At 33.1% G+C, this 59,529-nt stretch overlaps 5 protein-coding genes and 1 long non-coding RNA gene across 13 annotated transcripts; 2 read left to right on the top strand and 4 right to left on the bottom strand.

Moving 5' to 3' along the window:
* The first annotated feature begins 2,315 nt into the window (after window positions 1-2,315).
* Window positions 2,316-3,190, top strand: LOC148760458 (uncharacterized). Its single transcript, XR_016028850.1, has 2 exons — window positions 2,316-2,442; window positions 2,652-3,190. It is a non-coding gene; the product is annotated as an uncharacterized LOC148760458 (long non-coding RNA).
* A 1,521-nt stretch (window positions 3,191-4,711) lies between these two features.
* On the bottom strand, window positions 4,712-6,561 carry LOC18587048 (polygalacturonase-like). Its single transcript, XM_088802580.1, has 4 exons — window positions 6,142-6,561; window positions 5,658-5,947; window positions 5,284-5,512; window positions 4,712-4,975 (listed from the first exon to the last, which is right to left on the bottom strand). Exons 1-4 carry the CDS (start codon window positions 6,559-6,561, stop codon window positions 4,757-4,759), a joined length of 1,158 nt encoding a protein of 385 aa, XP_088658706.1. The 3' UTR covers window positions 4,712-4,756.
* A 17,196-nt stretch (window positions 6,562-23,757) lies between these two features.
* Window positions 23,758-25,805, bottom strand: LOC18587047 (polygalacturonase-like). The gene is made up of 4 exons (XM_088810496.1): window positions 25,398-25,805; window positions 24,703-24,990; window positions 24,350-24,579; window positions 23,758-24,021 (listed from the first exon to the last, which is right to left on the bottom strand). Exons 2-4 carry the CDS (start codon window positions 24,740-24,742, stop codon window positions 23,758-23,760), a joined length of 534 nt encoding a protein of 177 aa, XP_088666622.1. The 5' UTR covers window positions 24,743-24,990; window positions 25,398-25,805.
* Window positions 24,810-25,853, bottom strand: LOC148760457 (polygalacturonase-like). Its single transcript, XM_088810495.1, has 2 exons — window positions 25,398-25,853; window positions 24,810-24,881 (listed from the first exon to the last, which is right to left on the bottom strand). Exons 1-2 carry the CDS (start codon window positions 25,851-25,853, stop codon window positions 24,810-24,812), a joined length of 528 nt encoding a protein of 175 aa, XP_088666621.1.
* A 3,790-nt stretch (window positions 25,854-29,643) lies between these two features.
* On the top strand, window positions 29,644-54,765 carry LOC18587046 (uncharacterized). 7 transcript variants are annotated; one of them, XR_016023165.1, is made up of 11 exons: window positions 29,645-30,074; window positions 30,240-30,294; window positions 30,632-30,667; window positions 30,759-30,803; window positions 31,306-31,389; window positions 31,612-31,677; window positions 32,357-32,395; window positions 33,660-33,759; window positions 34,054-34,204; window positions 35,026-35,175; window positions 54,415-54,765. XR_016023165.1 is itself a non-coding variant. In XM_018129438.2 (10 exons), exons 1-10 carry the CDS (start codon window positions 29,869-29,871, stop codon window positions 35,063-35,065), a joined length of 822 nt encoding a protein of 273 aa, XP_017984927.2. In that variant the 5' UTR covers window positions 29,645-29,868; the 3' UTR covers window positions 35,066-35,343. The 7 variants fall into 7 exon arrangements, 1 of the variants encoding a protein (XP_017984927.2); XR_016023164.1 differs by lacking the exon at window positions 54,415-54,765 and adding an exon at window positions 37,221-37,347; XR_016023163.1 differs by lacking the exon at window positions 54,415-54,765 and adding an exon at window positions 35,491-35,624.
* SYP81 (syntaxin of plants 81) lies at window positions 35,614-38,754 on the bottom strand. 2 transcript variants are annotated; one of them, XM_018129437.2, is made up of 7 exons: window positions 38,522-38,754; window positions 38,327-38,410; window positions 38,134-38,238; window positions 37,384-37,524; window positions 36,697-36,939; window positions 36,438-36,569; window positions 35,614-35,907 (listed from the first exon to the last, which is right to left on the bottom strand). In XM_018129437.2, exons 1-7 carry the CDS (start codon window positions 38,597-38,599, stop codon window positions 35,764-35,766), a joined length of 927 nt encoding a protein of 308 aa, XP_017984926.1. In that variant the 5' UTR covers window positions 38,600-38,754; the 3' UTR covers window positions 35,614-35,763. The 2 variants fall into 2 exon arrangements, with proteins under 2 accessions (XP_017984926.1, XP_088658784.1); XM_088802658.1 differs by having other exon boundaries at window positions 38,134-38,234; window positions 38,522-38,550.
* Window positions 54,766-59,529: the final 4,764 nt, after the last annotated feature.

Below are 59,529 nucleotides of genomic sequence, written 5' to 3'. Positions count from 1 at the left end.
TCCACATCCACATCCATCTGAATCATATTATGAAATAAAACATATGTTTAATCCAAGTTATTAATCTTATATGTTTGTTTAAACTAGTATTAATTAAACAATTTGAAAGTACTAATTCATAACATTTGGTGCAAAATTTCCTAGTCAAATTAGGTTACTAAAACAATTTAATAAAGTTCCCTTTTTCAGTAAGTTTTCAAAACAATTTAAGTCAGTTAAATAAGACCTAACTATCATAAAATAAAGGGTAAATTGCTCCTACCTCTTTAACTCTTAATCATAATTCACTTTAAATCTATTATTATTGAAATGGACGCTTCATCCCAAAAGTGTATATATATATATATGTCGGGGATAAAAGAAAAAAAAACAGCTTACACCATTTTAGGCCAAGCTATGCCTAGAAAGTCTGCAAATAAACATGTAAATGTAAACCTAAAGTCTGCAAATAAACATGCAAAATGAAAACACCAAAGAAGAATAGCATAAAATAAAGTGCAACAAGTATCGCCACCAGGCAAAGAAGAAAGATGATTTCTCAACATTGTACCTTGCTAATGAATCAGCAAAAGAGTTACCTTCTTTAAAGATATGGTGGAAAGAGACTATACGGGAGAGATGAAGAAAGTTAATCTCATTGAAAATATGTCATTTTTTCCATGGCCTTAGGTCATTTTTCTCAACCCAAGCAAGTGCAACCTTAGAGTCCAATTCAATAGAAAGTGGAACGCTTGTAAAGGGAGAAGTAGCAAAACCACGCAACGCATAAAGAATGGCCATAATCTGTGAAGAGTTCCATGGCTTTTACCACCAACACATGATGTTAATGGCATCAACACCCTCACAAGCATGAATCCAAAACATTGCATGCATCTTGATAAAGACAAAAATTTCATCCCCGTCCCACACTTTGTTATTAAACACCGTTTCATTTCTCGCTAACTAGAAAGACCAAAGACTAGCTCCACAAACCATCATCCATCGTTTATAGGTAGTACCAAAAAAAGGGCCTACAAACCATGATTGAATACAAAAAGAAATGAAATCTAGTTGACGCCACCTAAAACCCCATCATTTAAGAACAAGACCCCACACATACCAACTTAAGTTTGATGTAAGTAACATATGAGGGCTTGTTTCTTCAACAAGACTAGACCAAAGACATCGAAGTTGCTTAAGGATGAACTGAACACCCCTTAATGGAAGGAAATGTTTCGTGGGAATAGAGTCGTTAATTGTGAGCCAAAGAAAGCATTGCAGCTTTGGTGGAGCAGAAATTTGCCCAATAGAATAAAACCAAACCTTGCAATTGAGCCATGGGATTCCATTTCCCAAGAATATAAGTTATGTTGAAAACTAATGGACTAAGAACCATTATTCCAAGCGTTAAAAACTTTCAATTCCTTCGAATTGGCCAAATAGAAAAGGCGTGGAAATTTTGAGCTAAAAGGAACATCATCAATCCATTTGTCTAGCCAAAAGAATATAGTGGCACCATCACCCACTATCCAACAGCATGCTTTATCTCCCACAAGATTTTGAACTCCTGCATTTGAGGGAGGATTGACAATAGATCTCCAAACAGTAGACATTCTCCTCGTATTTGATATGGAAGGTAACCAATGGGAACAACCATTACCATATTTTTCCAAATTCATCCACCTCCATAGTGCTTTGTCATCATTAGCAGACTGCACCACCATTTGGTAAGAAGGGCCAAATTCTTGTACTTTAGGCTTGAAATCCCTAAACCGTCGAACCTTTTTTGTGTACATATCATGCTCCATTCAGCCTTTGTTATCTTCTTTTTAACAATTGTGCCACCTATAAAAAAATTCTCCTCAATTGCTCAAGTTTACAGATGACCCTATTAGGAGCCTGAAAATCGAAAAATAGAAAGAAGTAGTGAATTGGACATCGAATTAATGAGAGTGATCCTACCCCCAATAGATAAGTTTTTTTTTTTTTTTTTGCTCAGCCAAAAGAGAAAGGATATATTAATGGTAAAAAGTATGTACAAAAATATGAATAATGGTACCGCTCAAAGCAATGAGCAGTGAAACCACTCAAAGTAGCAGCACAACAAAAGGCTGAAACAAAATAGCTGGAAAATGAATAAAAAATATGAAGCAAGGAAGGTTGAGAACATGGAATATAGAGTTAAGCATGATCCCACTGTTAAATATTATATTTTGACATGTGCAGTGGTACATTTGTAAATATTCTAAATGTTTAGGGTTATTATTGTATTTTGATTTTATATGAAGACTTGACTTGACTATAAAAGTCTGTTGTACTGACAATTGTTTTTTACCAAGAAAGAAAACAATCAGAGCTTGATTCATCCCTTAACTCTCTCTAGATTTTTCCAGATTCATCGTCTCTTTATCAACAATCAATAATGCTTCCAGACTTTTCATTTCTCTCTCGATAATCAACATGGTATCAGAGCCAATTAATAATCTGTTGGTGTTTCTCTTATTTTTTGGAGAATCTAATTCTTAGATTCAAAGGAAAGGATATGGAGTTTCTTGATTTTCTTAGATTTGATCTTTCTTGATTATTTTTAGAAGATTTGTTGATTGATCTTTTCTTTTAGCACTTCGATTTTAGATTCTTGAAATCTGATGAGTTCTTCATCTGTCTTAAAGTTTACGTTATGTTCTCCAATGGAAGATCCACAATCGCCATTCTACCTTCATCATTTTGATCACCACGGCTCAGTAGTGATCAATCCAAAGCTCACAGTAAATAATTACACATCCTGAAGCCGTTCTTTTTCTCTTGCACTATCAATACGGAACAAGTTGGGATTTATCGATAGCTCGATCAAGGAACCAAAAGTCTCAGATGATCTTCATATTGCATGGACGAGATGCAACAATTTAATTGTTGCATGGCTTTTAAAGTCAATCTCTCCTCCGATAGTGGTAATAGTTTTCTACATCAATTCAGCAGCTCAGATTTGGGAGTTTATAAAGAAACGGTTTTCTCAGCCGGATGACTCAAGGATTTACAATCTTCATTTCACTCTCTCAAATACCACTCAAGGTACTCGCACAATCGATTCTTATTTTACTGAATTAAATGTAATATGGGAAGAGTTAAGGATGTTCAGGCCATTGCCTCACTGTATTTGTGGAAATTGCAATCAACTTTGTTTTCAATAGTATATAGATCAAGCTGCTAAGGATAATGTGTATGAATTCCTGAATGGTCTGAATGAATCGTATGCAGCCATTAGGTCTCAGATTTTACTCATGAAACCTTTTCCTGGATTAGATGAAGCTTATAATTTGATAATTACGGAAGAGTCACAGGAATATTCATATGCAAACACAGCCACTTTTAGAGAGTTCTGCTATGGCCAGTGTTGGTGGTAATAAGAAGAAAATGAAATCAGATATCATTTGTCACCATTGTGGGAAAATAGGTCATGTTAAGGACAATTGTTACCGTCTGATTAGATTTTCCCCAGACTTCAAGTTTACTAAAGGAAAAGGTGTTTTAAAAAATGTGATTTCTTCCGTGAATAATGTTTCTGCAAGTGGATCATCTGCTGAGCAGGAAGATATTGACAGTGTCATGCCACATATTTCTTTAACCAAGCAACAATTTCAGAAGTTGTTGACACTTATTAATGAGGGTGCTACTGACTTTGGTGATAAACCATCTGCCTCAACTGTTCCAACTGCTATCAAAGGTATAAATGTTCAATCAGTCAAGCCTTCAATTGTGAACTCATCAGTGGCAGGGATTATTACTAGACCCTACTGTTTTAATTCTCTTCATGGCATATATGGTGAATCATCATACACTAACATCTTTAAAATTGATCCTTATTGTTGGATAGTAGATTCAGGAGCTACTGATCATATAGCATGTAGTTTGAACTTGTTCATCACATCAATACCTGTTAAAAATGCCTTTGTTCAAATGCCAAATAATCTTAGAGCAGTAGTTACACATTGGTTCAGTGAAAATATTACCAAATCTTATCCTTCATCATGTTTGGTATGTACCTAGTTTTTGGTTCAATTTAATTTCAGTTAGTAAACTAACTGAATCAAAGGAATTTCATTTGATTTTGAATCAAGCTTGATTCATCCCTTAACTCTCTCTAGATTTTTCCAGATTCATCGTCTCTTTCTCAACAATCAATAATGCTTTCTGGACTCTTCATTTCTCTCTCAATAATCAACACCCACAACATGAGACCACAATAGATAAGTAATTGCATTGCCAAAGGGCCAACCGTTTCTTGAAATTATTAATTAATGAATCCCAAGTATGACACGTTAAGGGTTTGCACCAAAAAAATACCAAGATAGGAAAAAGGAAGAGAGCCCATGTCGCAACATAGAATATCCGAGATATCCTTACCAATGTCTTCAAAAATCCCCATTAGGATAAACATGGGGTTTATGAAAATTGATACGGAGACTTAAAGCCAACTCAAAACAATGTAATAATCTCCAAACATTGAGGGCACCTATATATATATATTAATTTTTACTTTTTAAATTGAGAATAATGGTTCATAAAAGGTGAAAAATAAAAATAAATTAAACATACGAAAAAACATGCATCACATCCACATTGCTTAATTTAGAATTTCTAAATCAATATATAAAATGTATCACATTATCTAAAAGAATAATTTACATCCAATCAAGGGCTGCGAGTTAATCAGCCACATATTCTACATGTACGAAAAAGAGAAGGGCAAATAACTTTTCCCTTGTTCACTCCATGATTACAGGCAACTATTTGGTCGAACTAAATCAAATGCCTTCCCGACCACATTGCTACAGGATGATTGAGCAGCTTTCTCCAAGTATGTTAAATTGACGTTTTGCAAACGTATTCCAGTGCATGGTTGCTTGGCACTACAATCAAATTTTATGGCTATTGGTGTCGATGATGTACCTCGAATATTTTTGTATACGATATCTCTAATTTTTATTCCGGATACCTGTAATAATTGAAGGAAAATAGATAAGGAATTGAAAGAACAGGCAATGATATTTTCTTAGAGTTTTTAAATTGAAATTAACGCGTATCGTCTAAGTAAATAAAATAAAAAACTCTTTTTTTATTCGAGAAAGAGCATGTTTAAATTGAACTCTTTAAGAGTAAAGATATATGCATTTATTATTGAATCAAATACTCAAATATAATATCAATGATATTTTTAAATATGAATGGTCCAACTATTTTAACGTCAACAAAGTCGGAATTAATATAAAAAGTTTGAAACAAGTTATGAGAGGTTGGTTATACCTGACCAGGGCAATTTAGGTTGTGAGGGCAATAATTCTGGTCAATAACAATGGGATTTTGCACATTTCTCATCACAGAGTTTATAAATCGAACCCCTTGAACAAATCCATTACTAGGTCTAGCCCATGACTTGATCCTCAACCCATTTTGGGTGCCAGAGAAAATTGTCTTTCTCACTGTAATATTTTGGACCCCTTCCTCTTTCAAATCCTTGGCCAAGCTTCCAATGCTGCGAAGTGTAAATTAACCAACACTAATCAATATCAATATAAAATCATGGTTTCAAAAATAAGAAGAGTAAGTGAAAAAAAAAAAAGTTTATATGCATTGCTTCATTTTTAGGAAAAGTATAGATGACATTTAATATATCATACCTAATGCCATGGCCAGGGCCACAAGTGACTCGTTCGACCCATAAACTTTTGGTGCCGGGGCCAATTGAGATGCAGTCATCTCCGGTTTTAATGGAGCAGTTTATGATTTCTACATTTGTGGATAATTGGACATGGATACCATCAGTGTTGGGGCTATTACCAGCAGCTATGATCTTAACCCCTTGGATGTGCACATTTTGACAGCCATTGATCACAATGTGAAACATTTGGCTATTGAATGACGTTAATCCATTGATCCTAACGTTGTTGGAGTTGGTAAAACTCAACGTCTGACATTCACACAATAAAAATTTCCATGTCAACTTATAAAACATTTTTAATTATAAGATATCCTAATATTAGTATTAATCTTCTATCCAAATTATAGATTTCAAAATGTAAATTTGATTATAATTGCAGTATCAAGTATGTAACTAAATCTAAAGAAAGGAGTTTAATAAGAAAAATGAATGGAAAAAAGTACCGTGGCTCCGGAAGGACAATTGGTGTGGGAAGTTTTGCAAGCCCAGAGAGCAGGTCCTTTGGCATCAAGTGCACCACCAATGATAGAAACATCGCTGACTCCTTCAAAGCTAAGCCAACTGGCTGATTTTCCAAGTACACTATAATCTCCAGGAGCCACAAGGGTACCGTCAATTCTTATGGTGATTTGAGGGCTTTTGCAGTCACCTTTAAAAGCCATAGAACCAAGCAAATACCGACCTTTTGGTACGTATATCATGGTTGAGTCTGCTGAGCCACAGGCTGCATTCCATGCCTCGAGGAAAGCCTTGGTCGAGTCTGTTTTGCCATTTGGTTTTGCCCCAAAGGCTAACACATTAGACTTTGTCGTCGCCGCAGATGCTGAATTTATGCCTAACATAACAAAGAGAATCAGAATCATTCCTTGAAAAGGACTAGAAAGCTTCATCATGTTCGACATTTTTATTTTCTTGCTCTGCTAAGAAGGTGAGCAAGATGCGATGAGGGAAATTAGAGAAAAATAGAATGAAATTGGAAGCTGAAGTGTTAAGCTGATTGATGAAGGAGAGTGTAAGAGAGATTGGATATTTATACATGTCCAATTTGATGACGAACAGGAATTGTTATTGTTTGGGATAAAGACTTGAAAAGAGTATTATTGTCAACTTGTAGGATTGAAGAAAGCTGCAATGGCTGAAACCAAAGCCTCCCTTTTCTGTGTGTATAGGAAATACAGTGTACACTGCATCACGTTACTTCGCTCCGAATTCATTAAGTACATGCTAACTCATTTGTGTTGAATGCAAGCACATATTTCTGGTGCTTACTTCTACATGAGGCAATTTAGTATATATTTTATTGTAGAGATGCTTCACCCAACTGCAGCAGCCATGGAAATGAATGCATACAAATTAAACAAATTAGTTTTATAAAAATTAAAATCAACTTGGGATAGGATGTCAACATGGATATGTCATTTTTTTTTTTTAGAATTTCTTCCTTAATTTTGAGATCCAAATGTCAAATCCGTATGAATAATAGTTATGTATTTAAGAAGTGTGAAATTCAGATACGTTTGGATAAATTGTCACATAATTTTACTGTAATTTTTTAACCGAATTTTTACGCGAACTCGAAGTACTAAGTATATATATCTCAAATTCTTTTGTAAATCAATACTAACAAATTACTTTTACCACAACATTGAGTAGAAATGTTGCAGTACCCCGAAATCTACATAAACTAGTTTTAAAATTGTAGCAGGATGGTGAAAATCCACAGTATGGAAGTGAAAACTATTAGAAGGTTTTTACAGCACTGTTTCGCAGTGAAACACTCATGATGAATCAATTATTACTGCTATAACAAAAAGGAAAAGCCTAAATTTCAGGCAGTAAATGAAAGTTGTGAAATAACTGTACCCACAAGAATGATGCATTACCCAATAACAAAATGATTGCTTCAAATCTTTCATCATATGAGTGTGTGATAACATAGATATATCAAAAGGGCATAAAGAAAACTACCACCAATAATAACATTCATATTTTTTCTATTTTTTTCTTCACTAACAAATATTATCAAAATCGTCCCCGAGCAGCACCCATCGGTGAATAAATTTTGAGAATCCATTTTAGTTGATTTGAGTATGAATTTTGGGATAAATATAAGTAAAATTTATGAGATGAGAGGAGATTATCTTTTGACGTATAATTCAAAATCTTTATGTATGTAAAAAAAATTATCAAAATTTACGGTAGCAATTCCAGGGTGATCATCAGTTTTAGTTACCGAAAGTTAACTTTTCTACCTTCTTTTCATTCTTTACTTAATTAAAGACTTAATAATTAACCGATTACAAATAAAATGTTGATCATTATAAATCAAAAAAGGTAATTTAATTATTTAATTGGTATCATTCATCCATTATATAAGAAACTATTGGGATTGAGCTAATGAGAATAAAGGCAGGCCGTTAACTTGATGTTGAAACAATGTAATTATGTGTAAAGCCTCTTTTGCATCAATATACATGCTAACTTTTTACTCTAATATACTTTAATGTCGGCAGCTTAGAAATTTGCCTTCATTCTTACGGATTCAATTATTTTACTAGCTCCCCACCATTTTCCTTTATCATTTTCTCTTGGAATAATTTTGCATCCAAGTCTTTATTTTCCGATGAAGTTAATACATAATTAACAAGTGAAAATTAAAAAGAAACTAAGCTTTCGTACATGATATAGGAATGAATCATGTGATGTACATTTCCTCCGAGCCTTGTGAAATCTCAAAATTCTTCCAAAAGTTTAGTGGAAATTTTCTCAAGTGTAATTTCGACAATCCAGTACTAGGAAAGTCAGGTCTCTCGAGTTGTGATGGAGTGTTGAGAAATTTTGAAAGTAATAGTTATAGAGATATTTGGTGAATCATCATGATTTTGGAAAAGTATCGTTAACTATTGAATTAGATACTTTAATTGTTGTCCTTTGAGTCTTAAACCCTTGTAAAGATCTTAGAAACTATGGAAGCCTTTTTAACAAATTGATGTGCTATGGGAGGTCATTGGTTGTGTTTTCTTTTAGAATATTTTTAGAAAAGTTAGGGTATAGTTTTATATTACTTAGGTGCTATGTATGGTTACTTAGCACTATAGCATTGTAGCAATTAAATATTTTAAGAACACTTGTTAACAGCTTAGACAAAATAATAATATAAAGCCACACTTATTAGCATTTTTATCGAAGAAAAGAACAAGCCTAGCTAGACGTGCATTAAAATTATCCATGGCTCCAATTAAGTCCATGACTCCAAAAAGTGCCGTGCGGTGGATTATTGGTCAACAATAGTGCTGGAGTCTTGACTCTAAAGGTGATTGGCTCAATGATTACTCAAATTTCTTCAGGTTTTCCGACTTTTCAAGGTCAACAATTTGTTTAATCATTATTCACAAACAAGTAAAATGCAAATTACTTAAAGTGATCAGTCTCTTCGGTGGATTATTTCTGAGATAACAGTAACGTATTAAGCCCTCTAACCGTACTGCTCCATGTACTTGGTTAATGAACCTGCAAAAATTATGGTAATCTAATCACGTTTTTCTTTAAGAAGATAGCTTGAAGCAAAATTAAGTGATAGTCCATAAACCAACTTCAACATACCCATTTCGACGGCTTGCATGCATTGAGACAATAGAATATGAGAAAAGGTAAGTTCGTTTAGTTTTTTATTTTTGTTTCTTATAATAAGCATGTTACTCTAAGTTAATCCAAAATATTGCACGTAAAAGATCCAAATCCCAAAGATATGACAGGTGGCATTTGCTTGACTGTCAAAATCAATAGACAAGCACGACAGATCCCCAATATAAGATACAAGCAATGGCGCCTGATATGTGACAACCATATTTTCTCTGCTTATCTTTCTCTCATAGTTTGTCTTCCGAAATCATCTGGTGCCCTCACGGTCCTGGTCTTTGCATAGCCCAAAAATTGCTCGACTCAACATATCCATCAGAAGACATCATAGTTATGAAGAGTTTAGAAGAAGCTAGCATCATTTATATATGCTGGACAAAGTTGTAATTACATAAATAAAATGAAGGACAAAAGACTAATTATATATTCAGTAACTATAGTAAAAATAAAATAACTAAGCTAGTTAGTTGAGTAAATAAGATTAAAATAATAATAATATATTCATCACTCTTCCTCAAGATGAGTTATGAATGTTGATAGTACTCATTTTGCGTAAAGGTGAATGGAAAGGTCCTACCTGTAGCGCTTTTGTGAACAAATCAAAATGTTGCAGCTTGGTGGAAAACATAACAAGGATTGATGAGACCATCTAGTACCTTTTCCCTAATAAAATGGTAGTCCATCTCTATATGTTTAGTGCGCTCGTGAAATATGAGATTTTGCAAATGTTTAACATGGATTTATTATCATAAAATAGCTTTACCATATTTGGATGCTCGTCATTAAAATCCTTAAGCAAGTATAAAACCACATTATTTCACAACAAGTTGCTACCATTGATCTATATTTAGCCTCGGTAACTTCTTGCTACAACACTCTATTTCTCTGCCTTCTAGTTGATTAAAGATTTCCTAAGCAGTAAATTATAGCCCGTCACTGATCTTCTAGTATTGGGACAACTAGCCCAATCACTATCATTGTAGGCCTAACATCAGATGAAAATGAAATTCCTTGACCAGGAGCAGCCTTAAGATTCCTCAAAATATGAAATCCATCTTGTAAATGACTATCACTGTGCTTATCCATATATTGAGATAATAAATGCATTGCATAAAAGATACCAAGCCTTGTGAAAATGTGATATAATAATTTCCCAACCAGTTGTCTATCCACCATACTATCTTGTAACTAATCTACCTTTGTTGCCTTGGATACTTTAGGATGATGGTCAATTGGTGTAAAGATGGGTTAGCACCCAAAAAACCATATTCCTACAAAAGATCCAAAATATACTTCTTTTGACAAAGCAAAATCCCTTTACTAGATTTGGCCACCTCTAAACTAAGGAAATATTTAAGTTTCCCTAAGTCCTTAAGTTTAAAAGTCGAACTTAGGTAAACCTCAACCTCATTGCTAAGCTCTAAAGAAGTATTACCAATCACAATATCATCAACACATACTAATAAAGTAATAAATCCCCCATTTGTAGTATTCTTAGTAAATAACAAATAATTAACCTTTAATTGCGTAAAACCATAAGCTAACAAACAATTTGTAAATTTTGAAATTGCCATGAAGCTTGCTTAGGGCCATACAAAGATTTTTGCAAGTTACATGCCATTTTAGCATTGGCAAGACACTCCTCCTTAATAGATAATCCTGTGGCAACTCCACAAAAATAGTTTCATCTAAATCACCATTCAAGAATGCATTGTTACAATCAAATTGGGTGAGAAACCAACCTTTGACTGTTGCTAAAGCCAAGAAAAGTATGACAATGGTGTATCTAGGCACTGGACTAAACATTTCTTAATAATCAAAACTAGCATGTTGATTATAACCTCTAGCCGCCAATCGAGCTTTATAATGTTGAACACTACCATCAGCATAATTGCTTAACTTTGTAGACCCATTTACATCTAAATGCACAACAATTATTGGGTAAAGGCATCAATGTCCAAGTCCCATTTGCTTTCAAAGCATCCAACTCACATGTCATATCCTTTCTCCATGAAGCATGTTTTTATAACTTAATGGTAATATACAAGTTCAGGTATATGAGATAAAGAAGTTGTAAAAACTTTATCATTATGAGAAAGTTGATCACTAGATAGATATTTAGTAATAGGATGTTGAGTAACAAAACTTGTTTGAAAAGGTACGGTATAATGATAAACTTCAAGGTGTTTAGATGGGTGTCTTTATCTAGTACTTTTTTTAGGTTGTAAGGTAGAAGGTTCAGAAATGGAAATGTCATCCTAGATTACTAAGGTCAACATTGTTTGGTTGCTCATTGATGAGACACATGAATTTATGAGTCTGATCTTTAAAAAGACTAAGTTGAGACATTAGATTGTTGATAACTTCTTCACCAACATCATCAAATTGAACTATAGAGACTACATTGTTAGCAGAATGAGAAAATCCTTCCTAGCATTAAACTTGTTCTTAGTAAACTTGTAGTATACTAAAAAGCTAATTAAGCGATAGCACTTCTTTTTCAAGTGCCCTTTTCTTTCAACATTAAACACACACAACATCTACCTTACTTTTAGACTTTCCCTCAATGACAATAAACATGGCAGAGGATTCAGTAAGAGGATGTAAGTTGACATGAAAATTTCTTTGATTTTCCTTCCTAACAACAAGATTATAAATGTCATCCAAAGATGGAAATGGCTTCATCATGATATGTGACCTTAAAACAGAGAAATATCATTTAATCCATTAAGAAACCTAAAAATGTTATCTTTAGCTTTCTAATCAACAAACGTTTCAAAACCACCACAAGTACATTTCAACATAGGTTTAAAATTTTGAAGTTTTTCCCAAACAAAGTTCAACTCAGTAAAATATGGCCTATAGATATGTTACCTTGAGTAATGCCATTGAAAGTGAGTTGGAGTTTACAGATTCGCACATCATCAGGTAATGAAAACCTCTATTTAAAAGTGTCCTAAATCTGAAAACCTTTATTTAAAAGTGTCCTAAATCTAAGTTGCGTTGTCCTTGTAAAGCATAGTAGAAGCAATTGGTGCTGTCAAGGACTCCAAAAGCCATGGCATAATTAGATTATTACATGTCATCCATGGCATGTAAAGCTTGTTGATCACCATTAGTTGTGAAATTGATCCATCGATAAACCCTAGCGTGTTCTGAATGGACAAAGTAAAGGTAAAAGACCTACTTTAAACCAAGTAATTTGTAGAGGTGAAATTTAGTGTAACAAAAACAAAACCATGATAGTCCAAGTGATGAAGGAAAAAAGGGCGATTGTGGATCTTCAACTGACGAGATCACAGACTTAGAAGAAACCAAATCATACATTGAAATAGCCAACAAGTGAAATCTTGAAATGGAATGGGTACAATGGGTATAGTGAGGATGGTGGGTACAATGAGTATATTAGTCAAGCAACTAGATATGGCTATTAAGTGGGATGGAATGGGGGTGAAAGAGTAAACAATAAGGCAATGAGGAATGTAGGGAATGACCAAGGTGGGGTGGTGATGGTGTTCGTGAATAACTTACCACTACAAGTAGGTTGGAGAGAAGTAAAGGCGATGTGTCAACGATATGGGGAGATTGCGGATGTGTTTATCCCTATCAAAAAGAGCATGAAAAGATGAAAGATAGGGTTCGTACATTTCAAAACAATAAAAGTAGCCAACAATGCAATCAGGGAGCTAAATGGTTCATGGTTGTTGGAGGAATAATGTAGTGAAAGAACAAAGAGAGGAAGGGGAAGGAGGAAGAAATGATACTCAGGTGAGAGAGATGGCTATTCAAAGGAAGAAATCATGTACGATGGCAGTAATAGGTGGTCGAAAACAAGAAAAATTGTAGATGAAGAAAGAACAAATAGAAAAGGGGAAAATGTTAAAGTGTGAAGGGTTTGTTGATGAAAAGCAATTACAATGGCTGAGACAAAGTGTAATGGGGACATGTTGAAGTCAATCAGAACTTGAAACAGTAGCTCATCACATGAGAATGGATGGGTTTCGAGCATAGATGTGAGAAGATGGAATGGCAAGTAGTTCATTATATCATTCCATGACATGGGCTTTTTTGAAGCCATGCAAGAGTTAAAATGAATGTAGCTTGGGGAATGGTTTAACGATATTATAGAATGGTCGGAGTAGGTAATGGTGGAAAGTATGAGGATTTAGTTTGCTTGTCATGGAATGTCATTACATGCAAGGAATGTCTTCACATTAAAGAGTCTAGCAAACATAATGAGGGACTTTATGTGTATGGATGGGGAAACATTGAAGTTGCAATCCTTTGGCAAAATAGTGATGCAGATAATAACAATAAAACCTAGTAGATTAAATGAAGTTGTAAGATTAAAGGTGGAAAAGAAAGAGTTTATGGTGAAGATTGTAGAGATAAAGGAAAATAATGTGCATTTTTATCAATGCTGTTACAAATCACCATATCTGAACATAAAAGAATCGAAGAATCATGGAGAAACTCAGATTTTTGGTAGCTCATCATAATACTGAGATAGGATAAAGTGGTCCGGTAAAAGGGCAAAAATTAATGGGACCAAAGGTGATGAGATACATGAAGATCAAAGGAGGAATCATGATAACAGATCTAAAGCTGAGCAAGCACAAAAAAAGGCCAGTATAAAGGAAGAAGGAAAAGTTGCTAGCATAAATGTGGTAAGAGAGATAGAAAGCTTGGAAAAGAGAGCAAACCAAGAGAATGAAAAAAGAAGGATTTTGAGAAAAAGTGATGATTATACAAAAGAGTTAGAAGAGAGTCAAAGGGGAGGCTTTGAAAATAATAATGGGATAGACGGTAGTGTCAAAGAGACAGAATCCATTATGGGAAAGAGTATGAAATAAGGGAAAAGGGTACAAAGGTCAAGATCGTTAGATGTGATGGAAGAGAGGCAACAAGAAAGAGATAAAAATTGCCAAGGAAATGAAATAGAAGATAAGATGTTGAGAATGGATACAAAAAATTTAAAAAATAAAAGATTGAAAACCCAATAAAAAAGGGAGAGATAAAGGAAAATCCAACACAATAGAAAGTTAGGTCATGGCCGGGAAAGGAATTGAATGGCTCAAGAAATGATAGTGTAAGTATTGCGCTGATTGGAGAATTAAAGTCTTATAATGTTGAGTCACAAAAACCTAGTGTAGACCCAAAACAGATTAACAATGGAGTTTTAGGGTTGGAGAATGAGAGAAATTCAAGTGGATCAAGCCTTGCAATAATTAGTAAAGGCAAAAGGAAAGAAGTAAAGCAATAAGCTAAGGGAAATGGCACTAGATTAAGAGAAAAAAGAGAGTTTATTTGGGAAGAGTAGTCTAAGATAGAAAGAAAGAATGAGAAATATGTGAAAGAAAATGGAGAAATTAAAAGTGACAATTTCAGAAAATGGACAACGTATAAAAAGTGAAAAAGAAACTAATGAGAATTAGGGGTATTAAGCTAGATAAATTTAAGAAGTGAGGGAGAAACCTGAAAGGGGATGAAACAATTGTGAATGAATCCTTCACAAATGGGGACTTTGAGAATACGAATGAAGTGATTAGGAATGAGGCAAAAATTACATGAGCAGTGGGCAAAAAACTGGGCTTCACTTGTGAGGGAGATAAGGATGAGCTGCTAATAGATATAGATATGGATATCTTAAAGGAAAAGAAGAAGAAAAAAGAGAGTACTATATTGATGTAAGAAAGAAATAATGAGTTTTATTTTTTGAATTGTTGTTTTTAAGGAGAAAAAGTTTCAAGTTAGGAGCAATAAAAATATCTTTGTTTAAATTGGAAGGGTTTAGGGGCAGGCCGTCTTTTTATTTGTGGCGTTGCTTGAGGGTTTTTTGAATTGTTTTAATGATTTTGGGTTTTTGATGATATGAATGCAATAATTTAGGGATTGAAATTTTGATGGGTAACCTTTTCGGGTTGGTAGGTAAAGGGTGTTAGCTAATGGTATGTTTAGGCTTTGAGATATTTGTCATGCTACCAATATGTTATCATGCAGTGCTAAGCTTTTGTAAGGTTGTAGGCATTTTACCCAAGCCAACTTCTAATGTCAATGAAAGTCTTTTGCCAGACAAGTTGAAGACTTGCTACGACATTTTGGCAGTGGAAGAATAAAGACATGCTTTTAATAAAAAAAATCAAATCTTGAAATGTAAAGTACTTCAAGAAATTAGAAAAAATAGTAAAGACTTCTCCAAAAATCTTAAACACGCAAGCAAAATCAATAAACCTTAAGTCAATTTTTCTTGAGAAAATGAAGAAATCTATGATGAAACAATGGATTAAAGAACAAGGAAAAAAGAGTAATAAACAATCTGATGAAGAAAACTAACACAAAATCACTAGAAACAAGTCCAAAACTCTTGATTGTTGCTTTGATACCATGTGAATAATCGAAAAATTTCAAAGAAAACCAAAATCCATATTAGGGGAAAATATTCTATATTTTCATATGAAGAGTTTAAAATAAGCCAACATCATTTATATATGCTAGACAAAGTTTGTAATTACATGAATAAAATGAAAGATAAAAGAGTAACTATACACTCAGTAACTATGGTAAAAGTAAAGTAACTATGTTAGTTAGTTGAGTAAATAAGATTGAAATAATAATAATAATAATAATATATTCACCAGTAACTTACTTTTGTAGCAATCTAGCACATAATTTAATTACCAATTAATTTCATAAAAAGGATTAAGGAATATGAACCTCAAGAAAAACTTTATTCTTTCCATTCACTACTAGTGTCTTGAATTTTCCAACTTATAATGCAAATTACACCTTCTTGTGAATTTATTATGTACATTGAAATTACTGAACAATTCTCATTCAAAATTATGAAAAAATTAAAATTAATTATATTTAATTGTGCAATCTCAATCATTAATTAAGTGTAGGATCTTTAACATTTTTTGTAAATTTCTTGTGTATCTCACATAATTTACAATTAAAATTGAATAGTTTGAAATTATAAAAAATAGTAGTTGCTATAAATCTTTTGCAACGTATCTTATTTAAGGTAAAAGATTTTAAGCCTTATTCTATATATGTCTATTTTTTGGAGGAAAAAAATTATTTGGAGAGAAAAGCATAGGAACAACGACATCTAGGGATTGGACAAATGAAAGAGGTTGTTACAATATTCATCGACAACTTGTCTTTATAGTGACTCTTCCATGGTTAAGAATAGTTTGCAAGAAGTTTGATGTCATTGTCGACATTTTCATCCAAGGAAGAGTTCAAGGAAGAGGAGGGTGTTTGGATTTGTAGAGTTTTGTTCCATGGGCAATGCTCAAAGGGCAATTCAAAATCTTGATGGTTTTTGGTTCTTCGATTATAAGCTTGGAGCTTATTTATCCAGCACAAACCTAGGGATTCTTTTTAGAGACGAAGAGGCAACATACATCCTACTAAAAGTAGTGGGGTTCCCATGAGAGCTCCACCGTAACATGTTTATAGTAGATGATAATATAGTATTGTTAATGCTAACCCTCACCAGGTGAATACACCATTGGGCAATGTTACTGCTAATCCTCATCCATAGCCTTTACTCACGAAAAACGAGGGTGAAAGACCAAAGTCGTACCTCCAAGCAATTTCAAGGACCATAACCACGCTGAAGGAATCACCCTTACCCCTGTTAAGCCCCAATAGCAGCAAGTTGTGCTTTGGTTTTGTTGATGTGGAAGTCATTCATTGGCTTGAATGTTGCCTTGTAAGTGTTTATAGAAATTACCAAGAGTTAGGGGCTACTATATGCCAAATGGAAAAAGATGAAAAATATTGGGTGAATATATGTATCTCGAGCTTTCTCTACCTCATCTCTTTCTAGAACAAAACTTTATTTAATGAGGGAAAAACAAAAAATTGATCATGTTTAGTAAAATGGTTTGATGGGATTAAAGCTTGATCTCCTAATTTTGGCTTTCACTCAAGACTTTGTTGGATATAATGCTTCGGTATTGCGATCCACTCATATAGTAAGACAACATTTCATAACATCGTCAGGTTAAAGAGGGATTTTATTTGTCTAGGAGATGTCAATGTTGATTGTTACCAATTCATTACAAAAAAATTAATGAGTATATTCAATTTTTTTTGGCTTAGCCAATCATGAGAGATTCATTAACAATCAATGGTAATTACAAAAGTATAGTTCCCTCAAAAGGAGGTCGATGGCTAAAGCGAAAGCTAAGAAAAGACCTGAAGTACATAGATTTGCAAGCAACACTTGTTTACACTAAAAACCCATCCCAATAAAAACATGTATGCAAAATTCTACTATTTCAACCAAATATCAACCAAAGCAGTAGCCTATCAAAAAATAAAATCTAATCCAACAAAGGCACCAGACCACAATAACCAACAAGATGCAAAAACAAAAGTATGAAGACAACAAACATGAAAAACCAATAGTAAAGGCAACAAGTAAATCATAGCTAATAACAAGCAATTATACATGAGCCAAACATTATAAATGATAGGAGAATTGGGCAATGGTTTGAAAGTGTTTCTTTAAGCAATTCTGATTAAGCAACTTTGTTAAAGACTATAATACTGAAAAAATGACTTTGAATAGAGAATAAGTATTTCAAGTCAGCTGCGTTTGATGTTAGAGCCATACCATGTAAATTTCTTTTTTACAAGCAGAAGATCCAAAATTTCACAAAGATCAATGAAGTTGATAGATCCAATATACCTTCTTCTTAGCTATTTTATCCCTATCTTTCTTCAAAAGATTTGAAAGAGTTGAAATCTCTTACATAACACCAATTGGTAGAAAGAACAGACCAGAGGTAGAAGAGGTCCTCCCATAGAACTTGATTGTTAACTGTGTCCCATAAAGAGAAAATATTGAAAATAACACAATTAAAATTTTTAGCCAACTAGGTCCCATGAATAAAAATAAATCTGTCTTTGATAAGGATAGAACTTAAATAAAAGGAAGATTTCTCCCAAATTGTGATAATACCCTCTAATCGCCTATCAGCTAAACTAAAAGCCCTCTCAAGATTAAATCCTTGCCAAATACGCTCAGTTGATTTATTAGAGAGGACAACTAATTTGGTTTCCCAACCAAACTAGCATAAACTAAAAGAAAATATCATAAATCCATAGATAATTGAAGCATCAACAAAATTAGCCATTGCCCAACTGGTAAAAGCAGGAACCGTAAACCAAAGATAATAGGAGAGAGATTGGACTAAGCCTATTTATAGTATCTCAAAAGAGAAAAAGTCTTAAAGACTGAATATAAGTAAAAGCTAGGTACTTTATTTTTGTACAAAAGTCTTCATAATTTTCCTAAGATTGTCCAACACAAGCTGCTTTAAGGATTGAGGTACAAGACTTAACTGTTTCCCCAAATTCCAAGTTTCCTTTACTTCATTGCAAAGGCTTGGATATTTTCTCATGGTATTTTCGTTAGAAAGAGATAAATTAGCTTTTGAATCCGATTGAGATTGAGCTTTATGAGTGAGATTATAGATTCATTTCTTTCGCAGCTTACTAATTTTCTTTGATCTTTTTCTACCATCTTTTGACAAATCTGAAATATCCTCTAAATAGATGTTTCTCTTTGTCGTTAGAGATGACAATATGCCCTGTATCATAGTCCTGATTTGTATCCTAGTCTTCACTAAGAGAGAAATCAACCGATGGTAACTGAGTGTGAAAAGAGGATGAGTTAGGTTAGGGGAATTTTGATGCTGCTCAGAAAAGTGATAAGTTGATTTTGAAGTTAAAGGCATTGGCATATGAATACAAGTTAAAGGACACCGACTACTATCCAGATCCATAATGAGATTAATTTCAACAAGCTCTTTAGGCTTTTGTCATAATTGTGCTTCAATAGGTAAGTTGCTTACCATGGGCTCACAAAATGGAAAGACAAGTTGAGTGTGAACTTCATTGGTGGCCTGAATATGGTTGGATTTAATGAGTCCATTTGAATGGCTTGAGAGTTCCCTTGATTCATGAACAGATGGACTAGCATCAAGATTTGCATTGCCTTTGAACTTAAGTGGAAAAGGTTTTTGTGTCGATTCATGATTTAGAAACTCATTGTCATGCAATGGTTTTGGGTCAATGGAAGGCTCGAAACTATTTTGGCTTTTGCTTAAATCACTAATGGCTCCACAGGAATGTTCATGTCATTACCAGTCAAAGATGTACCTTTATCTTCAGAAGACATAGAAAAGGAGGAAGAACTACAAGAGGAATCATCATCTTGCCATTGTTTTCAACTTAGACAATCCATGACACAATCAGGTGAAAATTCATGAACATAAACAAGGAACAATTGATTACCAATAGCAAGATGGAAATTTTCATCAATCTTTGTCCTTAATTCTGTAGTGATCAACATTCTAACCTCTTCAAAGGACTACATACTCATTGTCTCCTCTCCTAAGCAGATAAAGGTACTTAAAAGGCTACTAATATTATAGAAAATGGCCTTGGTCCAAGCCTGAACAGGAATTCCAGAAATTGCAAGCCAACACCTCCTTTCTCTCATACTAGCATTTGGCGACCACTCCTCTAATTTTTCAAACCACTTTGATAGCCATTCGCATTTGTTAGCCTTTGAATCTTCATAGGGATTTTTATCAGGGAATGACACAAAAAATTAAAGACTAGAAATTCTTTTAACTGAGAAACCCATTTTTCCACTATCCTTGATTTCTTTTGCAATGACATTTGAATCTTTAAATTTCCTACTAATTCCCACAACACAACCTTCCAACCAATGTAGGAGTTCATTTTTCACATGACCCAAATAATGTTTAAATGTATCATTAATAGGTGGAATGGGTGACAATGTAATTTGGGTATTTACCGTTATGCTTGTAAGTGCTTAAAGGTATGAAATGTTGGAGCTCCTCTAATTATTTTCTGGTGGTTGGTTCAAAATTGGAAGGGGGACTTGTGCAAAATACGATGCTCCACTATTGAGGTTTTGAATAGGGGCAGTCATTGCAAAGCTATGGCTAGGGATTTGAGTAGGGACGACTCTTATTATAGGACCATTATTAGGGATTTGATGTGGGTTAGTCCTTATTCTCCTCCAATAGGACATTCTAAAGCTATGCTTGGCAAGGTTGGCTCTTATTCTCTAGTTAAAAAACCAAACCCCATCTAAACCGGAGATAACTCTCTTTACCTCAACCATGGATTTAAAGTAGATGAACCTATATCTAGTTCTCCTATTTGATTGATTGAGTGGGATGAACATGTCAACAAATCGTGCATATCTCCCACATATTTTAGAAAGCCAACTGTGAGTGATTCTTAAGGGAAGATTTCTAACATAAACTAATATAATATCCTACCTCATCTCATGGACAAAGGTCCCAACACTTTCACCCCTTCCTTTCGACATCTCACTTTTCTCTTACTTATTTAACATTTACCTTAATCAATTTAAAATTAGATGGAAATTCTCATTATTATTTTTAGTATGTTTGAAATATTGTTTTAATGCTTACATACTATCTTTCAAACGAGCTATTATTATTTTAAAAGGAAAAAAGAGTAAGTAATTATAAGTTTATTCATTTAGCTCTAGGTAACCAAATCTACCCAATTAATGTGTAGGAATTCTTACTAGATTATGTTGGATTTCCTAGGTTGGTGCAGGTGGCAAGATGATAGTATTAGTCTCACCGCTTATTTAGAGTTATATCCTAATAGAGGAATTGATTTTAGTACTTTATGTTGGTCCTAAATAAATGTGCTAGAGAGGGGTGAATAGCACTTTTTTGCTCTTGGCAAGATGAGGAACTAATTTGAAAAGTAATGAAAATAAAAACAGAGTAAACAATGCACAGGAATTTAAAGTGGTTCAGTCCAAGACCTACATCCACTACCTTGATTATCCAACCAAGGATTTTCCAATCAATCAACTAAGAATGGTGAAATTTACAAGCTTTCACTAAACTTTACAATGGCTTTTACCAAGCTTAGCCAAAACCTTTCACAATAGTTTTTACCGGGATCAACCAAAACCCAAAGTGGTTTTTCAAAGGCTCAACGACAACCTTTCACAATGGTTTTTCACGGGCTCAACCAAAACCCAAAGTGGTTTTTCAAAGGCTCAACGACAACCTTTCACAATGATTTTTCACGGGCTTAACCAAAACCCAAAGTGGTTTTTCAAAGGCTCAACCACAACCTACAACAATGGTTTTTCACGGGATCAACCAAAACCCAACAACTAACTTTTCAAAGCTAAGTTAGAACCTACCATAATAACCAAGCTGACCCAAGCTTAATCAACCCCTTAAAGTGCCTTGCACACTCTAAGTAATCAAGAAATGAAGAAAACGATGAAGTACAATTGATCACCTAGCTGATCTAAAATGTACAAAGCTAAGCTCAAACACTTTTTCAAAAGATGGGAGTGAAATACAAGAGTAAAGAGAAGGGTTTTGGTCTTTTAAGCTCAAAATCACTATGAATGGCTTCTCTCTCTTGTTTTTGACTGTTAGAGAGGCTTTAAATACTTGCAAAATCAATTCTGGCAGTTGGAGATAGAAACTAGCCGTTTTTAGCCGTTATGTTGTCTTCTAATGCTCAATTCAAATTTTCTAGCAGAATGATCTTAGTCGACTAATCGATATCTTAGTCAACTAAGTCATCTCTGTCTTATGTTCCCAGTTTCTGACAGTTTTGGCAGTGTGCACTTAGTCGACTAACTCATTCATTGGTTGACTAAGTTGGTTCTGTTTCTCAATACTCTTCAGCCTGCCAACCTTTGATCTAAATCTTAGCTAATTAACTCTTCACTAATCGACTAAGGGGCTTCTTTCTTGTTAATCAATTGTGACTTCTTTATTTCTATGCTCTTTGATATGTGCATATTAATGATTGATCATTTATTTGCATATAATTTTGTCCTGCACACTCAAGTAGAAATATTAGACATCAATGAATGGGAATATTTTGCTATCATCAAAAACATATAGAGTCAATATTCTCTATCTCTTATTTTTTATGATCACAAAATACTCCAAGATTAAGATGCAATGTCTATGTTCAATATGAATGCTTCAAATCTTTATGCATAATGAGGTGCTCCCCCTTAGTCAATGCATCTAGTTTTCTTTACATAATATTCAACAAAACCAAAATTGAGCATCACACACATAAATTAAACATGAAGACCTATTTAACTGTATTTGATTTAGCCTTCCTTCTCTCATTTTTCTTTTTCATCATTAAACAAGATATTCAAAACTCCTTCTTAATGAGTGCATCAAGATTTTCCTTTAATCTTTAAATCAAACTTTAATGAATGAGAATCATAAGCACTCATACACCTAAGTCACACAAGCTTATAGATATAGTTCAATAACTTCAAGAGTCAAGCTTGTGTTAATGTAAGAACAAGTGTATGGGAGTTAAATCATTTCAAGAAATTGTCAAGGATTACTCAAAGAATGCTCAAGTAAATTTGATCATTTTATCATAATTAAAACTATAATAATTTTAAAGCTAACACTTTAAGAACTTGAATGATAAATGGGAAGATTTCTGTAATTCGAGTCACAATAGGTCAAATATAGGCCGTTTGAAATACATGGTCAATGTGGTGACCCAAAAAGGGGAAAGCCTTTAAAAACATCTTTTACTAATCGGCTCATCTCAACCGAACCAGATGGAAACCAATCAAAGCTTGCTCGGATTGGGTTGCAAATTGACTAGAGTAACACAAGCTTGATAGTGGATCTAGCAAAAGTGAAATAAGGTCACACAATTTGAGAAGCATAGCCCCATCAACCTATCATAAAACCAACTCATCTCCACAAGGCTCATCAATGTCCAAATTACAGGTTCATGCAAGGTTGAGCCCAACAACATGTGGCCTATACTCAAATCAAAGGCCTACGCTTCCAAGCCTAGTTGCACTAAGCCCACTTATCACAATCAAAACCTATCCCAATTGTCCCACTCTAGCTAGACCTACATAGCTCATCTCAAACTTGGCCTAATAGGAAACCTCTAAACTCGATGGCCTTGCTCCTATGGTTGTCTTTCTGAAACTCAATCTCAAAGGGTAATTTACATCACTTTGCCCCTCCATCGTCTCCTTCTCCTTTCCATGATGTTGCTCTTCCTTTTATCATAACCATAATCATACTTTTTCTCTCATTCAAGACTTTACTGTCATTCCTTGCCTTCATGCCAAAAGGCAACTTCTCTTGACACTTTTACTATCTTTTTTTTCTTTTTTTGCATGTTTGTGCCAATAAACAGTTTGCTTTTAGATTCGAATAAATTTAAGATAATAAAAGACATGGATCACATTCACATTGCTTAATTTAGGATTTAAAAATTAATCAATAAATTTTATCTCCTTATGTAACATAATAATTTACATCCAATCAAGGGCTGAAATTAATCGGCCACATACTCTACATGTACCAAAAAGAAAAGGGCAACCATTTCATCTCCATTATTACAAAACAACTGTTTGGTCGAACTAAATCAAATGCTTTCCCGACCACATTGCTACAAGATGATTGAGCAGCTTTGTTCAAGTATGTTAAATTGACATTTTGCAATCTTATCCCAATGCATGGTTGCTTGGCACTGCAATCAAATTTTATAGCTATCAGTGTCGATGATGTTCCTCGAATACCTTCATATACAATATCTCTAATTTTTATTCCCAAAACCTACATTGTTTAAGAAAAAAATAAGAAAATTAAATGATAATTCAGTAGAGTTTTTAAGTTGAAAATAATGAACTAATTCTCTCTGACAAGGACAATAAATAATTAAAATTAATGGTGTTTTTAATTAGGGAATGAGGAGATTTGAATTTAATATTTTTAAGTACAAAAAAGGCATGCATTTACTATATTTAAATCAAATACTTAGGTACAAATTTTTTTGTGAAATCCAAATACGTAGGTATAAATTAATGACATTATTTAGTGATCCGACTATTTTAACCTCCAAAAAGTTAGAATATTGAAACAAGTCATGAGAGTTATGTTACACCTGGTCGGGACAATTTGGGTTGTGAGGGCAATAATTCTGGTCTACAATAGTAGGATTTTGCACATTTCTCATCACAGAGTCCATGAATCTAACCCCTTGGACAAATCCATTACTAGGCCTAGCCCATGACTTGATTCTCAACCCATTTTGGGTGCAGAGAATATTGTCTTTCTTGCTGTAACATTTTGGACCCCTACCTCTTTCAAATCCTTGGCTAAACTTCCAATACTGCAAAGTGCAAAATAACCAACAAAAAAACCAATCCCAACATTAAAACCATAGTTTCAAAATAAGAAGAGTAAGTGAAAAAAAAAATATACATTGCTTATTGATGAGATTTAATATATCGAACCTAATCCATGACCAGGACCGCAAGTGACTTGTTCGATCCATAAATTTTTGGTACCGGGACCAATTGAGGTGCAGTCATCTCCAGTTTTGATGGAGCAGTTTATGATTTCTACATTTGTGGATAATTGGACATGGATGCCGTCAGTGTTGGGGCTATTATCTGCAGCAATGATCCTGACCCCTTGGATGTGCACATTTTGACAGCCATTGATCACAATGTGAAACATTTGGCTATTTAATGACATTAATCCATTGATCTTGATGTTGTTGGAATTGGTTAAACGCAGCGTCTGACATTCACACAATGAAAATTTTCAAGTCAATTTACAAAATATTCATAATCATGAGATTATCTTATTAGTTAACAAATGAAATTAGATACTCAAACTTTGAGTCCGTCCATTAATTAGCTTATACAACTAAGATTGTTAACCAAATAACTGAGATGCTTTAAAATAATCAATAAAAGCATGGCACTTGACTTGAAAAATGTCATATTAACAGGTCATTGTCGCAAATTTACTGGATATTTTGGAAATTTCATCTATTGGACTAATGGTTTTAATCTTATGTGCAAATTGAGGAACACAGAAATAAAGCTTTGAATTTTTAAATTTTAGAAACCAAATTAAGAATTTAATTATAATTTAAGTACCAAGAAAAAGAGCTTACGTATAAAATGAATGGAGAAAAGTACCGTGGCTCCGGAAGGACAATTGGTGTGGGAAGCTTTACAAGCCCAGAGAGCAGGTCCTTTGGCATCAAGTGCACCACCAATGATAGAAACACCGCTGACTCCTTCAAAGCTAAGCCAATTGGCTGATTTTCCAAGTACACTATAATCTCCAGGAGCCACAAGGGTGCCGTCTATTCTTATGGTGATTTGAGGGCTTTTGCAGTCACCTTTAAAAGCCATAGAACCAAGCAAATACCGCCATTTTGGTACGTACATCATGGTTGAGTCTGCTGAGCCGCAGGCTGCATTCCATGCCTTGAGGAAAGCCTTGGTCGAGTCTGTTTTGCCATTTGGTTTTGCACCAAAGGCTAACACATTAAACTTTGTTGCCGCAGATGCTGACTTTATGCCTAACATAACAAAGAGAATCAGAATGATTCCTTGAAATGGACTAGAAAGCTTCATCATGTTCGACATTTCTATTTTCTTGCTCTGCTAAGAAGGTGAGTAAGAAATTAACAATGAGGGAAATTAGAGAAAAAATTGAATGAAATTGGAAGCTGAAGTGTTAAGCTAATTGATGAAGGAGAAGTGTAAGAGAGATTGGATATTTATACATGTCCATTTTGAGGAAGAACAGGAACTGTTATGGTTTGGGATAAAGACTTGCAAAGAGTATTATTGTCAACTTGTAGGATTGAAGAAAGCTGCAGTCCCCGAAACCCAATATAGGAAATTCAGTGTACACTGCACCAGATTACTTTGCTCCCAATTCACCGGCAAATTAAATACATGCTAACCCATTTGGGTTGAATGCAAGCACATATCTCAGGTCCTTACTTGTACATGAGACAATTCAACATATGTTTTATTGTAGAAATGGTTCATCCAACTGCAGCAGTCATTTATCCAATACATAAAAAGTAGTGGGAATAATCTAATGAGATGAAAGACAGGCTGTTAACTAGATGTTGAATCAATGTAATCATGTGTAAAGCCTCTAATGAAGGTGGATGGTTGAATGATTACTCAAAAGTTTCTTCAGGTTTTCCAACTTTTCAAGGTCAACAATTTGTTTAATCATTATTCACAAAAAAATGTAAAATGCAATTTACTCAAAGTGATCATCAGACATTTTGGTGGATTATTTCTGAGATAACAGTAATGTATTAAGAAACCCTAAAGTAAAACTTACATACATTTAGTAAACACAATACTGTACTTTTTATTCTATATATGTATATGTTGAAATATTATATATTATTATCTTAATTCAGTTTTGGATTTAAGTTTTATTTCCAAAATTTTGAATGCCACATTGAAATCAAATTAATTATTAATCAATTTGGTTTTCAAATTAAATCGAAAATATTTAGACATAATATTTTAAAATATCTTTAAATTATTCAAGAAAATTTAAAAAAAAACTCTTATTCTTACATCCAATCAAGCTTTTAGATTTTTATTTTAAATTAAATAGAACTTTACAATTTATTTCCAGAGGCCATAAATAACATTAAGCTAAGTCATTTAAGCCAAGTTTGAGGAACTTTCATAATTAATAATTGGGAGCAATTTAAGGTTGGGGTTTGAGTTGTTTTGGCTTTAGTGCTTGTTTGGTCTGGCTTTTTTTCAACTTATCTATATCTTAAAAGCAAAAGTCAAGCCAAACATAAATTTTGAGATACTTTTAAAAAAAGTAACTTTTTTTAAAAGAATAAAATTTTTTTAAAAAAAGAGTTTTAGGAAAAGCTCCTCATAGGAGCTTTTTCTTCTCTTCTTTTAAAAATATAAGAGAATTTTTATTTTTATTTCAAAAATATCCTTATCTGTTAAAAATAATTACAATATTACCCTCTCAAAAAAAATAAATAAATATCTTCTATGATAATTTTAACAAAAATTATAACTTATAAAAAAGAACTTATAAAAGGAAATTTAACAAACAACTTTAACTTAATTTTAAAAACTATTATTCTTCATAAGAGCTTCATAATAGTTTTTAAGTTAAAAAAAAAAATCAAGCCAAACAGGCTCTTAATGTTTGTAGTTGGTGCCAACAAGTGAGTAGCATGTGGATGGCGTCTCTCATCTGGCTTAATGTTGCAAAGGAATTCCAAACTTTTGTAGTGGAGTTTGTATTTATTTATTTATATCAAGTTCTTAATTGTCATAGGAGTGTTTTGTCTATTAGATGAGACACTTGAAATGATATTACGATATTGAAATTGAATAAAAATATTTTCAAAAAAATAAGTTCTATATCTTAAAAGAAAAACTTTTATAATAAGCGATTGATTAATTATTGCTGGATAGAAAGTCACTTGTCCTTTTTATATTTATATGACATTGACTTGCCGTTAATACTAAAAGCGAAAATGTCATTTGAACATATTATCATTATATTATAAGAACTTATTTCATAAAGTTAAAAAAAATTTAAATAATAAAAGGCTTTTTTAGATATTCCATTAAATATTTAAGAGTTCTTTTTTTAAATGAGCCCCATGCATAAGGTATTTTTGATAATAGACCTCTTTATAATTTTAAGTGTTTTTAGCCAAAAGAATTAATGATATTGACTCATTTATTTAGCTCCGTACCTCAACCCGAAACCTATTAATGGGTTAAGTATGTTGAGGTCTACACCTCAAATCAACTCATATTCTTTGAGCTTTTCTCGCCATACTATTCATCTCTAGAGTATTCCTTTCCAGAAAGAAAAACGTTTAAGCATTTTGAGTATTTTGGAGTAGTTTTTGATACACGAAAAAAACCTGTGAGCGTTTTGAGTAATTTTAAGCATTTTGGAGTGATTTTTGATATATGAAGAAAAACTTTTGAACATTTTGAGCATTCTTTGTCAAGTAGTCATATTCGTTAATTATGTTGTTAAATGGAATATGGTGTATCGTTTGAAGTTGTTGATCTTATTAAATAGAATTTAGTAGTTTTGGTGATTTTTGATAATTACGTGACTAGTTTTTAGACATTACGTGATTGACTTTGGACATTGCGTGACTGACTTTAAGCATTGCGTGACTAGTTTTTGATAAGATATTGTGTGACTAACTTTGGACATTGCGTGACTAACTTTTAGCATTGCGTGATTAGTTTTTGATAAAGCATTGAATGATTAGTTTTTGATAAGGCATTGCGTGACTAGTTGATAGGCATTGCGTAACTTGTTAGTAAGGCATTACGTGACTAGCTAATAAGGTATTACGTGACTAGTTAGTAAGGCATTGTGTGACTTAGGCATTACTTAAAAATTAGTCACGCAATGCCTAAAACCAATTACGTAATGTCTAAAAATCAGTCATGTAATAATTAAGTCATATAATGCCTAAAAATCAGTCTCGCAATACTTAAAAATCAATTTAATCAATTTCAATTCTTTAACTTTGGGGTTCTATGAATAAACAGATAAACTCAAGAACTTAAAACGCATACTTTTTTTTTTTGCTAAGCTATGAAATTGTGCATTTCATAAAAGATAGGTTACAAAACTCCATAACCCTCCAAAACAAGACAAAATAAATCCCTATGGGGAGGGCCTTGCTCACTCCTCTTATGCAAAAATAAAATATACTCCCTTTACAAAATATTCCTTAAACAATTTCAATTCAAAATCTCATAAAAAAAATCAAAATCCCAAACAAATATGCTTAACAATCATCCCAATCTCAAACACAATAAAACCGTTAATCACCATAAAACCCATCAAACATACTTTAACTATTTTTTTTCCTTAAGCCCATCATCTTAACCAATCTGATCCAACTCATCAATATAGGTATCTCCATCGCAACACACGTTTCTAAGCAAGTTATCATCAGAAAGCATCCAATTACCAAATTCATCATGCTGCCTCCAATCATCATAGAAGAGCAAAATCGCTGTTCATCATTCTTGAAAATCCCAAGATCCAATATTTAAAAAAATAAAAGAAAATAAGAAAGAGCTTGATGCATCTCTGAATAGTGAGATAGATAGTATTTGACCAGAGAGAGAAATCTAGATTTAATTTTAAAATTTTTATCTGGAGTACGAGATAGAGAAAATTGAAACTATTTTAAAAAGTATTATTGTCAAGTCATATAAAAAATTAATTAAAAATAATTAAAATTATAAAAAATTATATTTTTGAATTGAGTTTATAAAAAGATTATTTTTCACAATTTTTTCAATATTTAATTCTAAACCAAGCCAATTACACGATTTTATAAACAGCAGCTCAAATTACCCCTCCTATCTCCACCTTGGTCTTGGCGGTTAAGAAACCAGGACAAGAAACAGGAAGTAAGAAATATGGCTACAAACAGCGAGCTCAAATTACCCCTCGTATCTCCACCTTGGTCTTGGCGGTTAAGAAACCAGGACAAGAAACAGGAAGTAAGAAATAAGCCATAAGCAGGGAGTAGTTAGTTAAAGAATAGAGTCAGTTCAAAACCCAAAACCATAATATCTCTGTATCTATCTCAAAGTGGATATGGTTTTTACATGCACTTTGACTTGTCTTTCTGGAACTCAATCCCAAAGGTTATTGACTTGGAATAGTGTGCAACAACACTACTCTGCCCTTCCGTTGCCTCCTTATCCTTTCAAGCCATGTTGCTCTTCCTCTTCTCGTAACCATAATCATACTTTTTCTCTCATTCAAGACTGTGCTGTCATTGCTTGCCTTCGTGCCAATAGGCAACTTCTCTTCACTTTTTTGCTATCTTTGTATTTAGCATGTTCGTAACTGGGTTTGCTTTTATTTTCATATTTGGGATGATGGGGTTTTTTTCTTTCTTTTTTTTTTTTAATTTTCTTTGGGTTCTGTGACTGGGAACTCATTTTTCCCATTTTTGTATATAGTGCTGAGCAGGCAATGGAAGCTGCTCGAGCTGCGGTTAATGGTGGCATTGAAGTTGTAAGTCTTTGAATTTGTAATAAAACTCCTTCAGTTTAAAGGCAATTTCTTTCCAGTTTGTGGGCATGTTTTTTTTTTTTTTCATCTTTTTATAGTTTATGAAAGATATTAATTTAGTTTTACATCCATAATTTTGTATATTTTCATGTTTCCATTTTGCATTTAGAATTTTCTTTTTTACCCCAGAATTTTTAATTAACTACAATCCTAAGGTTAGTCTGGTGCATGCTTAACTCTTACATAGAATGGATTCACTATAAAACTTATCCTGAAATTGGATCTAGTTACGGTTTTACTATAAATGGACTTTTAAATTTGTACTTCTCCTGATTTGCAGCTGGAGATTGTTAGGTCAACCCCAGGAGTGTTTGAGGTTGTTCAAAAATCCAACCTTTCTTAATTTTCTGCCCAAATTTGCCATTTTGGATTGAGAATTTATATGCTCTTTTCCCATTATTGCACAGGTCTTGCAGGCTCTGGTTAAGAAGTATCCTACTAAGGCCTTTGGTGTAATGATCTTACTAGTTACTTTTAGATTCATGTACCTTTTTCTTTCCTGGAGCAGAAGCATAGGATGTTGCATATAAGTCATGAAAACTCATTTGAAGTTTTGGCCTGAGGAAGCAATGATGTGCTTGCGTGTGGCAAAGATCTATCTGTTGACTGTTAGTGTATCCAGTTATGTTGAAACTTACAATTAATTAGTCCTCATATATATGTTATATGAGTTATGCCATTGATGCCAAATGTGATTAAGAAAGCGTAGCCTTTCCGAGAGGTTCATAGCCATAAAGCTACTGGCTGTTGCTCTTTCAGTTCTATTGAGTGCATTAATTAGTGATAGATACAGGAAGAAACTTTCGTAGTTCCTAAATCTAGTTTAGCCACATATGGGCAGACCTATTCTGAAGATAGTGTAGAAGACAAGCTTATTGTCAATCTAGAGCACTTCTCTAGATTAATGTCAAATCACCTTTTGGATTATTTTTGAAGCTGCTAGAAATCTTGCAGGTTGGGACTGTTTTAAATGCTGAGGATGCCAAAACTGCTATGAATGCCGGAGCCAAGTTTCTTATGAGTCCTGCCACAGTGAAGGTATATGCTGAGAATTCTGAGATTATATCTCTATTTATGTTCATCTTTTAATACTGGGAGAATAATTCTTGAACCTTAATCTTTCTTTTCTCCGTTTTCTCGAATACTTCTTTGCCATTGTGGCCTTGCTTACATTTTGAAGCTCAGCCTAAGTACACATGTTGCTATATGTTTTCAGAGTTCCCTTTTTTGTCTGAACTAAACATTCTTAAATTTCTTCAGGACATTATGGATGATGTTCAAGATGCTGATGTTTTATACATGCCTGGTGTAATGACCCCAACAGAAGTAAGAAAATTCTTTTCCAGTTCATTTTTTAGGCTTAGACTTTTTAACCTCATTAACTTATTTAGCTTCTTTCCTTGCATTGATAATGGGAAAGTTGAAGTTAAATTCCTTGATTCTGTTTTTTTTTCGCATACGGTTTAAGATTTAAGCACTTATATGACACATGTAAGCACACACAACAAAAACGTGCATGCATCACCAGGACAGGTTTATGTTGCCTTCACTGAAAGCCTTGAACAACTTTGGTAGTATTGCATAACTACGAGAACTTTTAAGAAATTCCTATGTTTACTCCCTTATAAAATCTATTGCCTCACTTAAAAACTGAGCATATAGGTAATACTATCTACCATAAGTTTATAGAAAGTAGTTATTTTCTCAATTGAAAATCTAGTGACTTTTAGCTAACAATAACAAATTTCCTTTCCATGGGAATGCCTTTTTAACTAGGCAACAAGTTCCATTGAGATAGAATAGCAATGATTGAGCTTTTATATATTCAATCAAACACAAGATACAGACTAAAAATAAACTCATGTGAATGATAAACAAATATCAAAATTTTCACCACACAACAAGAAGCCTAGATCTGGCCCGAGCATGCATAAAGTACATATATATATATATATATATATATATCTTTTAGGGCACTAATTTGTGTTGAACTGTGACTTTTCAGATATTCTCTGCGTATAATTCTGGTGCCAAGATTGTCAAGGTGAGTCTTCTAGTCAATGTTTACTGGCATTTAGGATGTGGAAATTGATTGAAGGAATGATGACCATCTAATGGCAGGTGCCACAGCTGTCGTATACTTAATGAAATTTTACGTAAAAGGCTATCTTTAGTTGCCTCTTAAAATCAGTCCATAATATGAAAGCATATGCAGTTACACCAAGATAATATGAGTTCAATCTTAATGTGGCTAGTTATGTACATAGCTTGAATTGGCCTTTACACACATACTACTATTATAATTCAGTTGAAAGAAGAGACTTCATTTAAAGGAACAAATTGTGCACAAAAAGTTAGGGTGTTTTTAGAGTGGGATTTTGAGCAAAGACTACCCAAAAACTGTGAACGGGATCAATGATGGGCTAATTTACAGTTGGAATTGTCAGTAAGAATATCACAAGGACTTATCCAAATAAATAAACAAACATTATATGGATATGCCATGTGAATTTCAGAACTGATGAGAGATATGAACGTTTCAAGCATCTCTCTCTGAAGAGAAGTTTTTAGTTAAAGCTTAACAGTTTCCTTCTTGTGGATGGAGCTTTTGCATGTGGGGTTCCTTATAAGACAATACTTCCTTGAACACTGAATTGAGCTGTAGATGGAGGTCGATCTCTGGCTCACACAAACACTCCTTATGTTATTTGGAGAATTTATTTGGATTGTTTGATGGTTTTTGTTCATATTTCCATGTGTTTTGATATTTGTTAAAAGTAAAAATGGTGAAAAAAGAAGATTAATAGATCAAGCCATTGAAGACTATATTTGTTCATATCCATGATGGGTATCTGTTTTTCCAGAAGTTGCAGTCCTCGTATCATTTGCTTTGTGAGTGTTGTACCCACTGGAATTCGCATAGATGATATTTGTTAATAAGGGTAATCTCATACGATAAACATGCCATACATGAACTTATATCTATGGATGTGGATCAAGTTCTTACTAGCAGTTGGGTTACATACTATTAACCTTTATGTGAGGTTTGTAGGTTCTGTGATACACACACCCATACACATATGCATGCATACACATATAATCATTGTAACATGTGAAAGCTTACCTGTATACTGCACAGGGCACTTCTTTGATAAACTCATTTGGGATTGAATCATTTTCACTATACGTTTCATCTAACAATACTGAAGGGTTCTGTGAGTTTAGGTTGATATGTTGTGCATATTAAAAAAAAAGGTTCAAACCTAAACTTGGCTGATGAAGTTTTTCCCCTTTATATGGTTAAACAGATCTATCCTGTTTCTGCATTAGGTGGTACACGATACATATCAGCAATCATGAAGCCTTTTCCTCACATCCCAATGGTTGCTTCCCAGGGCATAACTATAGGTTGGTACTTTTGGCAAGCACGTTTTGTCAGAGTAATTTCAAGTAACTTCCCATTTGCAAACATACTCAAAGAAGCTAGCCCTTGAACAAAACAGATAGTGATTTATGGAAAATGACAATGCTTATCATCCTCTTCTTCATTCTTGCATTTCTTATAGTAGTGTGAAAACTAAACTTGCTATATATTAGAATATCTAATTGAGAAATGTCTGGGAATATCATTTAGTTTCACTTATATATATCTAAATTTGCTGCTTAATGAAGTGCTTGACATTTTTGTAAAACTTGATACAGATTCAGTAGGAGACTATATTGCTCAGGGAGCAATATCGGTTGTTTTATCAGATGCTATATTTGATAAAGAGGCAATGGGACGAAATAACTTCAATGCCATACATCAACTTGCCAAATCTGCTGCTTTGCAGGGCAAAATTGCAGTGGAATGGTGAGCTTTTTATGCTGTCTGTTCCGTATTAGTTTTAACATTTTCATCTATAACCTGTGAAACTGCTTTGCGGTCTGTCGATGTTCCAAAATCAAATATGTTTGCAGTTATGATTATCTAGATTCATATTTCTCTACTCACAAAGATTCAGATACCTACTTCCCCAGTTCCAGATATGTTGTTTCAGAAATTACAAATCTATATGCTAGCAAGTCTACCTTTCCCCATCATTTTTTATATTCAATTATCTTTTAAACAGGCAACTTTATAGTCTTCGATGCAAGTTTATCATTATCTTATGGTACCGGTTCAGATCAGATGCTTGGCTAAATGCATGGTCTTTAGTTTAGCATTAATTTTAGATAAAGTGGAGATTCAGCATCTATAGACTAAGGACAAATATAGTGAAATATCTGAATTTGGACAAGAAATCTAAGAAATCGCATGAAGGTTTTATATGCATACACATTTAGAAAAGCGAAGGCAGTCAACCCTATCCTTGTAGGTAGAAGTTGCTGGAATTTCTTGTTTATTCTCAGCTCTAAACAGATGGATACTCAACTCGGACAACAAACATAAAGATGTAACTTATAGAGAGTCTTATTCAACCTAGGAGTTATGCTTAAGACATTGGCAGACAGTAAGCCTGGTCTGTTATCTAGAGCTCTATTGTTATTTCTATACGGACATGACATATTGCTAAAACTAAAACTACATTGACAGATTTTATACACAATGCAAAAATATAAGGTTGTGTTCCAGGACGAAACAGTTCTATTGTCGCATTTGTTGTCTGTGCTTGACTGACCTGGACTTTGCAGGAAGAGGAATTGCAGGCTGACTTTTTTCCCTCACTCATAAGAGACAACTGTCATCTATATCATCTATACCAGACTACTGCTGCACTAGCACCACCAACTACATACCTTTGATATGTTTAAGCAAGGAATATCTTCTGACCACACAAACAGGTAAAACTATGTCATGTAGTCCATAGGCAGTATGTTTTCTTTCTGCACCATTTCTCCCCTATGCTGAATTATTCATTGATTTTTTTTTTGCATCAGCATTATGTTTCATGCTTTGGTTGTCATCAACATTGTTATCATCACAATTAATCCCAAACTCACTTACCCTTTCTTTCCATGTGGTTTCTTCTCATCAAAACTCACTTACTACTTCATGATATACTAGTCTGTTACCTGCAAGGCCGTGAACTCATTTTGAGTAGTCAGAGCCCAAGAGCATGATAATAATATACATGGGGTACCTGCTTTCTCTCTCAGCTAAACATATATGGAGGAATTTACCAACAATGCAACTCATGTTACCCAATTTATGTACAGTTGGCTGAGTTGTAACATCTTCAACCTTCTTCTTCATAAAGGAAAGGCAATTACAGTCGGAAAAATTCAAATTATTTTGCTTTAATTAATGTTAGATAGTTCTTTGAACTTCTTTGTTTCCATCCATCAAATCTACAAGGAAAGAAGGAGACTTTGTTCTTTTGAAAAAGAAATAGAGATCAGCCCACTAAAATGGAAAGAACTACTATATTTTTAATTATACCAGTCAAGAAACAAGATTGAAAAGGTAAGTACAAATAGAAAAAGCAAAAGAAAGGTCCTGCTGCCGCTATTCCGTTGGATAGCTTGAGAAAGCTCTTTATTACCGAGTTCTACATTTTTTGTGGCTTCAACTGCCTGCAAATAAGGCATAAAAATGACTGCATCAATAAAGAGATCGCATAAGAGGAGGAAAACTTTGGAAATTCAATGCTTAGAGCTGAAAAGAATGTGAAACACAATCTCATGCCTTAATTAATGCCTGATTCAGTGGCTATAATGAACCATCAGACCCTAGATGCTCCTCTATTTGAAGCGACTAGGGATGTGTGCAAAGTAAATCTATATATTTAACAAGACAAAAGGTATAGGCCAATAAAAAAAAAGAAACTTCGTTCATTTTGGACAAGAGTGTATCCACTGCCTTATTTTGCGATGAAAATAACATTACAAACTAGAATTACCATCTTAAATAGAAAATTCAACTTACATGATCAACTTATTAAAATCAGTTTCATAAACAGGTTTGATGGTATAAATTATATAAGTTTGAATGAACTAATAAAAAGAAGATGGAGAATAGGAGGTTATCGATGGTGCAGAAACATTAGCTAAATACATAGGCAGAGCGAAAAGCAAGTGAATGTGAAGGAAAATGTTTTTTGCACCTGGTCATAGAGATGTTCTATCTGTTGAGCTTGTTGCAGAACATGCGTGGACATAAGGTGATTCAGAGCAGACATCTCCACCATCTTAGTTTCCGTTTCTTGAACAGCATCTAAAAGACTAGTCAACTCAACCTACATAATAAGCAGAGCAGCAAACATATTCAATTTATTACAATTTCAAAAAATGAATTAGATCATTCATCGAAAGGCATAATAGAAAGAACCATATGGAATCTATCATGAAAAATATTCTGATTACCTGAAGGGCACGGGTTTCATTGTCCAGCAATTCCTGTTGGACTCTAAGAGATTCAGGTTGAAGCTCATTGGTCTCTCTGAGGTCCAAATTGACTGGTTTAGAGGTATCCAGAGAGTTTGAATCAACAACCCTCTTAAGTTTTCTTCTTGGTGTTGCTCTATTGATAGCATCTTGGAAGCGGATAGCTCTCAGCTGATCAAACTGTGCTGTCACTGAATGAAGTTTCTCACTTAAAATTAGAACCTGAATGTTAAGAAAGCAACACAAGTGTTAATTCATCAAGCTATCAACAACATTAACTTTTTTCTTAGAGAGAGGAAGAAATCACTACCATGCAGGAATAAAAAGTTATTTAGTGAAGAAATATAAAGGACATAAAGTATTACTACAGGAGAAGCTGAAGTTACCATGTAAAGAAATTAGAAGAAAAAGAAAAAAGATAAAGACTCTTGAATCTTGCTAGGGCCATTTAGCTTAGAAAACTGACTGAAAATTTACTCTTGTTGCTACATTGATGATGACAGAATAAAGGTACTATCAGCAAGGAGGACAATTAGAACAATTTACCACTGGAAGCCAGCAAGATCCAAAGGGTGAATCAATCAAAACAGGATAGACAATTCGAGCAGATAAACAAAGTCATATGATGACTCATTTCAATAAGCAAAAACAGGAATTTAACCTTACCACTCCATGTTTGTGAGCTATGGTATCAGCATTTGAGGTATCCCTGATACCAAGCCAGCCCTTTGAGGTTGCCTCTTCATCGTTTATGCTATTTTTGAGAACATCAATTTGATCCTTGCAAGCTTTAATAAAAGCAGTAACCTGTAGAAGTTTAGCTTAGTAACATAGGAAGTAAACAAACTAAATCCTCACAAGCATGCACCTTAATTTAATTGAAAAATAAATGGTTTCTTTGATAACCAGAAGCAACCAAAAAATGAAAGTAATCAAACACTTCCCATTGGTAGTTAACTGCTAAAATTCTAAAATCTAATCACTCCATTTGGCTTGGCAAGCACAAAACCAAAATGCTCAAATCACTAATCATTAAAGTTCACACCTATTCATCCAGTACAATTCAATTAAGCAAAGAAAACACAAAACCAGCCACAAATTCTTAACCTTTTAAGTACATATCCAAAGAAACAACTTTTACCAAATCAACTGCATCACCATCATTGAAAAACTTTGAGCCTGCTTAACATTATAGTTATGGTCCGGTGAAAACCACAAATTTACAATCCAACCACAATATCAAACTTAGCCTAATTAACAAAACAGATCAAACGCGCATTTAATTATCTTCAGACAATTGATTCGATCAGAAAAAACCCAAAAAGAAGAAGAATTCCACAAATTTATTAATCAAATTAAAGAATAGTTGACAATATTTTCTAGTATAACGTCTGAAGTTAAAACATAAAACATTACTTCTTGTTCAATGCTGTCCTTCTCTTGCTCCGTCGTCCGGTGAAGATCCACATAATCTTTCCGGTGCTTCGACATGAACTGATCCAAAGCTCCAATACTCTCTAGCTAATTACAAAGAAATCAAACATAGCAATTAACTCGAAATTTCTCCTTTCCGAAACAGTAAAAAAAATTTGAAAAATTCTGCAATTACCGTTTTGAGTGCAGATTTAGTGAACGGAGTCGTTTGCCATGGTTTATGGATTATGAAAGATGCCATAATTGCTGCCAATTTAGACTATCAAAGCAACAAAAAAAAAATCATACAAAATTAGAGTTCAAGAAAAATTATAAGATCGAAAGTTCTAAAAATTAGAACAACAAAAAAAGAAGAAAAAGGAAAATTTACCTCGCTGTAACCTGATGAAATTGCTGTGTGCCGTACAGCGTCTTTGAAATCTTCAGTTCGATCTCTGAATCTCGACATGTTTGTGATTTTCAACTGCTTCTCCAATTTCGTTGGGTTTTTCAATGTAGAGCTCAAGATTTGAAGCACGGGGCGAAGAAAAGAAACGACAATCTTGAGACCAAAAAAACGAAAAATGTGGGAGAAAAACTGAACAGAAAATAATAAGAGAAAAGGAAGAAGGTATTTACGTCAAATTTTAAATTAATTAAAATGTTAAATTATTTGTTTGATATAAAAAAGTTTTGACCGTTAAATGTATATTAAAAATATATTTTTGATTGATGTAATTAGGATATCGAATTAACTTGAAATTTTATACACATAATACTTCCTGAATCTATATAATTACTTGATAAAATTTTGAAATTTGAACTCGTATCCAAATACACAAACATTTCCCGTTAATTATCTGAATTTGTTTAAATACTTGATTTTGCCAATCAAATTTTAAACCCATAATAATTAAAAAAATCCTCAACTATTCTAAAAAAATTCAAGATATAATATCTAAAAAAAAGCTTTTAAATTGTAATTGCAAGTAATGTGATTGTAGGAAAAAAATATTACAATATTTGGTATACAAATAAAATAATAATTAAAATATTTGAAGATAACATTGCAACATTTGATTTACAAGTATTTTACTGGGAATGCAATGTTAATTTTAAAATTACTCTTATTTATTAAAATACAAGTTTAATATACTTATATTTTTTATTGTTAATTTTTATATAATATCATCTCTTAAATATATTTTTAATGTCATATATTTTATTTTTATTTTTTATTATCATTATATTTTTTATTTTATTTTTAATATAATTTTTTATATTATATATTTTATTTTAATTTCTTTTACTAATATTATATAAATTTTAATTTCTTTTACTAATATTATATAAATTTTAATTTCTCATTTTTATTTTATTTTAATTTCTAATTCTTATATTATATTTAATTTTAATGTTTTTTATTTTAATTATAATATTATAAAATATTTTTAACAAAATAATAAAGTTGAAGGGTAAAAATATCTTTAATAATATTACAGAGTGCAATATAATGTGATTGCATTAGTTTTGGACTGTAAACACATTATATCCCTTGGTTGTAATGTGATTGCATTGCAATCTTACATTGCAGTAGTCTGTTGTAAAACAAACACTGTAATATAATTTAATTGGATACATTGCAGAGAATGTGCTCTCACTTCCTTCATACCAAACGCTACCAAAGAGTAAGGTTCGAATCCTTTTTCCTCAATTAAAAAAAAAAAACCCATAAACTATTTAAGAAAATTCAAATAAGTCTTTATACTTTTATTGCTTTCAACTAAGCCCTTATACTTTTGTTTTGAACCAAATAAGCCCATGTACTTTTATTTTGAGTCAAATAAGCCCTTATGGCTAATATTAATTTAATCAAAATGTCATATATCAATTTCTATTGCATAACGCTAACATGACATGCTAAAAATCATAACTGACGATGATATGACATGCTAATATATCATAATTGATGATGATGTAATATTAATTTGACATAATAATATAATCATGTGATATTTTTTACTCTCCACATCAATGTCATGTTAGTGTCATATGTATATAAATTATAAAAGGTAAAATATCCTTAACCCCTAACTTTTAGCTATAATTCTACATGAGTCTATTAATTTTCGAAATGAACAATTCGTCTTAAAAGAATATTTTTCGTTGAACATATAAGTCCAACTATTAGTCAACTATTAATTTTTTTTTATTAGTTTAATGACATGTCAATAATTGAAAGACAATTTTACCTTTCATTACTTCTAAAAATTACCACTATATAAACTATAACTTTTCATTTTTAATTTTTTTCCCTATTGAAAAAAAGCTCTCCCTTACCTTTTTTCGTGATACGAATGCTAGGTTTGGCTTTAGCTATATCTCCCTCCCCCGGTACTTCGCACCCTCCCTTGCACCATAGACGCTCCCCAAGAGAGCATAGATCTTAGAAGGGCAGCTCCTCTAAGGAGTGCAAGGGGTGATCGACCGGTGTAAAGGAACGACGCTGATTGGCCTTAAAAAAAAGAGAGAGAAAGAATAAAGGTAATTTTTACGTTTCATACTTGCCCGTTAACGTCGTTTACATGTTTGGGACGAACTGTTTATTTTAAAAACTAATAAACTTATGTGAAATTATGACTAAAAGTTAGAGGGTTAGTGTGTTTTACCCAATGATTAATGGTATTAAAACTAATAGCAATTAGTCAATCTTTAGTCATAGGGGTTTGTTTGACCCAAATTGAATGTAATAAAAGAATAAGAGCTTATTTGAATTTTCTTAAATAGTTTAGGGGCTTATTTGAGCATTATGTCAAAATTCAACTACCACTTTATTCTTTTATTGTGTTCAAGTAAGTTTTTATACTTTTAGTTTGAACTAAATAAGGTAACATTTTGTATTTTACTTGAAATGTAATTGTTGGGACAATAACATTATATTTGGTATACATATGAAAGTGATGATTGTCGGGAATTGATTACTGAAAAGATTATATTGTAATGTTTGGTTTAAAAACACTTTACTAGGAATGTAAAGTGAATTTACAAAATTATCCTTATATAATGAAAATATAAAGATGAATAAGCTTTCATTTTTTAATATAAATATTTAACTTTTTAAACTTTATCCTTTGAAATAAGTAATAACATGAAAAAAGTAACATAATATTTGAATACTAATTATTTAAAATATGTAAAATTGCTATGTAATTATTTTTATAATAATATCTAAAGATATTGATATACCGATTTAGGAGTTGAAAAAATTATTGATAAGGAACTACATTAGGTTTTTTTTTTTCTATTTTCCCCTCAAACCAGCTTTTACTTCAATACTCAAGGGAAGGAAACAAAACTCAAGTGGTAATTAGACTTGACAATTTTGAACATGACACGAGAAGACACAGGTTAAACAGGTTTTGGGTTTAGTTTTAACGTGTTTCGTGTCTAATCATGTCTGACACGTTAAGAAACGAAAATTTTCGTGTCTAATCGTGTCTGACACGTTAAGATACGAAAATTTTCTTGTCTTAACGTGTCAGACACGACAAACACGTTTAAAATACGTTTAAACACGTTTACTTAATCGTGTTATTGTGTTTAATCGTGTTATCGTGTTTAAACGTGTATACGTGACACATTTATTAACCTATTAAAAATTAATAGTTAAAAACTATTTTAACCTTATATAAATAATTTTAATTAGTTTTTTTTTATTTTATAAAGGGTTTAATGTAATTATACATGCTCAACCCTAATTTTTAACTTTTGGTGATTATTTGATGTTATTATTATTTTTGTTTTATTATAATTATTTTTATAATTATAGATTTTAAATTAAAATAATAAAATTATATTTAATTGTAAATATTTTTATTTAATCGTGGTAAACGTGTTAATCGTGTTAAACATGTTAATCATGTTAAATGTGTTATTAATCGTGTCGTGTCGTATATTGACACGTTTAATAAACGTGTTAATCATGTTGTGTCGTGTTACACGTGTATTAAACGTGTACGTGTTTTAAATTTAAGACACGAATATTAAATGTGTCGTGTTCGTGTTTAGCCTTAACGTGTTTCGTGTCTGACACTTTTATGACACGTTAACACGAATTGCCAAGTCTAGTGGTAATAAAGGGGAACCTTATTTATATCGAAAAAAGCAAACAAGTAATGGCTACGAATCTATAATCAAGTCTATCAAAGCCCATCAGATCTTCGATAGTCGTGGAAACTCCATCGTCAAAGTAAGTTGTTGATTTCATTTTAGCTGTGCAATTTATATAACTATTAGCATATACGTTTCTTCGAAACAAATTTAATTTAGGAAAATAGATGAGTTTCCTACGATTAGCAAGAAAAAGAAAAAAAAAGAATAAGAAGAATAGGATTAGGGTAATGTGATGGACAATTTGGGAAAAAAATATGTAATTTTCTTTTTGCAAAGGGAAAGTTACTTTCCCTTTGTGAAGGAAGGGAATGTCATTCTCTTCTCTCATTGTAATCATATTATAATGGGATCATTTTACCATTTACTTTACACAAACCAAACATTGTAATGTGATTACACCTAATTAAATTGTAGGGAATGTTCCCCATTCACACAATACCAAATGTAAAACCTGACCCTATAAACACATGCCATGATATACATGCACTGAGTAGCATGTTATTACGCTAGAAAAGCACCTAAGAATAGACGAAACCCGATATTGTACCTAACAGTACAGTTAAATTGATTTAACCTCGAACTAGTTCAAATAGGAATTGTAGGATGAAATTTAATATTTATAGTCAAGGAATGACTAAAAATGATTGTTCGGAGTTCGAGGGTTCATTTGGGATAAAATAAAAAATTTTGATGTTTAGGGGTAAAAATCGTCATTTTGCCACCTAAGATAATAATTTGATCATGGAGTGAAATTTTTGACCAAGATTAACTATTTGGAGTATAATTTAATGATAGGAAGTGAAAAAGTTTAATTCTGGTGATTTCTGGAGTGTAGGGGCAAAAATCATAATTTTACCACCCGAGGATAAAATTTGAGATTTTGAGAGAATTTAGATCAAATTTGACAAATTGGAGAATGGTATGAGTATAAGGGATGAAAAATATGTCTATGGGCAATTTTCAGTTTTTTTTGGGCAAAAATATAATTTTTTACTTTTACGAGGGCAAAAGTGTAAATTTCAAAAATTACTCCACCGAAACTTTGGATAAGTCTGAGAATTTTATCTAAGCTATGAATTTATGGGACAAGTGTATGGTGAAAATTTAGAAACAAATGGATGAAATTTTAAAAATGGGCCAATGGGAAAGTGACACGTGGTATTTTTTTTAATGATATAATATTATTTTAATGAAAAGGCAGCCCATTTAAACCCCATTTTAAGTGCTGGCCGGCCATAAGGAAGAACAAGAGAGGAAATAGAGAGGAAAGGAAGAAAAAAAGAAAAATCAAAGAGAAACAAGAAAATTCAAAGGGAAAATCGCGAATTTCGTCCGTTTACGCGTCTAACAGTAAGATTTTTCGATTTTAGCTTGATTTCTACCTTTCCTATGCCTTTATTTCCATTGGGCATGCTTGAGGAGAGAGATCAAAGAGTGACACCCTGTGCTGGCCGAAATTCAAGGGGGGGAATTTTGGAATTTTTAGGTTTTGATTTTTAGTTAAATTGATAATTTTAGTTAGTTAAATGTGTATAGAAATTAAATTGGGCAAGAAAGTATGAAATTTTCATAATACCCACTCTTGGCTGGATGTTCAATGTTGTCCAATGATGATGAATTGATTTTATTCTAAGGAAAATGAAGAGAAAATGATGAAAAACGATTAAACGTGATAGAAAAACAAAGTAGAAAATTAACTGAGTTAATGTCCCATTTTTGGCAGAATTTTCCAAGAAAGAGAGTGAGCTGATTTTGGTGATTTTAGAGGGATATTGGCTGATAATTAATGGTTAGAAATGTTGGAGAGAAAATGGGACAATTTAGAGCTAAAATGGAGCGCATTAGCAATTTATTGAGTAAAGTGCCAAAAATAGGTTAATACAGCGTTTAAGCCATTTTTGGCTATTGCATTTCATACCATGCATTAGTATAGGATTTAAGTCAAACATATAGTGATTTAGCATTAATGTGATGAATTGTGTAAATTTTTGCAATGTGTCTAGGAGGAGAGCCTTCTAGAAAAGGCAAAGAAGTCATACCCGATGAGTAGTGATCGGGGCGCTTAGAAAGCTTTTAGTTTGTACAAACTGTGAGTAAACTTATTATTATTGTAAATTATCTAGAGTTTATTTTTAAATGCCCTTTATGTATTTTTTGAAATGAAAACGAGATTAAAACGGGATTTTTGATGTTTTAGGAATAAATGTGACAAATAAAAATATATTGTATTGATTATGAAATTGAGTAATTGGAGGATGCAAATTGACTTGAAAAATATATATTTTCCTAGGAATGGCTTATGAGAAATGAGTATATGTGGCTATATTTTGTGAGTGCATTGAGAAATTTATGTAAGTTGTTTTTACTATGCAGGCTGGATAAATAAATAACAGCCACGTTATACTGTCGAAATTTTATTAAAATTGGTGGGTTAGTCACTGTAGTGACGGGTTTTCGTGGACTGCCTATTAGAGGGGCACGGTAAACCCAGTTATATAGTTATTCCGATTGTAGAGGCGAGGAGGGTAACTCCCGGGGTAGTATTAGAGCTCACTTCACGTCGAACCCCCACGTGAATGTGTAACTCGGCCAACGCCAAGGGACAGTTTGTTTTAAAAATAAAAATGTGTTTCACGTGTGAATATTTTAACACCCTTGGCAGACTCGATTAGATGCCTCGGCCAAGGTATCCCCAAGGATTAGTTTTGGCTTGAGCCTTGTTTTAATAAAAGACATAAGCCTTAACAACTGTTTTGGTAAATTACAAATATTTTATGGTTTAAGAAATAAATTGAAAACATTATGAAATGGGTTAAAATTTGTTGTTTAAACTTGCCTCCATTTTACTCGCATTTAGATATTTATGATAATGTCTGTTTACTCATTGCGATTTTATAATCTCACCACCCTCCTTTCCACCCATTTCAGGTTCAGTATAGATTGTAGATAGCTTATCTCATCGAGGACTACCATTGGATCTGCATTTTTAAAACCGTAGGTTCACAGTCCTCTTTACTTTTGTTTATTCGGGGGCCCTCTTGTTATTGTAAATTAAATTAAATATTTTAGCTTACTGTATTTCAGTATGTATAAATTTATTTAGCTTTTACGCTATAAAAATTATTCACGTATAACTCTATAAATATTGTTTTATAAGAAAATAGAATATTTCCCTTAATATTTCTTTTATTTTCTTATTATATTCAAATAACCGTAATTTCATTTTAAATGAAGATTTTAGACTTTTAAACTCATTTTGAATATAAATTATGTGTTTTGTACTTGTATATTACGTTTTAGCCAGTTTCAAAATTTTTGAGAAAAAATGACCAAGATACCTTTGTGTGGCGAAAATTTTATTTTGATTGTTTTTTATCTAAAATAGTGTATATTCTCTAAAAACTCGATATTTAACAACGATTGCTCACAGGAAAGGAAAGAAACTGATATGTAAGCCTTACGAGGTTCTGGTTGGCATTCTGGATAGTGAGTGTCAATCGGGACGTCGCGACGATTGTCATGGGCCTGAGGGAGGTTTCGGGTCGTGACAATTCTATTGGTATCAGAGCTTTTGGTTTTAAAGATAAGAGTTTTTGGTTTTAAAGTGGTTTTAAAAATTTACAATATCAGTGTGGCCCCGGATTAAGTTAGATTAGGTTGAATAGAATGCATGCATTTTCATATAGAGCCTAAGGTTCCCTAAGCTTGCTCGTTTTCTCTTATAGATTATTATGCCTCATCGACGCGGACGCCCACCTCTCACTAGATTGGTTGGGAGGGGAAGAGGTCGTTCCCAACGTCATCAACTAGATGCAGTAGGGGAAGAATCGACTGCGTCTACCATTCGGGTAGCACCTACTGCTGAGCAGGCCGATAGTCCTCCACATCCTCCACCTCTTCCTCCACCTACTGGTATTCCCACCATGCCTACTGAGGCAGCACAGGCATTGACAGCTTTCTTTACCGCAATGGCTGGTGGAGCTCAAACTGGTCAAGTTCCACCTATAGTACCACTAGTTACTCCTTTAGTTCCACCACCGGTACAGGATGTATCCATTTCCAAGAAGCTAAAGAAGGCTAGACAGCTCGGTTGTGTGTCTTTCGCGGGTGAGTTGGATGCCACTGTAGCAAAAGACTAGATTAATCAAGTTTCAAAGACTCTCTCTGATATGAGATTAGACGACGACATGAAGCTGATGGTGGCTACGAGATTATTAGAGAATAGGGCTCGTACTTGGTGGAATTTAGTGAAGTCCCGTTCCACTACTCCTCAGACGTGGTCCGATTTTCTCAAGAAATTCGATGGTCAGTATTTCACTTATTTTCATCAGAAAGAAAAGAAGAGAGAATTTTTGAGTTTGAAACAGGGGAATCTAACTGTAGAAGAGTACGTGACTCGTTTTACGAGTTGATGTTATATGTGCCGAATCTGGTGAAATTTGAGCAGGATCAGGCTAGTTATTTCGGGAAGGGCTCCATAATGAGATTAGAGAGCGGATGACAGTGACTGGTAGGGAGCCACATAAGGAGGTGGTACAGATGGCTTTACGGGCTGAGAAGCTCGCGACTGAGAATAGGAGGATTCAGACTGAGTTTGCAAAAAAGAGAAATCCTGGTATGTCTTCTAGTTAGCCAATAAAAAGAGGCAAGGACTCAACGATTTCAGGGAGTACTACTTCTGTTTTTGTGACATCTCCTCGACCTCCATTTCCACCATCACAACAGAGACCTTCGAGGTTTAGCAGATCTGCTATGACTGGTTCTGGGAAGAGTTTCGGAGGTTCTGACTGATGCAAAAATTGTGAAAATTATCATAGTGGGCTATGTAGAGGGCCAACAAGATGTTTTCAACATGGACAGACGGGTCATATTAGGAGTAATTGCCCATGGTTAGGACGAGCCACGGCAGTTGCATCATCTTCACCAACTCACACTGATATGTAGAGGAGAGATTCTTCTAGGTTGCCATCGAGACAGGGAGTGGCCATACGGTCCAGTGTGGAGAGTAATACCCCGGCACATCCATCTTCGAGACCACAGACTCGTACCTCGACAAAAGTTTTCGTTGTGACGAAAGATGAGGCACGGGTCCGACCTGGAGTAGTGACAGGTACTATGTCTTTATTTGATAAAGATGCTTATGTTTTGATAGATTTTGGCTCAGATAGGTCTTATGTAAGCACCATATTTGCATCAATTGCTGATAGAAACCTGTCACCATTAGAGGAAGAAATTGTAATTCACACCCCTTTAGAAGAAAAGCTAGTTAGAAACAGTTGTTATAGAGACTGTGGGGTAAGGGTAGGCGAGGAAGAATTTAGGGGTGACTTAATTCCTCTAGAGATCCTGGATTTTGATCTAATATTGGGTATGGACTGGTTAACTGCACATCGGGCGAACGTGGATTATTTCCGAAAGGAAGTTGTTCTTCGAAATTCGGAGGGAGCAGAGATTGTGTTTGTAGGGAAACACCAAATATTACCGTCCTGTGTAATTTCGGCCATCAAAGCTTCGAAATTAGTACAGAAAGGGTATCCGGCTTATTTGACATACGTGATTGATACTTCAAAGGGGGAACCTAAGTTAGAGGATGTCCCGATAGTAAGTGAGTTTCCTGATGATTTACCGGGACTGCCTCCTGATCGAGAGCTTGAGTTCCCTATTGATTTACTTTCGGGTACCGCACCTATTTCTATCCCTCCATATAGAATGGCTCCGACAGAGTTGAAGGAACTGAAAGTCTAGTTGTAAGATTTAGTGGATAAAGGTTTCATTCGCCCTAGCATTTCTCCTTGGGGAGCACCAGTTCTATTTGTCAAGAAGAAGGATGGCACTCTTCGATTGTGTATTGATTATCGTCAGCTGAACCGAGTGACCATCAAGAATAAATATCCTTTACCTCGGATAGATGCTCTGTTTGATCAATTACAAGGTGCTATGGTATTCTCTAATATTGATTTGAGATCTGGGTACTATCAGTTGAGGATTAAGGAGCAGGATGTACCCAAGACTGCTTTTAGGACGCGTTATGGGCATTATGAGTTTCTGGTGATGCCGTTTGGTTTGACTAATGCCCCGACAGTTTTTATGGATCTTATGAACAGGGTGTTCCATCCACACTTGGATAAGTTTGTGATAATATTCATAGATGATATCCTAGTTTATTCGAAGAATGGTGATGAACATGCAGTCCATTGGCGCATTGTGTTGCAAACTTTGCGCAAGAGACAACTCTATGCCAAGTTATCTAAATGTGAATTTTGATTGAAGGAAGTGGTTTTCTTGGGACATGTGGTGTCTGGAGCTGAAATTTATGTCGATCCCAAGAAGATTGAGGCAATCTTACAATGAGAGCAACCGAGAACGGTAATTGAGATTCGTAGTTTCCTTGGCTTAGCTGGTTATTACCGGAGATTTGTTCAGGGATTTTCTTTGATAACAGCTCCTCTGACTCGTTTGACTCGTAAAGGAGTTAAGTATGAGTGGGATGATGTTTGTGAAAATCGATTTCAGGAGCTAAAGAACCGGTTAACCTCCGCTCCCATCTTAACACTTCTTGTTAATGGAAAAGAATTTGTGGTATACAGTGATGCATCTAAGTTGGGATTAGGGTGCGTATTGATGCAGGATGAAAAAGTAATAGCTTATGCTTCTCGACAATTGAAAAAGCACAAGACGAATTACCCTACTTATGACTTGGAGTTAGCAACAATAGTCTTCGTATTGAAGATTTGGAGACATTATTTATATGGTGAGCGTTGTCGGATTTTTATTGATCATAAAAGTTTGAAATATTTGCTCACCCATAAAGAGCTTAATTTGAGACAAAGACGATGGTTGGAGTTGATTAAGGATTATGACTTGGTGATTGATTATCATCCGGGAAAAGCAAATGTTGTAGCGGATGCCTTAAGTCGTAAATCCTCATCGTTGTTAGCAACACTTCGGAGTTCTTATTTTTCAATGTTACTTGAGATGAAATCTCTAGGGATCCAATTGAATAATGGTGAGGATGAAACCCTACTTGCTAGTTTCGTTGTGAGACCTTCATTGTTGAATCAGATCAGAGAATTGCACAAATCTGATGATTGGTTGAAACAGGAAGTTCAAAAGTTGCAAGATGGAGAAACTAGTGAGTTTAGACTCAGCGATGATGGTACTTTGATGCTTAGAGACCGAATTTGTGTCCCTAAGGATGATCAGTTGAGACGAGCTATTTTGGAGGAAGCTCATTCTTCCGACTATGCTTTACATCCCGAAAGCACCAAGATGTATCGGACTATTAAAGAAAGTTATTGGTGGCCGGGTATGAAACGAGACATAGTAGAGTTTGTAGCGAAATGTCTCACATGCCAACAGATCAAGGCGGAGCATAAAAAATCATCAGGTACTCTTCAACCTTTACTGATTTCGGAATAAAAGTGGGAACACGTGACTATGGATTTTGTTTTGGGACTACCGCGGACACAGAGGGGAAGGGATGCAATCTGGGTGATCGTAGATCGATTGACTAAGTCCGCTCACTTTCTAGATGTCCATAGTACATACTCTATTGAAAAGCTGGCTCAGCTCTATATAGATGAAATTGTGAGGCTACATGGAGTTCCCGTTTTTATAGTGTCAGACCGAGATCCTCGATTCACTTCTTGATTTTAGTCAAAATTTCAAGAAGCTTTCGGAACCAAATTGAAATTTAGCACTGCTTTTCACCCACAGACAGATAGTCAGTCAGAGAGGACTATCCAGACCTTGGAGGATATGTTATGGGCTTGTGTCATTGACTTCATTGGGAGTTGGGACAGACATTTGCCATTAGTGAAATTTGCTTACAACAATAGCTTTCAGTCTAGCATTGGTATGGCACCGTAAGAAGCTTTATATGAAAGAAAATGTCGTATTCCATTTTGTTGGGATGAAGTGGGTGAAAGGAAGTTAATGACTGTGGAATTGATCGAGCTAACTAATGACAAGATCAAGGTTATACGAGAGAGGCTAAAGGTAGCCCAGGATAGGCAGAAGAGCTATGCAGATAAACGGAGAAAAAACTTGGAGTTTGAGATCGATGATAGAGTTTCTCTTAAGGTTTCTCCTTGGAAAGGTAATAATCTGAATACTTTGTGGTATTAAGTTTTATTTGATTATATTATTGTGGTAAATTATGGTGTTTTATTGGATAATGAGTGTCAATCGGGACGTCGCGACGATTGTCATGGGCCTGAGGGAGGTTTCGGGTCGTGACACCAAATGCACTCTAAAGGTTAACAAATTATCATTAATCAAAATACCATTTGTCATTGTATGCAATGTGATGGTGATATGTCATAATGAATGATGATGTAGCATGTTGATGAGATATGATGACATGACAATGTGACATTCTCATCCTCTATGTCAATGTTATGTGGTATAAAAATGACAAGTGATATTTTGACTAACAACAGTAAGTCAACCATTAGTTATATAGGTTTATTTGACCTAAAGTAAAGGTAAAGAGACATAATTAAACGTAATAAAAGATAATGACTTATTTGAGTTTTTTTACATAGTTCAAGGGTCTTTTCAAGCATTATGTTAATTTTAAATTTATATGTTCACTAATACCCAATTAATCCACAATCAAAATTAAAAATTGAAAATTAAATAGAAAATTAAAAAGTAATATATTCTTAAATAAGAGGGAAACAAAGACAGTATAATTATGAATGCAAACTCAACAATCACAAAGCACTATCCCTAGATTGTAATATCAGAAAATTCTAAAATTATGAAATTTAGAACCCCAGTAGTCTCCCATTAGTTGAAATCCTGATAGTTGTGAAGTTCATTGTTTGGATAATCTACTGAATTAGTCAAATTACAAGGAAAAAGGGGTAACAATAATTTAGAATTACAAATGGTGATAATGATTGTCATAACGTGTAAGTCTGAGAACTCAACCACTCAACATGAAATGCAAGTCACTGCTGATCTTTTGTTTAGGTGTGGTTGGGCACATATTTGAATCTATTTTTTTTTACTGAGATTTTAAATTTGATTTAAGTTCATTTAAACATAATTTCTGGTTAATGAAACATTTTTAGGGTTGGGGAGTAGGCTTACGCATATGGAAAAGTAATATAACCCTTTGATGCCCATTCAAGGAACGATACTAGTTAACCATGTGTTATCCTATTTAGCCTTAGTTACTAGTTTCTAGTTTGCTTTTATTTCCTTTAATTATTTTTTCTTTTCATTTTGTTTACCTATTATTTGAATGTTAGCAATTTTTCAAAAGTCTTCTCAACACTCTAGTAGGACTTAAAAAATTATCCTCACTTCAAGAGTATTCAAGAAAATATGCTTATTAATTTTCTTGAAAATGCTCTATTGTTGAACCTATTTATCATTTTACAAGAATGAGTCATGATTTTAAATATTATATTTTTTAAACTTTTATCAATTTAATTATTTTAATTTTTTATTATAATTTTTTACACTAATTATCAATTTTAATAGATAAATGAAAGTATATTGAAAATTTTTCTACATTCGCCCAACAATTTGGTGGAACCTAGGAATTTTCCTTCACCTAAAGATTCTCTCGAGAAATACGTCTCTACAATTCTTGAGAAAATCTCACCATCAGAAATTTTCATTCATGAGTTGGATTAGCATTAATGATGATTAAAGAATATTTCCCTTAGAAGTTTGATCTACCATGCCCAAGTGTTGTAATTATCCATATATAAAAGATCTTCATGGAATAAGATGCAAGCAAATGACATACATTAGGCATAGGAGCACAATTACTAAACCTTTCGATAGACACAACGGAATGAAGGAGCATCTACATAAGTTAAATTTGATATCGACCAACTAATTCTACCATCTTGGATTGATACAAGACTAGCTTCCTATATAGAGATCTTAGATGTAGTGAATCATGAGGAAAACTTGTTCCTTTAACAACCTTTATTGCGAAAAGATTGACTATATATCGAATAAATCTCATCATCTAGACACCCTAGAAATACATGCCAAGCCAACCGCTTGATTAACAAAGCCATTAGCTTATGCTCATGATTTGGGTACTTAAGAGGATCGTTTATTGTTGAACTACTGTGAAATCCCACTCTAATGTAAGATGCATGTTTCCTGTTGTGAGCTTTTAAACTGAGTTTTAAACCAGGAAAAGTTTGTATTTTGAGACATTAATATGATTTGCAAAGTTTGGTGGGAAAAGGTATCTAAATGGATAGGTTTTAAAAGTAGTTTTTGCTTATTGGAGTTTATTTATAGATAGATGTCCTTCATTTATCGATATATACAACCTTAAAAAGTTTTTGAAAGAAACTAATGAACATCTATTTAAACATGTTCATCATTTATCAATAGATTGACCCATTTATCGATAGATGAGACAAATTTATCAATAAATAGCAACTCGAGGGTTTTTAAAATAAACTTGAAAGCCATCTATCGATAAATGACCCTGATCTATCGATAGATGATGTTGTTTTTTTAAAAAATAAAAGGCATAAAAATGTATTTTCATGCCTCAAACTATAAATATCTCACATTCTATTAGGGCTATTAGCTCTCTACCGATTTTGGAAGGTATTTTGTCAACTTTAAGACCCTTTCAACATATTTTCAACTCAAATCACCGTTTTTGAACGATTTGAACTTGGTTTTGAGTTTTAAAGTAGAGGTGATATTTTTCATTATTGAAATCTTTAAATATTGGATTTTTAACTTTGAAAATATTGTATATTGTTCCAAATTTACTGTTTTCTATAAACTAAAGGATTTGGATGGATTTCCTGCTTGTTTAGAGCTCATCTAAGGTAAGGATGATATATTTATGAATTTTTTGCATATGGGTATTCGTAGAACAGTGAACTTAAGCTAGAAATTAGTTTTCAAAGAATCTGAATAGATTCAGAAAAGCTTAGAATGCTTAGTACTTGATTCCTAGATTGATTATTGATGATAAGAATTATTGAATGTTTAGGAATGATCGAAACTCTAAAGGAATTTCTGGAGTAGATTTGTGCTTGATTATAGAGGTCAACTTTCAAGGTGAGTGAGTACACCACTTTCGAAACTATTTGAGTATGTAAAGTTGAAAGCATGGTTGAATGATTTGATGGATTATTGAAGAGCATGGTTTCCATAAATATTTGATTAAGGAAAAATATGTTTATAGATGAGACAATATTTTGAAAATGTATAAGTAAATATCTTACTATGTACTAGTTTTCAATAAGTGAGGACAAGCCCTTTCAATGTTTTGAACAATTTCCTTGATTACTCTGGCCTTTGGGCTAATGTGGGTAACAAGATATTTAGTTGAGAAAGTGATTGTGGATGATTAAAAATGCACTTGAATTTTAGTATTGTGAATGTGGATTGAAAAGGTTTTCACTTTTCTATGATTCATGTGATCAACATGATTTGCTATTGATGCATGATCTTGTATGAAATATTGATTGTGTTGTGATTAGTTCTAGTCCCAGTGTGGGGGTAAGAATACCACAAGGTTAAGTTTGGCCAATGTGCCACTTTTTCCCTTTTTTGTATGTTGGCTCTAGCCTTGGTGTAGGGGTAAGAATACCACAAGGTTAAGTTGGGCATCATACAACTTTTCCCTTTGTTATGAATCTTAGTGTTGGGGTAAAAATACCATAAGGATGAGTTAGGCGAAAATACCCATTCTCCTTTTAATTTGTTTATGAATTGTATTGATGTGTTATTTGTATATTGGCTATTGTGATGCTAAGTTTGATGATTGATGATTATTGATCTATTTAGAAATGATGAGAAGATTTGTTAAATTAATGATACATTCTTGATTTTAATGTTTGATGTTGAAGTTGAAGGTTTGAGGATTACCTTCTATTATCTCCTTGTAAATGTTTTGCACATTAAGCTTGCATATAGTTATTATATTTCATGCATTTTGAGTTTGTAAATGTGTTTATGGTTGTTGAAAGGATTTATATGATTATCATGTTGTTTTGCTAATTATGGTTTATTGTAAAGCTTTTCTCCTTCAGCTTGTTCCCTTTCTATATTCACTCTCAGAGTCTTTGTGACTCACATGTTATTTTCCCTCATTTTGTTTTATAGATCAATTCCATGCTTGACTAAGCGACTTGTGGAGTAGAAACCCAACTCACTTGTGGTAGGTGTGGTAGAACTTTCCTTCAAGCCTTTTAGTGTCGTTACACTCCGCAGTGTGTCAAGTCAAGTCATTTAATCATTATGTTGATATTGAACTTGGTTATGTAAATAGTGTTGATATACTTATTTATGTTTCCACATATTGTGTTGAACCCCATATATGGGTGCATGAGAATGATAAAACTATGGTGGATGATCCATAGTAATATAAGCACAGGATGCATGTCGAACCACAGTTATTTTCAACATGTGAATATTTATATGAAATGTGACAAAAATCACACCTTATGTTGAGAAGTTTCGTAATGTGGTGGCCTTGATGAATTAATTGCATATTTATAATTGTTGTTCAATTAATATGTGAATTCAAAATATGACTATCCCATCCAATATTGATTTAAGCTTGGCTTGGGCCTAGTGGTTATACCCATGTAAGTCTATGCACCAATCATGATTCCTCTAAGTAATAGAATGTGACAACTACTTATAAAATAACCCTATACAATTGGAAAATCATGCAACTTTTGAAGTTCTACTTTAACACTTTAATAGATCAAAAAAAATTCTTAAAGATACTCATTTTCTTCATAAAGTTCGATAGAATGAAAATCATGTCTCCCAATACAAGGAAGTTTTAAAAGAATAACACATTTTTCAAAGTAAAAGTAGATTCCCCCAAACTGTAATCATAGTATGAGAAAATGTGTTCCATCTTGTGAGAACAGCACGCCATGCATCCATCCGTTTCTCTCATATGCTTAGTTGGGAAGTGACCTATATAACATTGAGTACTTTCATAGTCGAGAGGACTTTAACATGTGTAGAATTCTTTAACACCTTGTTTACCCACTCATCCTTGCCATGAACAAACTAAAAATATGTTTAGTTCGCGGAATGAAATAGGGTGGGAATGGAATGACCATTTTGTGAGAATAGAATATGAGACGAATAATTATTATATAATTTGTTTCATGAGAATGGAATAGGACATGAATTGCCATTATGACTTATCCTAATGTTTGGCTGAAAGGAATATTTTTAGGAAAAACTAAGGAATAAGTGATAAATGACAAAAATACCATTTATTAGGATATATGAATATTTTATTTTTAACCTTTACTTTTGTTTTTAAAATATTAAAATATTAAAAATCTATAATTACAATTTTAAATATTAATTTTTTAGAATTTATAATTAAAACTTTAATTTAATTTTAAAATATAAAATATTAATTTTTTTTTTTTTTTTGTTTTTCCATTTTAGTATTTTTATTTTTGTCTTTTCTTTCTTCTCACTGGCCGACCACCAAAGATGTGGTCAATGTAATCAAGCACTGATCTGGTGCTCTCTATGGCTAGATCTAGTCGCTAGAGTGCCAAACTTGTATTTCTTGTGATCGTTGCTAGTCGTGAAATGCCGAATCTAGTCGTAGGTATCTAGTGGAGAAGCATTAGACTCGGCACTTCATGTAGCTAGATCTAGCTAGGGAGTGCCAAATTGGCATTTCTCGTGGTTGGATATGGTAGGGGAACGCCAATCGGCATTCCCTGCAATTAGCATCAGTGTCGCCATCACCCTTTGTTAAAGACTTTAGAGAAAAAAGAAAACAAGTAGAAGATGGGTAGAGAGAAGGAAAATATGAAAAATGAAGAAACTCTATATTATATATATTATGGTAATTTTTAAATTTATTTAAGGGTAATTTTGTCTAATAAAATTTTTTATCTATTCCCCTATCTTTGGAATAGCAATTATCGAGGTCCCCTTGGTAATGGCTATTCAAGTTTCTTTAGGAATAACCATTCTTGTGAAGCAAACAAGTTATGAGAAGGGCTTAAGAATATGGGGAATGACTATTCAATTCCCCCCTAACCAAACATGTTGTAAAAGTTAGAACCAAACACATTGTAAGAGTTAAAAACAAACTCGGTAATGGAAAGTGGATACTTACCATGCTAAAACCTAAACTTCAAGATTGATATCCCCATAATACAATGTCTTTTATGTGTAGATGCTTTAGAATAGAGACAATCCCAACCATGCCTAACAGGCTCAGATGAATGTTCATTAACCTATTGTAGAAAGGGTTCTTGTGATGAGGAGAACAAGTGTTTCAAACAAATAAAAGATGTACCAGAGACGACGAAAAAAAAGATTAGAGCAGTTCCTAAAGTACTAAGTGCCTGTTTGGCTTGGCTTTTTTTCAGCTTGTCTACCTCTTAAAAGTAAAGGCCAAGCCAAACAGGATTTTTGAGAAGCTCTTAAAAAAATAGGTTTTTTTTTAAAGAACAATGTTTTTTTTTTTTAAAAAAAAAGAGCTTAAAGAAAGCTCCAAAGAAAATCTTTCTTTTCTCTTATTTTAAAAACATGTTAGTTTTCCAGGAAATACCCATCCTTCCCTCTCATTCCCTCATCTTTCTCTCCCTCTGCAAATCACCTTCTTTAACACAAATCGTAATCTCCCTCTCCTTTACCTTTCTCAACAAAGACTACTAGAAATAAAATGAAGATCCAAAAACATAGTAGCAAAATATATGATTTTTTTGTTCTTATGAAGATTAAGAGAAAAGAAGACTCAAAATTTAAAGCAGTATTTAAAAACTATTTAAAGGTTTTCTCTTTTCTTTAACAAAAAAATTTTAATGTTAAATACATTGTTTCCTCTTTTCTCTTCTTTCTTGGGGAGTTAAAGCACATAGTCCGATTGATCAACAAAAATCTATTACTATTAGTACTATATAAGTTTGAAAGTTATTCCATTTCTTTATGGATTTGTTTGATTTTAACATATGAAATCGAATATAAACTCAAAGTAGATTTGTTCCGCTTTGGTTTATTAAGTGATTGAAGATGACATGAACATCCTTTATGGTAATTTTAAACAAAATTAGAACTTATATAATTTATTTTACCAAATAACTTTCTAAACAGCTTTATCTTAATTTTAAAAGCTATTGTTTTTCATAAGAGCTTTATAATAACTTTTAAGCTATAAAAAGTTGGGCCAAACAGGTTTTAACTGTCGTGGCAAGTGGAAAAGAACAAGAAGAAAATAGGTAGAGGTTGTATAAAAGGGTTGGAGAGAGAAGTTAGAGAGAGAAACTCTGAGTGAGAATAAGATAGTTCTGAAAAGTCCTCTAAATGAATTGTGAAGGCTCTATATATGGTGCCCGAAACAACGGTTACTCAAGAATGAGCTTTAATGCACGTAATGAATAACAACTTCTATATTGGGTGATAGTTATTGAGTTTTTAATGTTGAGTAAATGTTAGAAATCCATTATGTGACTATTAAAGTAATGGATTTTATGATTGTTGATAACATAATGAGATTTATTCTTGAGTAGAGAGTAAATGAAAGAGATATACAAGAAAAGTTATATAAGAACAACTTAAAGGAAAAAAGTGTACATGAACAAATATAAGAGAAGAAGGTAAGAATGAGAAACATTTGTACTTTAGGAAAAGGTTAAGAGAAGACCTCTTAACTACCTCCATATCTGAGCCACCAAGCTAAACTCTTCGGAACATACTAAAATGAAAGTAACTTGTAAATCTTACCACTCATTCTGAGTTACTTTCACTGCTATTTGTATGAAGTGGTTATTCCACATGAAGTATTGCTTCACTTGTTCTAGTTATTTTACGTGAAATATAGCTTCTCTTGTTCTAATTATTCTACGTGAAATAGTACTTCACTTGTAATGGCAGTTCTCATTATTCTCTATACAATATTATAAGGTAATATAATTATTTAGAGAATAGGTATTAACCAAAATCGACTATTTACATTTTTCCCCTTGCATAAGAATTATTTCTTAAAAATAATTCTTCTGTATTAATTTAAAATGTAAAGGTTTTATTTTGTACTATAATGTATTGTACTATAACACTGTGGGTAATAACGCCTTAGACAGTAACTCCTTAGGCAGTACTGCCTTAGATAGTAACACCTTAGCTAGTACTGCCTTAGATAGTAACACCTTAGCCAGTAATGTTTTAGGTAGTAACATGTTACTATCTTGTGTAAAATTTTATTGATCATATAACAATATATTTTCCATAAAATAAGATTATCAAAATACAAATCGTAAAAAGAAAGTTAATCTTTTATTCATAAAAACTTTGATTTTATATGCCTTATAAATATGAAGCTACTATGAATAATTTTCTCATTCATATTCCAAATTAACCAAAATTCAGAGCAAGGTCTGTTCTTTTGCAAATATTTTTGAGCAATTAAGTTTTTCTTCTTCTTCTTGTAATTTCTTGTTTTCTCTCGCTCTCTCTCTTTCTCTCTTTCTTTCTTTTTCTAATTTTTCTTGCTTTTCAAAAAAATTTGAATAAAAATTGAATTTCTTTTGCTTGTTGTCCCCTGCATGAATTTTTTTAATTAAAATATGAGAAAAGAAAATTTTTCATGGATGAGATGAATATTTTTGATTGGAAAGAAACAAAAGAGATATTTTTTATGTATGTGTGTGCGTGTGTGTGTATGTTCAAGTAGACAAACAAATTGTTTGATTTTAAATATAGTTATTAGACAAGCAAAGCTACGTATATTGTCTACTTATTATATATAGTTAAGACCCCTATGGAATTGGGTTATTTTAGTAAGGCTTTAGAACATAAATTATATATAAATTGTAATTGTGTAGAGCAATTTAGAACTTTTTTCCTCTAATCACACTTGTATCATGAATATCCTAAACAAAAAATAGTGTATATTAATTAAAAGCTATTAAGAAAGCATTTGCATGTGTAGCCTTTGATAAGAACGTTTAGCACGTCAAAGAAAGATAAGGAGAGAAACACTAGGGTAAAAGAAACAAATAAAAGATAGTTAAGTCTTTCTACACGTTAGATTTTATTTGTAAGCAAGCTAGAGTGAAAGAAGTAAATAAAAGCTGGCTTACAAACACTAGGATTTTTAAGTAGATCTTAAAGGGCATTTAAGTGTTTCTTCTTTTGCTTGTTAGTAGCAGAAGCTGCGATTTTTTTTTTATTTAATTGAGGCTTTTCTAGTGTTAAACCTTGCAGCATGCTATGAGCTTTTTATTT

The sequence above is a fragment of the Theobroma cacao genome, chromosome 10, assembly GCF_053813885.1.
Source record: "Theobroma cacao isolate CCN51 chromosome 10, ASM5381388v1, whole genome shotgun sequence".
Classification (NCBI taxonomy): Eukaryota; Viridiplantae; Streptophyta; class Magnoliopsida; order Malvales; family Malvaceae; genus Theobroma; species Theobroma cacao.
The sequence above is the reverse complement of the archived record's forward strand: the minus strand, read 5'-3'. Positions and strand labels throughout refer to the sequence as shown.

What these genes read in the sequence shown, in the direction of transcription:
- LOC18587048 (XM_088802580.1), bottom strand. Translation starts at nt 6,561, where the DNA reads ATGATTCTGATTCTCTTTGTTATGTTAGGCATAAATTCAGCATCTGCG. An exon ending in ATTGTCCTTCCGGAGCCACG is followed by an intron (nt 5,948 to 6,141) that starts GTACTTTTTTCC and finishes TGTGAATGTCAG; the next exon opens with ACGTTGAGTTTTACCAACTC. An exon ending in GGCCCTGGCCATGGCATTAG is followed by an intron (nt 5,513 to 5,657) that starts GTATGATATATT and finishes TACACTTCGCAG; the next exon opens with CATTGGAAGCTTGGCCAAGG.
- LOC18587047 (XM_088810496.1), bottom strand. Translation starts at nt 24,742, where the DNA reads ATGGATCGAACAAGTCACTTGCGGTCCTGGTCATGGATTA. An exon ending in GCGGTCCTGGTCATGGATTA is followed by an intron (nt 24,580 to 24,702) that starts GGTTCGATATAT and finishes TTTGCACTTTGC; the next exon opens with AGTATTGGAAGTTTAGCCAA. An exon ending in ACCCAAATTGTCCCGACCAG is followed by an intron (nt 24,022 to 24,349) that starts GTGTAACATAAC and finishes TAAACAATGTAG; the next exon opens with GTTTTGGGAATAAAAATTAG.
- LOC148760457 (XM_088810495.1), bottom strand. Translation starts at nt 25,853, where the DNA reads ATGTCGAACATGATGAAGCTTTCTAGTCCATTTCAAGGAATCATTCTG. An exon ending in ATTGTCCTTCCGGAGCCACG is followed by an intron (nt 24,882 to 25,397) that starts GTACTTTTCTCC and finishes TGCACATCCAAG; the next exon opens with GGGTCAGGATCATTGCTGCA.
- LOC18587046 (XM_018129438.2), top strand. Translation starts at nt 29,869, where the DNA reads ATGGTTTTTACATGCACTTTGACTTGTCTTTCTGGAACTCAATCCCAA. An exon ending in GTGTAATGACCCCAACAGAA is followed by an intron (nt 31,678 to 32,356) that starts GTAAGAAAATTC and finishes GTGACTTTTCAG; the next exon opens with ATATTCTCTGCGTATAATTC. An exon ending in GGCAAAATTGCAGTGGAATG is followed by an intron (nt 34,205 to 35,025) that starts GTGAGCTTTTTA and finishes TGGACTTTGCAG; the next exon opens with GAAGAGGAATTGCAGGCTGA.
- SYP81 (XM_018129437.2), bottom strand. Translation starts at nt 38,599, where the DNA reads ATGTCGAGATTCAGAGATCGAACTGAAGATTTCAAAGACGCTGTACGG. An exon ending in TTTCATCAGGTTACAGCGAG is followed by an intron (nt 38,411 to 38,521) that starts GTAAATTTTCCT and finishes TTGCTTTGATAG; the next exon opens with TCTAAATTGGCAGCAATTAT. An exon ending in TAGCTCACAAACATGGAGTG is followed by an intron (nt 36,940 to 37,383) that starts GTAAGGTTAAAT and finishes CTTAACATTCAG; the next exon opens with GTTCTAATTTTAAGTGAGAA.